At 42.8% G+C, this 72,089-nt stretch overlaps 1 pseudogene; it reads left to right on the forward strand.

The window, feature by feature from the left end:
* The first annotated feature begins 46,328 nt into the window (after positions 1-46,328).
* LOC126472049 (5S ribosomal RNA) lies at positions 46,329-46,446 on the forward strand (annotated as a pseudogene).
* Positions 46,447-72,089: the final 25,643 nt, after the last annotated feature.

Genomic DNA, 72,089 nt, shown 5'->3' on the forward strand with positions numbered 1-72,089 from the left:
ATCCTGGATGCCTTGCAACGTGCTCTTCAGAAGAGATCTGAACCCGCTCGTACTCTTACGGATTTATGGACAGCCCTGCAGGATTCATGGTGTCAGTTCCCTCCAGCACTACTTCAGACATTTGTTGAGTCTATGTCACGTCGTGTTGCGGCACTTCTGCGTGGTCGCAGCGGCCGTACACGGTATTAGGCATGTGTACCAGTTTCTTTGGCTCTTCAGTGTATACAAAGAGGAAACATTGCTAGCAAAAATCTCTAAAATTTGTTGGCCTATTTACTTAAAACGTTTACACGTCAGTTAAATAAACATTTGGATGGACATATGCTACAGGGGATTAGACAAAGTAATGTGAACAATGGTAGTAATGGGGTGGTTGTGTTTAACGGTCAACGAAGCAGTTAAGACACGTGTCGCACTGGACTGTGAGTGTTCAGTACGGACTAAGCATCAGTGTAGGCTGCTTACGAGCAGTGCACACTTCGTATTTGTATTGAGAGGCAGAGGTCTAGGTACAATGAAATATCTAAGAGAGTTCCAAAGAGGGCGGATTGTGGGGGCCCAATTAGCTGGAGCATCAGTAACCAAGACAGCCAACTTATTGAATGTTTCAAGAGCAGCTGTTTCAACGGTCATGGCAGCCTACACAAAACATGGAGAGACATCATCGTGTAAACGTAATAGTAGGTGCAAATCAAAACTAAATGACAAAGATCGTCGTACGCTAACGCGAATTCTATCAAAACAACACAAAACTACGGCGGCTAAAGTGACTGCAGAGCTCAATAGCCATCTTAGAGACCCCGAATTTATCGACACTGTCCACCGAGAACTCCATATACCGAATATTCATGGACGAGTTGCTATACCACCAACGGCCTTGTTTCAGTGGTAACACCGGTTCGCGTCAGATCACCGAAGTTAAGCTCTCTCGGGCTGCGCTAGCACTTGGATGGGTGACTATCCGGTCTGCCGAGTGCTGTTGGCAAGCGGGGTGCGCTCAGCCTTGTGAGACAAATTGAGGAGCTACTTGATTGAGAAGTAGCAGTTCCGGTCTCGTAAACTGACATGCGGTCGGGATGGCTGTGTGCTGACCACATGCCCCTCCACATCCGCATCCAGTGACGCCTGTGGGCTGAGGGTGACACGGCGGCCGGTCGGTACCGTTGGGCCTTTCAAGTCCTGTTCGGACGGAGCTTAGGTTTTAGCTGCTATACCGAAACCATTAGTGACGACAAACAACACAAAGAAGCGTGAAACATGGTGTCAGGAGCATAAATCCTGGATTGCTGATGAATGGAAACACGTCATATGGTCTGACTAGACAACGTTTTCGTTATTTCCTACATCGGACCGTGTTTACTTGTGCAGAACGCCAAGAGAAGCCTATAATCCTAATTGTTTAATTTCAATGGTTAAGCATGGAGGTGGAAGTGTGATGGTGGGGGGCAGCCATATCATGGTATTCTGCTGGTCCCAACATTACTCTCAAAGGCCGTTTTACAGAATTATGTGAACATTTTAGGCGATCAGGCGCACCCCATGATTCAAATGTTGTTCCCCAACAATGACGCCATATTTCAGGACGATAATGCACCCATTTACGCAGCCAGGACAGTTCAATCGTGATGTGAGGAGCATGCAACTGAACTGCAGCGTCTTCCCTGGCCAGCACAGTCCCCAGTTTTGAACAGTATCGAACCCTTGTGGGCGGTATTGGAGAGCAGGTTCCGGAGCAGATTTCCGCCTTCCTCGTCACTACAGGAGTTAGCAGAGGTTCTGATAGAAAAGTGGCATAACATTCCACTGGAAACTATGCAATCATTATATGCCATTATTCCAAGAAGAATCGGGCAAATGGGTGTCCAACCCCTTATTAATAAACCATTTCCAAGTAAGTAGAGGTGTTCACATTATTTTGCCTATCCCCTGAATATTTTTTAAATATACCTAATACAAAAATATACATAATGCTGTTAGCTAAAAGCCGGCCGAAGTGGCCGCGCGGTTCTGGCGCTGCAGTCTGGAACCGCGAGACCGCTACGGTCGCAGGTTCGAATCCTGCCTCGGGCATGGATGTGTGTGATGTCCTTAGGTTAGTAAGGTTTAACTAGTTCTAAGTTCTAGGGGACTAATGACCTCAGCTGTTGAGTCCCATAGTGCTCAGAGCCATTTGAACCATTTGTTAGCTAAAAATTCTCAATCGATTTACTTTAAATTTTTACAAGATACTCAGATAAACATTCACACGGACATAGGCTATATATTTTTTTAAACAACAATGTAATAGTTTTCTGTTAAAACTGAGTGCGAGAAAGAAAATTCTATGCTGTGAAAAGTGATGTTTCGTTTCCTTTCTCACAGTCACTTTTAACTGCGATAGCAGGGCATTTAAGCCACAGCATGAATTGTTTTTCTTCACAGTCGGTTATATCAGAAAACACGTAGATTGTAGGTTTGGCTTTTAGGCTTATGGATACAATACTACTACCGAATCTGTATGGTGCCAAACTTTTTAATCCCAACCGTTTGAGATTAAAACTACGCGAAATATTCCCATCGAAGCTACTATCCTCCCAGATCCAGCACCAGGAGGGCTCTCTCATACTATGTACACCAATGATCCCAACTGATTTACCCATTTATTTTAAGCGACTTCTATTCCCAACCAAGTTTTCGTTGGCTGCAACTATAAACAAGGCTCAAGGTCAGCGAGAGGAGGGAAGAGAAGATGGACGGAGAAGGGGGGGAGGGGAATGGACATAGGGAGAAGGAAGGAGAGGGTGGACGGAGGGGGGAGGGAGAAGAAGCGGAGAGACATAGGGGAAGTGGAGATGGACAGAGAGCTGAGGGAGGAGATGACGGCGTACTTGCTTCCAGCCACGTCGACGGGACGAGGTCATCCTTACTCGTCTTCGCATTGGCCACAGCCCTATGACACATGGATTTTTACTCCGGCGAGAGGACCTTCTTAGGTGTGGTGCTTGTGGCGTGCAGATCATGGTGCACCACATTTTATTGGACTGCATTTTATTTGCTGACCAGCGGACTGCAGCGGATTTGCCACCGGATCTGCAGTCTATTTTATGCAATGCTCAAACGAATGTGGTTCGCGTTTTAAAGTTCTGTGAATCGTCCCACATTTTTTACAAGATTTTGGGGAGATAGTTTTAATGTGTCAACGGGTTGGCTGGCTCACCCAAATTTTTTCGTAAGTGGTCAGCCAGTCACATTTCCAGTTGCTGTTGTTTAAGCTCTATTGTGGTTTGTTTTCCCTCTTTTAATTTCTTGATTGGCTATCTTGCCTCCTCATTGGTTATAGTGCACGTGAGAGTGCCTGTGCGATAGTCATTGTGTGGTCGTTTCGTGTGCTTGCGTGTACGACAGTTTTCGTTCTTATCTACATTCGTTTGTTTTAATCGATGTCAGGGCGCTGATAACCTCGTCGTTGGGCGCCCATAAGATCCAAAACCACACACACTTTACCTTTTCGGTAAATCAGAGCACCACTGTGACATTCAGTGACTTCGTATACCGGGATAAACATTCTCTGGCTAGTTTTCAAGGAGTTCTTGGCGGAGTGGGCGAACGACCATGTACGTGAAAAACGATATTCCATTTATTGACATATTAAAGTAGTGCACTGAACAGGTCATTGAATGTTGTAATGGAGCAGCTGAATATAGTGAAACTGGACTTTAATTTATAAGTATTTATAGGTCCGTTAACTCTGTTCACAGGACATTTCTGATCAAACTAGAGAGAGTTCTTTGTTCATTTTATAGAAAGTACCTAAGTTAGTTTTATGTGGTGACTTTAATATTAATTTCAAAAATTGTTCTGCAAGGAAAATAATGTTAGAAGATATCCTAAATTTATATCATCTGATGCAGACTATATTCTTTCCAACCAGAGTGCAGATGAACAGTAGCACAACTACGGGCAACATCTTTGGTCATTCTCAATGACGTCATAGGGAGCGAGGTGCCGTTATCACGGTGTCCATGCAGTATAAAGTAAGAAGACGGATTCAGAATGCAAGGGTACTTATTCAGTACGCCGATACCGCAAAATACTCCCTCCACTGCTTCTGAAAAGCGAAACTGAAACACGTTTCAGCTACAACACAGCGTCCAGAAGAGCAGGTTGGGCGAGAAAAGTTGGCCAAGTGAAGTCACATTTGCATCACAACGGTGAGCGGGCACTCAAAGTTGTTTTGATTTCTGGGCTAAAGAGCAGGCTGGAGGATAACTGTAACCGATCTGTTTCGCATAAACAGTACTTCAATGAGACCCTGTCCGTCAGTGTGCTCAGGTGTTCTCAGACAGTATCTGTGTGTGTACATGATGCCGACAGTCGAGCTATGCTGCCATCGCCAGCCTCTAACTTCTAGACGAAGACCGTTCGGAGTACACGGTGACGCAGCCAGCCACTCTGGCTCCAGAGACTGTGGGCCTCCGCCTGAGCGGAAGATGGTATGCGGGATACCTGACATCTCCACACAACCGAGTCACTATCATTTGATAGCGTCTACCTCCGTGGGAGACTTGTGTTCGAGCGGACTGGTAGCTGCCTGGCTACCCTGTCGCTACACTCTGGTCCTTGTTGACCACCTTGTCGATGACCACCGAGAACGGGTACACGCCTTCAACGTTGATCATGTTGGGGGCTGTTGTTTGAGTACCGTCCTTCCATAGCTCACTTCACACACGCTGCAGTCATAAGCGGAAACGCTGTGTAGACGGTCGACTGAATTGTGTGTCTTGTGAACGTTGGGCTTCGTTTGCTGTGAGATCTGATACTATTGTTACTGTAAACTTTTTCTCTCGACGTCGAAAGATCGCTGATCTGTTTACAAAGGTGAGTTTTCTGACGGATATGGTTTTATAGAAACGAAATGTAAATATAATGTAGAGAGTGGAGCCACATGGTAAACATGTTAGTGCCAAATTGTTTGTTACCTTCAGGAAATGTGTATTACCATTAGTTTAATGATATTTTTCAGATGCCAGACAAGTTATGTGTCCCAGGATGCTCAAGCAGTTACCGATCCTATGGCTATAAAAGCTATATCACGGTGTTCCGGTTCCCCACCGGTAAGAATATGCACCGTGATGGTTAAAAGCCATTCCAAGAAAAGACTTTTTTCCCTCCTAGAGATGTGTGGCCTGTGCTAAGAATTTCGCAAAAATGATACGTTTAAAGATTATAGGAAACAAGAAGAAATACCTAAGAGTTCGACTAGAATTAAGAGACGACGCAATACCAAAAATTTTCGCCAATCTACCGCATTATTTATGGAAACCGTCTAAATTTGACTCCAGAAAAGATCTGTATGACAGAAGACGAAAGCAAGAGGGAGATCTTCGTGAGAGAAATGAGAGTGGCTTGCTTGTGTGTTGAAGAGCGTGTTGGCAATAATATTGTAAGTGCCCACGATTTGAAATGGATGGTGCTTCTAAACTTGAAAATATCTCGGTGGTCACTGTTAGAGAACATTCTACAAAGGTATGTAACCACTGAAACATCCAGTGAAAGTTGTGAGCATGATTGTATCACAAAACTAAGAGACTGTGTTGCATATTTGGAGTAAAATTTTGCTGTGACAGTGGAAATAGCACTTGTGTCAATTTCCTGTATGAACAAGCTATGTTATGTGGTGCGAAAAGAGAAGGTACTCAGAATGTTGCTACGCTTTTTCTTAATATTTTAACACTCCAATGCGGCATACAGTGCTCTTCGTTCAAACTGTCTTTTATATCTATCACATCCAACGCAAAAACAAAAACTTCATGTTTCCTTAAACATTTAAGCAGAAAATAAGTCAAGCCATTTTCTTAAGACTTAGCTGCCATATTGTCTGAAGAGGAAAGAATATTCATTTTACAGTTGGATGAGATTTATATTAATCCAAAATTTCAGCTCAAGGAAGGTGTTATAACTGGTGTTGCTGAGAATTCATTAAGAACTGAAGCTATAACAGTTCTAGCTTTTCTGATGTCATCTGTATTTGCTAGGATGAAAGAAGGGCATCCAATGAAAAAACGTGACTGGACAGGAGGTATATGAAAAAATACTTGCAGTGATACAAATTTTAACGTCTTGCGGACTTAGTGGTGACTATAATCTGTGATAACAATGTTGTAAATAGACACTTGTTAATGAAACTGACAGAAAACTCTGAAAGCAAACTTTTGATAGTAAAGATAATGTCATATATATCGTGTATTACATTGTGCATCTGTTTAAGAACATGAGAAACAATAGCATAAACTTAGCTGATGTAGTCACGACATTTATATTCTCCCCAATTGACCAGAATTGTGAACAGGTTTTAGAAGCCAAGCTGTCTGATGCGGTAAATTTATGCAAAGCAGAATACATAGACACCACAGCTGCAAAGCTCAATTACAGAAGTGTGTATCCCATTGCCACTGAACGTCAAAATGTAAACTTGGAAAACAATGTTTTTCATGACACAACTGTTGCTGCTTTGATGTGTTTTGAAGTGCTTAGTGAGGGTACAACTGACATTGTAAGAATAATTACAGATTGATGGGAGGCAGTGAATGTGAGAAACCCAATTTACGACTATGTTTGTAATGATTCTAGGCTACAGTTGAAAGTGTGTTGTAAGGAAAGCATAAAAGTTGTACTAATGTCAACTATACTATGTGAAATTTTCCTACCAAATAGTTTTCTAGGGTTTACTTAGAGGAAAGTTGTATTCACACGGCAGCTTTTCCCTTCATTCCCTAATTCGTGAGACTTTGTTTTGAGTAACTGAAAATGGATTTACAGACACCAGGAAATCTGTCAAAATTGCTCATCGAAAGCATGCTGCTTTTTATCACCAAAATAGAAATGTTACTGCCTCCTACAGTAAACGCTGAGGAAACTGTCTTTGAAATTCTAATGAATTAAGCGACTGTCTAATAATGTTATAAACCACTTGATGCAAATTTAGTTTAATGCATAACTTTACACTTATTGGCGCAGAGATTTTTTTAACGTGTGAGTAAATATTAATCATTCAGACCTATACAGCTGCACAACATTTTGTTTTCGTGTATATAATAAGTTTTCTCTACATTAAAATTCCACTTTTGACATTTAAATGGGAAGAGTAATAGCGACATGCTCGTGCACACTTTTTCTGTTATCGTCGAAGTGCGCTAATTAATGTGCATACCGCCCGCATCTCGTGGTCGTGCGGTAGCGTTCTCGCTTCCCACGCCCGGGTTCCCGGGTTCGATTCCCGGCGGGGTCAGGGATTTTCTCTGCCTCGTGATGGCTGGGTGTTGTGTGCTGTCCTTAGGTTAGTTAGGTTTAAGTAATTCTAAGTTCTAGGGGACTGATGACCATAGATGTTAAGTCCCATAGTGCTCAGAGCCAATGTGCATACCACACGTCCTACCATATAATTAACTTCTGTACTATTTTCTGTTTCCGTGTACTACATTTTACGACACTTATTAAAATTGCATTCGTAGTTATTTTAAAAAAAAGAATATAAGTGATTCGTTCTTGTGTGCATGCGACAATCATACACTTGCGCTTGTTACAAAGTAAAATAGTTTTGTTTTTAAGGTGCAACAATACGTCCTTTCTGGAAAGCTGGCCGTCAGTTTGACAGCTGCGCGACGTTGTCATATTGAAGATTCCGGCTTGTGTGAAGTTGGCTGTGGTCTTTCCCTGTGCCATATTGCGCGGCCCGAGGAGGGCAAGCAGCCTGGGTGTGGATGCCATTCATCAGCTATGGGGCTCCGTATCTGTCAGCTGCTACAGCCGTGCTGACATCAGCGGTATGCCGGCTGGCCAGGCAGTCCTGCTGACGGAGGCTTGCTGAGCTTCTGCGGCTCCCTACTTCATCCTGGGGCCAACGTCTCCCTCTCCAGTGGCGACCACGCTTCTGTATCTATCAATAAAAATCTATTTCATTCAGGGATGTCTTACTACAGTTCGATCCACGAACGATGGCGGTTCGCGCATGTCGAGGCACGGATGCGGATTGTATTTCTGACGATCCCAAGCGACAGTTGCGGTGTGCGCATCCACGTGCTTTGGGCTGGTAGAAAGCGTATATTCTGCAAATTATGTCTCTTGCTTGCTTATCACTTACCACCACAATCAGCGATGACAACTCGCAACAAATGGAATCGAAATTCACTAAAGAACACGCTAAGATCACGTGTGATGCTCGCATTAGCTATGGCATTCACAGCAGAGCGCTCAAAACGTGCTGAACCCTCATTGGCTGTCGGAGCATTCGTGACGTAGGTGCGCAGAACAAGTCTAAACTCGACCGCCATCGTTCGCGATTTCACCACCACTCCCAACCCTCGTCCAGACGGAGGAAGCTGACCTTCACCCAACTGTTTCCTATATCACTGTTGCAGTCACCTCCTGGCTGCAACAGCACTTATAACGTAGATGACAAACATAATTCTTCCCTCAACACATTTCTCATGTTCTTCGGAAGTTGCTTTCATTAGACCATTTATAACTGTGTACTAGGACTAACAGTGAACCTGGGTGACTGACTAGTTTGATAAGGATATCATTTAAAACAAAGTGGAAATTATATCAAAACGTTAGAAATAATCACATTCGAGCTGCAGTAGCCCTTTACAAACAGTACTGTAAGGTGCTTAAAGATGTTGCTAGGAAGGAAAAAGGGATGTTGTGCGCAAACAGAATAGCTAATGCTCAGGATAAAATTAAAACTATATGGTCAGTCTTGACGGAAGTGTCTGCCAACAGCGCAAGGTCGAGGATATACAGTCAGTAATAGTAAAAATGTTTTTGTTACTGGTAAGTCAGATACATGTACAGTATTTTCAATCACTTTCTATGATAGGTGAATTAAATAAAATCTTAGTTTCTACAGGGAATCATATGACTCTCCTGGAAAATGGATTTCCAAGACTGCTATCCATTAGACACTACCTTGGTACTGACAATAATCACGAATTAAATCGCTGAAGACTAAGGACTCTCATGGATATGACGGGATATCTAGTAGAAACACTCTGCAGGATATGCCAGCACAGTACTTACTACGTTTGTTATTATTCCTTTAGCAATGATCAGTTTCCTGAACGATTAAAGCACTCGATAGCAAAATCACTTTATAAAAAAGGACAAAGAAATAAGTAGACCATTTTGACATATTTCTATGCCGTCGGCGCTAGCTAAAGTTATTGTAAAGCTGTATACATACTGGTACGAGGGTAACTGGTCAATTCAATTCACATAATTTGCTATAACGTTCAGTTTGGTTTTAGAAGTAGTTTAACAACTGAAAATTCTATATTCTCTTTTCTCTGAGGGGCACTGGACGGATTAGGCAAAAAGTTGTGAACAGTAAGAGTCTTCTTTGATGTAATTAAGGCGTTTGGTTATATTGCCCATAAAATATCACTGCAGAAGTTGTCAGATTAGGGAATGAGAGGAGCAACTCACAACTGGTTCCTCTCATACTTTAAGAATGCACAGCTAAAGGGCATTCGCCAAGGTAATAAGGATGTAATAGCTATGACGTGGAGTCTGATTTGGACACAGTTAGGTGGAAGGGTGCCTCAGGGGTCAGTGCTGGGGGAACTACTGTTTCTTATATACATGCTACGCCTTCTGCTATGATATGTGATTCAATAATATTTCTATTTGCTGGTAACACTAGCTTGGTAGGGAAGACTGTTGAGTACAACATATGCAAGTTAGCGAACAGTGACGTTCAAGACATAAATTCATAGCTAACAGAAAATAAATTGATATTAAATCACACTAAGAGCAGGTTTTACAATTCCTAACACACAATTCAACTAAAACTGACATTTTGATTGCACAGACTGAGCATATGATAAGTGAATCTGAACAGTCTAAATTCTTAGGTATTCGGATAGATGGTAAACTCTCACGGTAAATCAAGTTTCGTGATCTTGTTCAAAACTGAATGCAGCTATATTTACCGTCAGAGCAACATCTGCAATCAGTTATAGTTCAACACGAAAATTAGTCTACTCCGCTTATTTTCTTTCGCTTATGGCAAACGGCATTATATTCTGGGATAACTATTCCGATTCACATAGGGTATTTTCGGCTCAGAAACGGGCAGTTCGAGCAATATGCAATATAAGTTCTCGAACTTCTTGTCAATCCCTCTCAGGAATCTGGGAGTTCTGACACTGCCCTCTCAACGTACATTTTCTTTAATTTCGTTTGTTGTTCACAATGTGAGCTTATTTCCAAGAATTGGCAGCTTTCACCCGGCTAATACAAGGCAGGAATCCATTCTAGATCTGAGTCGCACCACCCTAACTCTTGTGCAGAAAGGCGTACAGTATTCTGTTGCATCCGTTTCCAGTAAGTTACCACAATAACTAAAAAAATATTGCAGTAATCCATGTACTTCCGAATCTAAACTGAAAAATTTCCTCATGGCTCCCTTCTTATATTCTGTTGTGAAGTTCCTGGAAAAAACTAAGCAAATTCAGTTATATTATTGATTATACTGTTATATACTGAGCAGCTTGTCACCTACACAGGATTCGTGTAAATCTAACCTATTATTGGCTTTTGTGGTGTTAGTAATATGTACTTATTTGTTCCATGGCCATGAAGATTTGCGCATCAATTTGATCCTACGGAACTAGATGTGCAAAGTAAAAATATATATAAAAAAAAGATTATTTGCGATTTTTCCTTGAGTCGCAATTTTAATAGCTTACAATAAAATTGTAGCAGCGGCAATTAGGCTTCATCTGGATAGTGGGAAATTGAGAATTGAAGTAGGAGTCAGGAAAGGAGAGTTCATATCACTAAAACTGTTCTTCGCAGCCCTATACGAAATCTTCTTCCCAGTTAAAACTGGGAACAAGAAGAAGGAATTCATTGTAATGAGACACATATGAAAATCCTCCATTTTACTGTTGATATTATACTACTTGACAAATTGGCTCCTGTCTCGGTTTCTTTGGCCGAATTATGTTTGACGATTTTTCTGATGTTCCTCGCCACAAGTGGCTGGTATTGTCAGGGCTATACGAGAGGCGTTCAATGAATTCGAAAGTAAAGTTCTATGTACTGACTTGGCAGAAAATCCTAAGAAATTTTGGTCTTATGTCAAAGCGGTAGGTGGATCAAAACAAAATGTCCAGACACTCTGTGACCAAGATGGTACGGAAACAGAGGATGACAGACTAAAGGCCGAAATACTAAATGTCTTTTTCCAAAGTTGTTCCACAGAGGAAAACTGCACTGTTGTTCCTTCTCTAGATTGTCGCACAGATGACAAAATGGTAGATATCGAAATAGACGACAGAGGGATAGAGAAACAATTAAAATCGCTCAAAAGAGGAAAGGCCGCTGGACCTGATGGGATACCAGTTCGATTTTACACAGAGTACGCAAAGGAACTTGCCCCCCTTCTTGCAGCGGTGTACCGTAGGCCACTACAAGAGCGTAGCGTTGCAAAGGATTGGAAATAGGCATAGGTCATCCCCGTTTTCAAGGAGGGACGTCGAACAGATGTGCAGAACTATAGACCTATATCTCTAACGTCGATCACTTGTAGAATTTTGGAACACGTATTATGTTCGAGTATAATGACTTTTCTGGAGACTAGAAATCTACTCTGTACGAATCAGCATGGGTTTCGAAAAAGACGATCGTGTGAAACCCAGCTCGCGCTATTCGTCCACGAGACTCAGAGCGCCATAGACACGGGTTCCCAGGTAGATGCCGTGTTTCTTGACTTCCGCAAGGCGTTCGATACAGTTACCCACAGTCGTTCAATGAACAAAGTAAGAGCATATGGACTATGAGACCACTTGTGTGATTGGATTGGAGAGTTCCTAGATAACAGAATGCAGTATGTCATTCTCAATGGAGAAAAGTCTTCCGAAGTAAGAGTGATTTCAGGTGTGCCGCAGGGGAGTGTCGTAGGACCGTTGCTATTCACAATATACATAAATGACCTTGTGGATAACATCGGAAGTTCACTGAGGCTTTTTGCGGATGATGCTGTGGTATATCGAGAGGTTGTAACAATGGAAAAGTGTACTGAAATGCAGGAGGATCTGCAGCGAATTGACGCATGGTGCAGGGAATGGCAATTGAATCTCAATGTAGACAAGTGTAATGTGCTGCGAATACATAGAAGGAAAGATCCCTTATGATTTAGCTGCAATATAGCAGGTCAGCAACTGGAAGCAGTTAATTCCATAATTTATCTGTGAGTTGGCATTAGGAGTGATTTAAAATGGAATGATCATATAATGTTGATCGTCGGTAAAGCAGATACCAGACTGAGATTCATAGGAAGAATCCGAAGGAAATGCAATCCGAAAACAAAGGAAGTAGGTTACAGTACGCTTGTTCGCCTACTGCTTGAATACTGCGCAGCAGTGTGGGATCTGTACCAGAGAGGGTTGATCGAAGAGATAGAGAAGATCCAACGGAGAGCAGCGCGCTTCGTTACAGGATCATTTAGTAATCGCGAAAGCGTTACGAAGATGATAGATAAACTCCAGTGGAAGACTCTGAGGGAGAGACCCTCAGTAGCTCGGTACGGGCTTTTGTTGAAGTTTCGAGAACATACCTTCACCGAGGAGTCAAGCAGTATATTGCTCCCTATTACGTATATCTCGCGAAGAGACCATGAGGATAAAATCAGAGAGATTAGAGCCCACACAGAGGCATACCGACAATCCTTCTTTCCACGAACAGTAAGAGACTGGAATAGAAGGGAGAACCGATAGAGGAACTCAAGGTGCCCTCCGCCACACACCGTCAGGTGGCTTGCGGAGTATGGATGTAGATGTAGCTGGATGTAGATGTAGAAGGCAATTTGTCAACAAATTGCCGCAAAAGCATTAACATTATTGTCATATTACTTGCTTCAACACGTAATGGCGCATTGGGAGTAGTAGGGTAAGAGCGTTTGTTGCGCAATTTTGATATCAAATTGATATGCAAATTAATTAAAGTGATCAATTAATCTCCTCGACCCGCCCACCCCTACCCCCGACCATGCCCACCCCCGCCCCCAGATGACATCACATGTTTTCTCAGACGCACATATGCCCCAGCCCCCCCCCTCCCTCTCCACCCTCCCCACAAGCCCCCAACCTACCCTATTGGCGGGAAATTCGAACTTTGATGGGAATTTCGACTTTTGGCTAGAATTTCGAATTTTCGTGGGAATTTCTTTGTCCCAGGGCTGTGCTGACATCCCACCTCACCCTCCATCTGGGAATTGATGGGAAATTAAAATTGGCAGTACCCTTTCTGGACGTCGAACCCTGGTACTCGTGGATGGAAAACCCAAGTGTACCCCCTAAAAAACCAGAGGCGCTAGGAATTGATGGGAAATTAAAAATGGAGGTGCCCTTTCCTGGGCCCAAACCCTACTGCTCCTTAACAGAAAGCACAAGTGCACCCCCTAATACATGGAAACTGTCGAGATGTGGGAGAGGAAGGTTCGGTTAGTGTACTTCATTTATTTTGGTCAATCCTAATTATGTAATTAGTCACAAAGGTCGGTCCACATTACACAATTACATGCATAGCGCTACACAAGGACAGCATAAAAGCGCAATACGCCACACCATACAACTGGTGTTATCCTGCTGTGAAAAAATTTCGCAATACCACTCGAAACTAGCGACAGACACACTCAAACTCTACCCTACACCTACAAGCTGGTATGAAAAAGGCTGGGGTGTAAGGTACTAACTATATTTTTTTCTGGTGGGTAATATGTTCACCTGCCGAGATGCTGGTGTTGGACAGAGAGGAGTTTAAAAAGTGTATTACCTGTAAGCATACAGTATCTATCGCTGTTTGATGTCAGAGTTTGCTACAGATGCCTGCTCAAAAACCATCCTGCTGCCCAGGTGATCGAAGCTAATACATGCGACCACAACTGATGGAAAAAAATGCATCACAGTTCTAATTACACTTCGAAATTGTCGTGAAAAATCCAGCACTCGTAATGAACGGGTCATAATGCAGCACATGTACTGGAGAAAATCGTCGTCCTAAAAGACTGCAGAGGAGGCAGTAGTTGAACGTGCATTCTCATCAATGGGCGTCCACAAACTGCCGAAAATCGAGGCCCCCTTCCTCTCTTCCTTCACCCCTCCCTCGCTCCATCCATCTATGGCATGGACACACTAGGAGAAGCTGAAGAATCACATCACGTACCTCTACAGGGAGGAGATGTATCACAGCATAAAAGGAATTGAAAATATGTACCACCAGAAGAGCTGTTTGCCGAGTGACTTTGCATTCCTTATGAGAATGATCAACGACATGAGGATGCAGAAGGCAATAGAAACCACTGCATTAAAGACACGTAACGTGTATCCACAGGACATGTGGCTTGTAATTGAAGAAGTGTCATGATGATCTCTCCATTGGCAAAAGATTCCGAAATAGACCCCCATTCGGATCTCTGGGAGAGGACTGCCAAGGGGGAGGTTACCATGAGAAAAAGATTGAATAATCAACGAAAGGATAACGTTCTACGAGTCGGGGCGTGGAATGTCAGAAGCTTGAACGTGGTAGGGAAACTAGAAAATCTGAAAAGGGAAATGCAAAGGCTCAATCTAGATATAGTAGGGGTCAGTGAAGTGAAGTGGAAGGAAGACAAGAATTTCAGGTCAGATGAGTATCGGGTAATATTAACAGCAGCAGAAAATGGTATAACAGGTGTAGGCTTCGTTATGAATAGGAAGGTAGGGCAGAGGGTGTGTTACTGTGAACAGTTCAGTGACCGGGTGGTTCTAATCAGAATCGACAGCAGACCAACACCGACAACGATAGTTGAGGTATACATGCCGACGTCGCAAGCTGAAGATGAACAGATAGAGAAAGTGTATGAGGATATTGAAAGGGTAATGCAGTATGTAAAGGGGGACAAAAATCTAATAGTCATGGGCGACTGGAATGCAGTTGTAGGGAAAGGAGTAGAAGAAAAGGTTACAGGAGAATATGGGCTTGGGACAAGGAATGAAAGAGGAGAAAGACTAATTGAGTTCTGTAACAAGTTTCAGCTAGTAATAGCGATTACCCTGTTCAAGAATCACAAGAGGAGGAGGTATACTTGGAAAAGGCCGGGAGATACGGGAAGATTTCAATTAGATTACATCATGGTCAGACAGAGATTCCGAAATCAGATACTGGATTGTAAGGCGTACCCAGGAGCAGATATAGACTCAGATCACAATATAGTAGTGATGAAGAGTAGGCTGAAGTTCAAGACATTAGTCAGGAAGAATCAATACGCAAAGAAGTGGGATACGGAAGTACTAAGGAATGACGAGATACGTATGAAGTTCTCTAACGCTACAGATACAGCAATAAGGAATAGCGCAGTAGGCAGTACAGTTGAAGAGGGATGGACATCTCTAAAAAGGGCCATCACAGAAGTTGGGAAGGAAAACATAGGTACAAAGAAGGTAGCTGCGAAGAAACCATGGGTAACAGAAGAAATACTTCAGTTGATTCATGAAAGGTGGAAGTACAAACATGTTCCGGGAAAATCAGGAATACAGAAATACAAGTCGCTGAAGAATGAAATAAATAGGAAGTGCAGGGAAGCTAAGACGAAATGGCCGCAAGAAAAATGTGAAGACATTGAAAAAGATATGATTGTCGGAAGGACAGACTCACCATACAGGAAAGTCAAAACAACCTTTGGTGACATTAAAAGCAACGGTGGTAACATTTAGAGTACAACGGGAATTCAACTGTTAAATGCAGAGGAGAGAGCAGATAGGTGGAAAGAATACATTGAAAGCCTCTATGAGGGTGAAGATTTGTCTGATGTGATAGCAGAAGAAACAGGAGTCGATTTAGAAGAGATAGGGGATCCAGTATTAGAATCGGAATTTAAAAGAGCTTTGGGGGACTTACGGTCAAATAAGGCAGAAGGCATAGATAACGTTCCATCAGAGTTTCTAAAGTCATTGGGGGAAGTGGCAACAAAACGACTATTCACGTTGGTGTGTAGAATATATGAGTCTGGCGATATACCATCTGACTTTCGGAAATGCATCATCCACACAATTCCGAAGACGGCAAGAGCTGACAAGTGCGAGAATTATCGCACAATCAGCTTAACAGCTCATGCATCGAAGCTGCTTACAAGAATAATATACAGAAGAATGGAAAAGAAAATTGAGAATGCGCTAGGTGACGATCAGTTTGGCTTTAGAAAAAGTAAAGGGACGAGAGAGGCAATTCTGACGTTACGGCTATTAATGGAAGCAAGGCTAAAGAAAAATCAAGACACTTTCATAGGATTTGGCGACCTGGAAAAAGCGTTCGACAATATAAAATGGTGCAAGCTGTTCGAGATTCTGAAAAAAGTAGGGGTAAGCTATAGGGAGAGACGGGTCATATACAATATGTACAACAACCAAGAGGGAATAATAAGAGTGGACGATCAAGAACGAAGTGCTCGTATTAAGAAGGGTGTAAGACAAGGCTGTAGCCTTTCGCCCCTACTCTTCAATCTGTACATCGAGGAAGCAATGATGGTAATAAAAGAAAGGTTCAGGAGTGGAATTAAAATACAAGGTGAAAGGATATCAATGATACGATTCGCTGATGACATTGCTATCCTGAGTGAAAGTGAAGAAGAATTAAATGATCTACTGAACGGAATGAACAGTCTAATGAGTACACAGTATGGTTTGAGAGTAAATCGAAGAAAGACGAAGGTAATGAGAAGTAGTAGAAATGAGAACAGCGAGAAACTTAACATCAGGATTGATGGTCACGTTTTTAAACAGTAATTTATCGAATATTCAAGATGTACAGTTAACTTACACTGAAATAAAGATAATAAACATGGTCATGCCACATTTTACATGTACGAAAATAGAATTAATTAGATGGAGCACAACAAAAGCATCTGAATATTCATGATAAACAAGAGACACATTTTACAAAATGTTCAATTGTGTGTGAATTCCTAAGGGACCAAACTGCTGAGGTCATCGGCCCCTAGACTTACACACTACTAAAACTAACTTATGCTAAGAACAACACACACACCCATGTCCAAGGGAGGACTCGAACCTCCGGCGGGAGGAGCCGCGCAGTCGGTGAGATGGCGCCTCAAACCGCACGGCCACTCCGCGCGGCACACATTTTACCAGAAGCAATCAGTGATGGTTACAGCCAGCTTCAGGCTGCTGGAGACAAGGTGGACAGGGGTCGAATCCCTATGGTGCCTCGTCCCCCACCGCTAGAGCACCAGGCCGGTCTATGAGGAAGTCAGTCAGCGTGCCTCTTCCATGTGCTCATATGTCGAAGGTATCTACATACCAGAAAAAGAAGTTTCAATTGGTCTGGCACCAATTCTTCCTCCTCGAAATGTTCTATATACATCTTGGCGACAACTGCTGAAAGTGGACTTCTCATGTCTACGCCTGCCGTCTCTTCATAGTAACCACCTTTGGAAAGAATGTATGTCGACATCAAGATTTGCCAAAAAAGGTTGATCGTCTCTGTGACAAATATCTGTCCAATTAGTTCCAAGGATTCTAGTAGAGGCATTCTGATGAAAAGAGAGACAATGTCGAAGTTCACAAGGAATTCAGTATCGTTTAGCTTAAATTTATTAACAAAATCCATAGTCACGAAAATGATGAAAACATGTTCCGTCGTAAGGGGCTAAGCATGTCCTTATCCCATCTGTGTCAACTCTCCTTAGCCTATAAAGCCTCAGTGGAACCGGTTCTCTGTGTCTTACCTTTTAACAATTTCGTATGGCATACCAGAGGCCTTGAGAAGATCCATAGTGTTCCTATTCACCCTCTTCGTACGACAGGGTCGATCTTCTGGTATGCATTGTCTTCTAGCAGGCCCCGCATCTTCTCAGTGTAATCCTGTTTGGATAGGACAACAGTTGCATTGCCTTTATCTGTTGGTAAGATCACGATGTCTGTATCTTTGCTTATTTCTCGTATTTCTGCCCTCTCCCTCCTGGAGATGTTCTGTTTCAAAGGTTTTGTGTACGTGAGAGTATGACAGGTTTCGCAAGGTACTTCTTCAGCTGCTTTAGATAGAAGTAATGCAGTTGCCTGTTCTACTGCGCTGATGATATATGATAGGTGCCGATTTAGGAGTGTGTGCAAAACCAATTACTTTCTTAATAACTGAAACTACGTCCTCATCCAGTTGTTTGGCCATGGGGTTGATAGTCTTGCAGGGAACGTCAGAAGTTTGTCCCTCCAGCATACACTCGAATTTTGATGTTTGACATCCAGTGGCCTTCTTTTTGTTCAGAATCCATGGTGATCCATGTGGCACAATAAATCCAATTACACGTCCATTAACTGAACTGTTTTGCTAGCTATAGATGTAATCTGAATAGTTCTTCGCTATTCAAGTCCAAGCATCAACAAGTAAAGCACACTCTTTCCCGTATCATGGCTAGGCTGGCACATTCCTTCATTCTTCTGGCCGCTGCTGAGTTGATGTGATGTGTTACCTAGAAGAAGTTTAGCACCACACGTTCTACACGGCATCTCATTCTCATTTTTTTTTTTTGTCATCAGTCTACTGACTGGTTTGATGAGGCCCGCCACGAATTCCTTTCCTGTGCTAACCTCTTCATCTCAGAGTAGCACTTGCAACCTACGTCCTCAATTATTTGCTTGACGTATTCCAATCTCTGTCTTCCTCTACAGTTTTTGCCCTCTACAGCTCCCTCTAGTACCATGGAAGTCATTCCCTCATGTCTTAGCAGATGTCCTATCATCCTGTCCCTTCTCCTTATCAGTGTTTTCCACATATTCCTTTCCTCTCCGATTCTGCGTAGAACCTCCTCATTCCTTACCTTATCAGTCCACCTAATTTTCAACATTCGTCTATAGCACCACATCTCAAATGCTTCGATTCTCTTCTGTTCCGGTTTTCCCACAGTCCATGTTTCACTACCATACAATGCTGTACTCAGATGTACATCCTCAGAAATTTCTTCCTCAAATTAAGGCCGGTATTTGATATTAGTAGACTTCTCTTGGCCAGAAATGCCTTTTTTACCATAGCGAGTCTGCTTTTGATGTCCTCCTTGCTCCGTCCGTCATTGGTTATTTTACTGCCTAGGTAGCAGAATTCCTTAACTTCATTGACTTCGTGACTGTCAATCCTGATGTTAAGTTTCTCGCTGTTCTCATTTCTACTACTTCTCATTACCTTCGTCTTTCTCCGATTTACTCTCAAACCAAGCTGTGTACTCATTAGACTGTTCATTCCGTGCAGCAGATCATTTAATTCTTCTTCACTTTCACTCAGGATAGCAATGTCATCAGCGAATCGTATCATTGATATCCTTTCACCTTGTATTTTAATTCCACTCCTGAACCTTTCTTTTATTGCCATCATTGCTTCCTCGATGTACAGATTGAAGAGTAGGGGCGAAAGGCTACAGCCTTGTCTTACACCCTTCTTAATACGAGCACTTCGTTCTTGATCGTCCACTCTTATTATTCCCTCTTGGTTGTTGTACATATTGTATATGACCCGTCTCTCCCTATAGCTTACCCCCACTTTTTTCAGAATCTCGAACAGCTTGCACCATTTTATATTGTCGAACGCTTTTTCCAGGTCGCCAAATCCTATGAAAGTGTCTTGATTTTTCTTTAGCCTTGCTTCCATTAATAGCCGTAACGTCAGAATTGCCTCTCTCGTCCCTTTACTTTTTCTAAAGCCAAACTGATCGTCACCTAGCGCATTCTCAATTTTCTTTTCCATTCTTCTGTATATTATTCTTGTAAGCAGCTTCGATGCATGAGCTGTTAAGCTGATTGTGCGATAATTCTCGCACTTGTCAGCTCTTGCCGTCTTCGGAATTGTGTGGATGATGCATTTCCGAAAGTCAGATGGTATATCGCCAGACTCATATATTCTACACACCAACGTGAATAGTCGTTTTGTTGCCACTTCCCCCAATGACTTTAGAAACTCTGATGGAACGTTATCTATGCCTTCTGCCTTATTTGACCGTAAGTCCCCCAAAGCTCTTTTAAATTCCGATTCTAATACTGGATCCCCTATCTCTTCTAAATCGACTCCTGTTTCTTCTGCTATCACATCAGACAAATCTTCACCCTCATAGAGGCTTTCAATGTATTCTTTCCACCTATCTGCTCTCTCCTCTGCATTTAACAGTTGAATTCCCGTTGTACTCTAAATGTTACCACCGTTGCTTTTAATGTCACCAAAGGTTGTTTTGACTTTCCTGTATGGTGAGTCTGTCCTTCCGACAATCATATCTTTTTCAATGTCTTCACATTTTTCTTGCGGCCATTTCGTCTTAGCTTCCCTGCACTTCCTATTTATTTCATTCTTCAGCGACTTGTATTTCTGTATTCCTGATTTTCCCGGAACATGTTTGTACTTCCACCTTTCATGAATCAACTGAAGTATTTCTTCTGTTACCCATGGTTTCTTCGCAGCTACCTTCTTTGTACCTATGTTTTCCTTCCCAACTTCTGTGATGGCCCTTTTTAGAGATGTCCATCCCTCTTCAACTGTACTGCCTACTGCGCTATTCCTTATTGCTGTATCTGTAGCGTTAGAGAACTTCATACGTATCTCGTCATTCCTTAGTACTTCCGTATCCCACTTCTTTGCGTATTGATTCTTCCTGACTAATGTCTTGAACTTCAGCCTACTCTTCATCACTACTATATTGTGATCTGAGTCTATATCTGCTCCTGGGTACGCCTTACAATCCAGTATCTGATTTCGGAATCTCTGTCTGACCATGATGTAATCTAATTGAAATCTTCCCGTATCTCCCGGCCTTTTCCAAGTATACCTCCTCCTCTTGTGATTCTTGAACAGGGTAATCGCTATTACTAGCTGAAACTTGTTACAGAACTCAATTAGTCTTTCTCCTCTTTCATTCCTTGTCCCAAGCCCATATTCTCCTGTAACCTTTTCTTCTACTCCTTTCCCTACAACTGCATTCCAGTCGCCCATGACTATTAGATTTTTGTCCCCCTTTACATACTGCATTACCCTTTCAATATCCTCATACACTTTCTCTATCTGTTCATCTTCAGCTTGCGACGTCGGCATGTATACCTCAACTATCGTTGTCGGTGTTGGTCTGCTGTCGATTCTGATTAGAACCACCCGGTCACTGAACTGTTCACAGTAACACACCCTCTGCCCTACCTTCCTATTCATAACGAAGCCTACACCTGTTATACCATTTTCTGCTGCTGTTAATATTACCCGATACTCATCTGACCTGAAATTCTTGTCTTCCTTCCACTTCACTTCACTGACCCCTACTATATCTAGATTGAGCCTTTGCATTTCCCTTTTCAGATTTTCTAGTTTCCCTACCACGTTCAAGCTTCTGACATTCCACGCCCCGACTCGTAGAACGTTATCCTTTCGTTGATTATTCAATCTTTTTCTCATGGTAACCTCCCCCTTGGCAGTCCTCTCCCAGAGATCCGAATGGGGGTCTATTTCGGAATCTTTTGCCAATGGAGAGATCATCATGACACTTCTTCAATTACAAGCCACATGTCCTGTGGATACACGTTACGTGTCTTTAATGCAGTGGTTTCTATTGCCTTCTGCATCCTCATGTCGTTGATCATTCTCATAAGGAATGCAAAGTCACTCGGCAAACAGCTCTTCTGGTGGTACATATTTTCAATTCCTTTTATGCTGTGATACATCTCCTCCCTGTAGAGGTACGTGATGTGATTCTTCAGCTTCTCCTAGTGTGTCCATGCCATAGATGGATGGAGCGAGGGAGGGGTGAAGGAAGAGAGGAAGGGGGCCTCGATTTTCGGCAGTTTGTGGACGCCCATTGATGAGAATGCACGTTCAACTACTGCCTCCTCTGCAGTCTTTTAGGACGACGATTTTCTCCAGTACATGTGCTGCATTATGACCCGTTCATTACGAGTGCTGGATTTTTCACGACAATTTCGAAGTGTAATTAGAACTGTGATGCATTTTTTTCCATCAGTTGTGGTCGCATGTATTAGCTTCGATCACCTGGGCAGCAGGATGGTTTTTGAGCAGGCATCTGTAGCAAACTCTGACATCAAACAGCGATAGATACTGTATGCTTACAGGTAATACACTTTTTAAACTCCTCTCTGTCCAACACCAGCATCTCGGCAGGTGAACATATTACCCACCAGAAAAAAATATAGTTAGTACCTTACACCCCAGCCTTTTTCATACCAGCTTGTAGGTGTAGGGTAGAGTTTGAGTGTGTCTGTCGCTAGTTTCGAGTGGTATTGCGAAATTTTTTCACAGCAGGATAACACCAGTTGTATGGTGTGGCGTATTGCGCTTTTATGCTGTCCTTGTGTAGCGCTATGCATGTAATTGTGTAATGTGGACCGACCTTTGTGACTAATTACATAATTAGGATTGACCAAAATAAATGAAGTACACTAACCGAACCTTCCTCTCCCACATCTCGACAGTTTCCATGTATTAGGGGGTGCACTTGTGCTTTCTGTTAAGGAGCAGTAGGGTTTGGGCCCCGGAAAGGGCACCTCCATTTTTAATTTCCCATCAATTCCTAGCGCCTCTGGTTTTTTAGGGGGTACACTTGGGTTTTCCATCCACGAGTACCAGGGTTCGACGTCCAGAAAGGGTACTGCCAATTTTAATTTCCCATCAATTCCCAGATGGAGGGTGAGGTGGGATGTCAGCACAGCCCTGGGACAAAGAAATTCCCACGAAAATTCGAAATTCTAGCCAAAAGTCGAAATTCCCATCAAAGTTCGAATTTCCCGCCAATAGGGTAGGTTGGGGGCTTGTGGGGAGGGTGGAGAGGGAGGAGGGGGCTGGGGCATATGTGCGTCTGAGAAAACATGTGATGTCATCTGGGGGCGGGGGTGGGCATGGTCGGAGGTAGGGGTGGGCGGGTCGAGGAGATTAATTGATCACTTTAATTAATTTGCATATCAATTTGATATCAAAATTGCGCAACAAACGCTCTTACCCTACTACTCCCAATGCGCCATTACGTGTTGAAGCAAGTAATATGACAATAATGTTAATGCTTTTGCGGCAATTTGTTGACAAATTGCCTTCTACATCTACATCCAGCTACATCTACATCCATACTCCGCAAGCCACCTGACGGTGTGTGGCGGAGGGCACCTTGAGTTCCTCTATCGGTTCTCTCTTCTATTCCAGTCTCTTACTGTTCGTGGAAAGAAGGATTGTCGGTATGCCTCTGTGTGGGCTCTAATCTCTCTGATTTTATCCTCATGGTCTCTTCGCGAGATATACGTAATAGGGAGCAATATACTGCTTGACTCCTCGGTGAAGGTATGTTCTCGAAACTTCAACAAAAGCCCGTACCGAGCTACTGAGGGTCTCTCCCTCAGAGTCTTCCACTGGAGTTTATCTATCATCTTCGTAACGCTTTCGCGATTACTAAATGATCCTGTAACGAAGCGCGCTGCTCTCCGTTGGATCTTCTCTATCTCTTCGATCAACCCTCTCTGGTACAGATCCCACACTGCTGCGCAGTATTCAAGCAGTAGGCGAACAAGCGTACTGTAACCTACTTCCTTTGTTTTCGGATTGCATTTCCTTCGGATTCTTCCTATGAATCTCAGTCTGGTATCTGCTTTACCGACGATCAACATTATATGATCATTCCATTTTAAATCACTCCTAATGCCAACTCACAGATAAATTATGGAATTAACTGCTTCCAGTTGCTGACCTGCTATATTGCAGCTAAATCATAAGGGATCTTTCCTTCTATGTATTCGCAGCACATTACACTTGTCTACATTGAGATTCAATTGCCATTCCCTGCACCATGCGTCAATTCGCTGCAGATCCTCCTGCATTTCAGTACACTTTTCCATTGTTACAACCTCTCGATATACCACAGCATCATCCGCAAAAAGCCTCAGTGAACTTCCGATGTTATCCACAAGGTCATTTATGTATATTGTGAATAGCAACGGTCCTACGACACTCCCCTGCGGCACACCTGAAATCACTCTTACTTCGGAAGACTTTTCTCCATTGAGAATGACATACTGCATTCTGTTATCTAGGAACTCTCCAATCCAATCACACAAGTGGTCTCATAGTCCATATGCTCTTACTTTGTTCATTGAACGACTGTGGGTAACTGTATCGAACGCCTTGCGGAAGTCAAGAAACACGGCATCTACCTGGGAACCCGTGTCTATGGCGCTCTGAGTCTCGTGGACGAATAGCGCGAGCTGGGTTTCACACGATCGTCTTTTTCGAAACCCATGCTGATTCGTACAGAGTAGATTTCTAGTCTCCAGAAAAGTCATTATACTCGAACATAATACGTGTTCCAAAATTCTACAAGTGATCGACGTTAGAGATATAGGTCTATAGTTCTGCACATCTGTTCGACGTCCCTCCTTGAAAACGGGGATGACCTATGCCTATTTCCAATCCTTTGCAACGCTACGCTCTTGTAGTGACCTACGGTACACCGCTGCAAGAAGGGGGGCAAGTTCCTTTGCGTACTCTGTGTAAAATCGAACTGGTATCCCATCAGGTCCAGCGGCCTTTCCTCTTTTGAGCGATTTTAATTGTTTCTCTATCCCTCTGTCGTCTATTTCGATATCTACCATTTTGTCATCTGTACGACAATCTAGAGAAGGAACAACAGTGCAGTTTTCCTCTGTGGAACAACTTTGGAAAAAGACATTTAGTATTTCGGCCTTTAGTCTGTCATCCTCTGTTTCCGTACCATCTTGGTCACAGAGTGTCTGGACATTTTGTTTTGATCCACCTACCGCTTTGACATAAGACCAAAATTTCTTAGGATTTTCTGCCAAGTCAGTACATAGAACTTTACTTTCGAATTCATTGAACGCCTCTCGTATAGCCCTGACAATACCAGCCACTTGTGGCGAGGAACATCAGAAAAATCGTCAAACATAATTCGGCCAAAGAAACCGAGACAGGAGCCAATTTGTCAAGTAGTATAATATCAACAGTAAAATGGAGAATTTTCATATGTGTCTCATTACAATGAATTCCTTCTTCTTGTTTCCAGTTTTAACTGGGAAGAAGATTTCGTATAGGGCTGCGAAGAACAGTTTTAGTGATATGAACTCTCCTTTCCTGACTCCTACTTCAATTCTCAATTTCCCACTATCCAGATGAAGCCTAATTGCCGCTGCTACAATTTTATTGTAAGCTATTAAAATTGCGACTCAAGGAAAAATAGCAAATAATCTTTTTTTTATATATATTTTTACTTTGCACATCTAGTTCCGTAGGATCAAATTGATGCGCAAATCTTCATGGCCATGGAACAAATAAGTACATATTACTAACACCACAAAAGCCAATAATAGGTTAGATTTACACGAATCCTGTGTAGGTGACAAGCTGCTCAGTATATAACAGTATAATCAATAATATAACTAAATTTGCTTAGTTTTTTCCAGGAACTTCACAACAGAATATAAGAAGGGAGCCATGAGGAAATTTTTCAGTTTAGATTCGGAAGTACATGGATTACTGCAATATTTTTTTAGTTATTGTGGTAACTTACTGGAAACGGATGCAACAGAATACTGTACGCCTTTCTGCACAAGAGTTAGGGTGGTGCGACTCAGATCTAGAATGGATTCCTGCCTTGTATTAGCCGGGTGAAAGCTGCCAATTCTTGGAAATAAGCTCACATTGTGAACAACAAACGAAATTAAAGAAAATGTACGTTGAGAGGGCAGTGTCAGAACTCCCAGATTCCTGAAAGGGATTGACAAGAAGTTCGAGAACTTATATTGCATGTTGCTCGAACTGCCCGTTTCTGAGCCGAAAATACCCTATGTGAATCGGAATAGTTATCCCAGAATATAATGCCGTATGCCATAAGCGAAAGAAAATAAGCAGAGTAGACTAATTTTCGTGTTGAACTATAACTGATTGCAGATGTTGCTCTGACGGTAAATATAGCTGCATTCATTTTTGAACAAGATCACGAAACTTGATTTACCGTGAGAGTTTACCATCTATCCGAATACCTAAGAATTTAGACTGTTCAGATTCACTTATCATATGCTCAGTCTGTGCAATCAAAATGTCAGTTTTAGTTGAATTGTGTGTTAGGAATTGTAAAACCTGCTCTTAGTGTGATTTAATATCAATTTATTTTCTGTTAGCTATGAATTTATGTCTTGAACGTCACTGTTCGCTAACTTGCATATGTTGTACACAACAGTCTTCCCTACCAAGCTAGTGTTACCAGCAAATAGAAATATTATTGAATCACATATCATAGCAGAAGGCGTAGCATGTATATAAGAAACAGTAGTTCCCCCAGCACTGACCCCTGAGGCACCCTTCCCCCTAACTGTGTCCAAATCAGACTCCACGTCATAGCTATTACATCCTTATTACCTTGGCGAATGCCCTTTAGCTGTGCATTCTTAAAGTATGAGAGGAACCAGTTGTGAGCTGCTCCTCTCATTCCCTAATCTGACAACTTCTGCAGTGATATTTTATGGGCAATATAACCAAACGCCTTAATTACATCAAAGAACACTCTTACTGTTCACAACTTTTTGCCTAATCCGTCCAGTGCCCCACAGAGAAAAGAGAATATAGAATTTTCAGTTGTTAAACTACTTCTAAAACCAAACTGAACGTTATAGCAAATTACGTGAATTGAATTGACCAGTTACCCTCGTACCAGTATTTATACTGCTTTACAATAACTTTAGCTAGCGCCGACGGCATAGAAATATGTCAAAATGGTCTACATTATCTCTTTGTCCTTTTTTATAAAGTGATTTGGCTATTGAGTGCTTTAATCGTCCAGGAAACTGATCATTGCTAAAGGAATAATAACAAATGTAGTAAGTACTGTACTGGCATATGCTGCACAGTGTTTCTGCTAGATATCCCGTCATATCCATGAGAGTCCTTAGTCTTCAGCGATATAATTCGTGATTAGTGTCAGTCCCAAGGAAATGTATTATGGATAGCAGTCTTGGAAATCCATTTTCCAGGAGAGTCATATGATTCCCTGTAGAAACTAAGATTTTATTTAATTCACCTATCATAGAAAGTGATTGAAAATACTGTAAATGTATCTGACTTACCAGTAACAAAAACATTTTTACTATTACTGACTGTATATCCTCGACCTTGCGCTGTTGGCAGACACTTCCTTCAAGACTGACCATATAGTTTTAATTTTACCCTGTGCATTAGCTATTCTGTTTGCGCACAACATCCCTTTTTCCTTCCTAGCAACATTTTAAGCACCTTGCAGTACTGTTTGTAAAGGGCTACTGTAGCTCGAATGTGATTATTTCTAACGTTTTGATATAATTTCCACTTTGTTTTAAATGATATCCTTATCAAACTAGTCAGTCACCCAGGTTCACTGTTAGTCCTAGTACACGCTTTCTACCAGCCCAAAGCACATGGATGCGCACACCGCAACTGTCGCTTGGGATCGTCAGAAATGCAATCCACATCCGTGCCTCGACATGCGCGAACCGCCATCGTTCGTGGATCGAACTGTAGTAAGACATCCCTGAATGAAATAGATTTTTATTGATAGATACAAAAGTGTGGTCGCCGCTGGAGAGGAAGACGTTGGCCCCAGGATGAAGTAGGGAGCCGCAGAAGCTCAGCAAGCCTCCGTCAGCAGGACTGCCTGGCCAGCCGGCATACCGCTGATGTCAGCAGGGCTGTAGCAGCTGACAGATACGGAGCCGCATAGCTGATGAATGGCATTCACACCCAGGCTGCTTGCCCTCCTCGGGCCGCGCAATATGGCACAGGGAAAGACCACAGCCAACTTCACACAAGCCGGAATCTTCAGTATGACAACGTCGCGCAGCTGTCGAACTGACGGCCAGCTTTCCAGAAAGGACGTATTGTTGCACCTTAATAACAAAACTGTTTTATTTTGTAACAAGCGCAAGTGTATGATTATCGAATGCACACAAGAGCGAATCACTTATATTCTTTTTTTTAAATAGCTACGAATGCAATTTTAATAAGTGTCGTAAAATGTAGTACACGGAAACAGAAAATAGTACAGAAGTTAATTATATGGTAGGACGTGTAGTATGCACATTAATTAGCGCACTTCGACGATAACAGAAGAAGTGTGCACGAGCATGTCGCTATTACTCTCCCCATTTAAATGTCAAAAGTGGAATTTTAATGTAGAGAATACGTATTATATACACGAAAACAAAATGTTGTTCAGCTGTATAGGTCTGAATGATTAATATTTAATCACACGTTAAAAAAAAATCTCCGCGCCAATAAGTGTAAAGTTATGCATTAAACCAAATTTGCATCAAGCGGTTTATAACGTTATTAGACAGTCGCTTAATTCATTAGAATTTCAAAGACAGTTTCCTCAGCGTTTACTGTAGGAGGCAGTAACATTTCTATTTTGGTGATAAAAAGCAGCGTGCTTTCGATGAACAATTTTGACAGATTTCCTGGTGTCTGTAAATCCATTTGCAGTTACTCAAAACAAAGTCTCACGAATTAGGGAATGAAAGGAAAAGCTGCCGTGTGAATACAACTTTCCTCTAAGTAAACCCTAGAAAACTATTTGGTAGGAAAATTTCACATAGTATAGTTGACATTAGTACAACTTCAGTGCTTTCCTTACATCACACTTTCAACTGTAGCCTAGAATCATTACAAACATAGTCGTAAATTGGGTTTCTCACATTGACTGCCTCCCATAAATCTGTAATTATTCTTACAATGTCAGTTGTACCCTCACTAAGCACTTCAAAACACATCAAAGCAGCAACAGTTGTGTCATGAAAAACATTGTTTTCCAAGTTTACATTTTGACGTTCAGTGGCAATGGGATACACACTTCTGTAATTGAGTTTTGCAGCTGTGGTGTCTATGTATTCTGCTTTGCATAAATTCACCGCATCAGACAGCTTCATCTTCTTAAAACAAATTCTGTAGACTGAAGAGCGGCGTACTAAGCTGCTGCAAGCCCGCCCCCTTCGGGGGAAATCGAAACTCAATAAATGAAAAAAAAAAAAAAAATTCCTGCTTCGCTGACGTACGTTGCAAGCCTCTGCCGTTAGAGGGCTTCTCCGACTGTAGCGTGTACGTGGCGTAACTATGTCCGTGCGCGAGAAACAGCATGCTGTGATCGAGTATCTAACCGCACGAACGTCCACCAGCACGACAATGCGGACTACACACGAGCGCTGCGACATCAGCAACAATTCGCCTTGGGTTCACCCTCACCGACCATCCTCCGTACAGTCCCGACTGGCCCCATACGATTTTCATCCCTTTTCAAACCTAAACACCACCTTCGACGACTTCACTTTGATGGCGATGAAGCGGTGCAGGCAGAGGTGATATTCTGGCTCCATCAACAGAGTCTTTCTATAGTGACGGCTCTCGTTGGGAGAAATGTGTTCGCCGCCAGGGTGACAATGCTGAGAAATAAATATGTAGAGATGAAGAATAAAACAGTAGAATGTCTTTTATTTAAAAAGCTTTAAGACTTTCACATTAAAAATCCGGAGGCATTACTTTTCACCGCGTCCTCGTATTAGTATTTTTGTTGCTGTCCCCAGTAAAATGTTATATCTACAGTTACATGTATGCTCTGCAAATCACACTTAAGTGCCTGGTAGAGGGTGCATCGAACCACATTCACAATAATTCTCTATTAATCCTCTCTCTAACAGCATGCGGAAAGAACGAACATATATATCTTTCTGTGGGAGCTCTGATTTTGTTATGATGATCGTTTCTCGCTAAGTAGCTCGGCGCCAACGAAATATTTTCGCATTCGGTAGAGAAAGTTGTTTATTGAAATTTAGTGAGAAGTTCTCGCCACAACGAGAAACGCCTTTATTTTAATGATGTCCACTCAAGTCCTGTATCACGTACGTGACACTCTCTCTCCTATTTCGCGATAATACAGAACGTGCTACTCTTCTTTGAACTTTCTCGATGTACTCCGTTAATCGTACCCGATAAGGATCTTACACCGCGCAGCAGTACTCCAAAAGAGGACCGACTAGCGTAGTGTAGGCAGTCTCTTTAGTAGATCTGTTACAATTTCTAAGTGTTTTGCCAACAAAGAGCACTGTTTGGTTCGCCTTCCACACAACATTTTCTGTGTGTTCTTTCCAATTTAAGTTGTTCGTAATTGTAATTTCTTAGTATTTAGCTGAATTTACGACCATTAGATTTGATTGATTTGTCGTGTAACTGAATTTTTAAGGATTCCTTTCAGCACTCATTTGGATGACCTCACACTTTTCATTATTTAAGGTCAATTACCTGTTTTCGCACCATACAGATATCTTTTCTAAGCCGTTTTGCAATTTGTTTTGATCTTCTGACGACTTTACTAGATGATAAACGACAGCATCATCTGCATACAACCTAAGACGGCTGCTCAGATTGTGTCCTAAATCGTTTAAGCAGATAAGGAACAGCAGAGGGCCTGTAACACAACCTTGGCGAACGCCAGAAATCGCTTCCGTTTTACTCGATGACTTTCCGTCAATTACTACGACCTTTGACCTCTCTGACAGGAAATCACGAATCCAGTCGCATAACTGAGACGATAGTCCATAAGCATCCAATCTGATTACAAGCCGCTAGTGAGGTACAATGTCAAAAGCCTTCTGGAAATCTAGGAATGCGGAATCAAATTGAAATCCCTTGTCAATAGCACTCAACATTTCGTGCGAGTAAAGAATTAATTGTGTTTCAAAAGAACGATGTTATCTAAATCCGTGTTGTCAATATACCGTTACTGAGTACAACTTTCGATTAGTTACGTCCATGTTACTGATACAACGTTTGTTCAGCAGTATCACGATCGGACGTTTCTATGCATATCGTTGGGATTTCAAACACTGATATGATATTTTAAAAAAATGACTACATTTTCTAAAGTCTTCATATTCTTTGTCAGCTGTGACAAAAACATCTGAAAACACTAATTAAGCTTGTTTACTTAAATCCCCACATAAATTACGCATACTCAGTGATACAAGACATTATGTTCCATGACATATAGCGAAATCGCACACTCGAAAATTTTATATGTCGGTAGAATTTATTTTACATACTTTACTAATTATTAACAACCCACAGCAATTACAGCGATTGTTTGAATTATAAGCGATCTGTTATCTAAATTTTAAGAAGTTTAAATGAAGTAACGTTGTACGTGACAAGAAAGTGAAGCACGCAGAAGGCATGGTTAAATATCAATGTACATAAATTATTAGAATTGCAAGTAGCAGGTACAATGGCCACTAGAGTGCATTAGTGTTTTCGTGTTTAGTGTTGTTAACAAGCATGGTATAGTATCCAAGGAGCGTGAACAGCGTCAGATGTTGGATGATCAGTTAAAGACACGGAGATGTCGTGTACTCGTGAGAGATAGCGTTATCAGTAGCTGACAGAGTTTTCAAGGGACTTCATTGTACGTCTCCATTTGGTTGGCTGGTCGAATCGGGCACTGTCCAGGTTTGTGGGGCATTCGGATGCGACAGTGGCCCGCAGTTAAACTGCACGGGAACGCAGGGGCAGGCATACTTGTCGTCAAAGTCCCCGTTGACCATGTCTAATCAACACAAAGGGAGCACATCTTAGCCCCTTCACATCTGCGCCAGGTATCCGAGAATAAGTAGTAGACTCCCGGCAACACCCTGTGTCATCCCGTATCGTCGGTCGGAGACTGGCAGCGTCCGGACAAAGGAATTACCGTATCATGCATAGGCTTCCGTTAGCACCACACCACAAACGGCTGCGTTTGAGCGGTGCCGTGACTGGGAAGCATGGACTACTGATAAATGGTGTCTCATTGTGTTCAGTGACGGATCACGCTTCTGCGCCACCTCGAATGATCGTTGCCAAGTTGAAAAGGCATGGTTGTGGCACTTCTGGCGTCGTGGTATGTGTGTGTGTGTGTGTGGGGTGGGGTGGGGGGGGGGGGGGGCTCGGGTATTACTTCAGATCACGGATGTGAATGATTGAAGGATCTCTGACGATACAACAGTACACCTCGGACATCCACTGTCCTCATGTATTACCTCTCGTATGACAAAGCTTGTCCACACATGGCACGTGCCACTATGAAGTGTTGCGTGAGGAGACTCCCGTGTCTCGCGAGACCCCTAGATCTGTCCCCAGTAGATCCTGTATAGAGTGAGCTAGGACATCAGCTTCGTCCCGGTTCCAGTATCCAGATATGAAGGACCAGTTACACCAGCTGTAGACCAGTTTGCCTCAGGAGAGGATACAACGGATTTATGACACCCTTCCCAACCGAACCATACATGCATTCAGACTCGAGGGGCTACAACGTCATACTGATAATTGGGCTCCTGCTGCCAAGTTCTTTGTAAATTTGACTGGTTTTTTAAACCACAGAAATAATATTACATAGCCTTTCAACCAGCGACTTTTCGCTTAGCTTCCTCCTCGCCTTCTGTGTGTTCTCCTCTTTTTCAGGTAAGGTATTTACATTCAGTATTAGCTGGTCGGGCCGGCGGGTGTAGCAGAGCGGTTCTAGGCGCTTCAGTCTGGAACCGCGCGACCGCTACGGTCGCAGGTTCGAATCCTGCCTCGGGCATGGATGTATGTGATGTCCTTAGGTTAGTTAGGTTTAAGTAGTTGTAAGTTCTAGGGGACTGATGACCTCAGGTGTTAAGTCCCATAGTTCTCAGAGCAATTTGAACCATTAGCTGGTGACGAGTGAGCAGCCCCCTTACATTGTTTGCAGATGATGCTGTAATTTACCTTCTAGTAAAATCATCAGACGATCAATTCCAATTACAAAATGATCTAGAGAGAATTTCTCCATGGTACGAAAAGTGGCAATTGACACTAAACAAAGAAAAGTGCGAGGTCATCCACATGGGTACTAAAAGAAATCCGATAAATTTCGGGTATACGATTAATCGCACTAATCTAAGGGGTGTCAATTCGACTAAATACCTAGGAATTACAATTACGAGCAACTTTAATTCGAAACACCACATAGATAATATTGTGGGGAAGGCGAAACAAAGACTGCGCTTTGTTGTTAGAACACATAGAAGATACGACAAAACCCACTAAAGAGATCCTTATCAGGTAGGATTGACGGAGGACATCGAAAAAGTGCAAAGATAGGCAGCCCGTTTCGTGTTATCACGCAATAGGAGTGAGAGTGTCTCTCACATGATACAAGAGTTGGGGTGGCTATCACTGAAACAAAGGCGGTTTTCTTTGCGGCGAGATCTATTTACGAAATTTCAATCACCAACTTTCTCTTCCGAATGTGAAAATATTTTGTTGACACCCACCTACGTAGGGAGAAATGATCATCGTAATAAAATAAGAGAAATGAGAGCTCGAACGGAAAGATTTAGGTGTTCCTTTTTCCATCGCGCCATTCGAGAGTGGAATGGTAGAGAAGTAGTATGAAAATGGTTCGATGAACCCTCTGCCAGGCACTTAAGTGTGAATTACAGAGTAACCATGTAGATATAGATGTAGATTTGTCTTCCAAGAGTGCTTTCCATATATCCTCAGTATCAGAAATCAGATACAAACTGCGTCGCTAATCATGCAATCACTGTAAATAAGTAGAATAATACCCCCAAAACGAAAGTTAGAAGATTATTCAACGTCCCGTTGACAACGAGCTCATTACATAATCGGAATAGAGTTTCTGACTGGATAAGAGAGAGGAAGAAAATCGGATGTGTTCTTCTTGATAAGGGCCGCCTAGTATTTGCCTCATGCAGTTTACGGAAATCACAGAGCACCTGAATGTGGATTGCCGGACAAAAATTTTATAGTTCGCCCCTCTGGGATGGGAGTATAGTGTCGGAACCACTGCGTCACTCCCCAAGGAAATATCACTCCTAACGGGATTAAGCGTAACAATCTGAATGGACTAAGTTTTACTCTAATTGAGAGTCAGCTTACTAACTGTGAATCAAGAGCTGCTGCAGATTAACAATTAAACCTTTAACAGTGACAAAAATTTTATAGTTCGCCCCTCTGGGATGGGAGTATAGTGTCGGAACCACTGCGTCACTCCCCAAGGAAATATCACTCCTAACGGGATTAAGCGTAACAATCTGAATGGACTAAGTTTTACTCTAATTGAGAGTCAGCTTACTAACTGTGAATCAAGAGCTGCTGCAGATTGACAATTAAACCTTTAACAGTTACGCTTGTATCGTTGGCAGATTTCAAGCTGTATGTTTCTGATTGGTAAGACATGGGTGTTATTATTTCAGAAATGGAACTTCGAAGAACTTTCGGAGTTACAGCGTCCAAGTCAAATGCTAGTTCATTCATGTAACGTGACAGTGGTAATCGGTTTTGTATTTCAGAAGTAAGATAGAAGGCAATCATATGACTTTTCTTCACTAAATGTCACTATGTACCACAGGCTGCGCCATCAAAACTTTTAACTCACGAAAGAAACACATTGCTTTCAATACCATTTATCAAAAGCTTCTATTTTTCATCTCGAAGAGTAAATTCCTAATTTTATTTACTGAAATAAGTTGTAACTTTGTTGTACCTTTCCTGTTTCAATGCTTTTCTTTTTGGTTATGGGTAATAAACACAAAACCATATTGGGCTCTTCAGGTACGCATTACAGCTTTGATGTTAACGTCGCAAATGCTCTACTGTATAACTAACATGAATAGCACGCTTGGGAGACAGGATATGACAGATATTGCTTGAACCATAGCGTAGCGGTCCAGTCTTTCATTTGGAACATAAACTACGTTCTGACGAAACTTTTTTACCAATTAAAATTTAAGCGAACGTTTCAGTCAAGCGTAAATTTTGCTACAAAGTGAAAATTTGGTATGATTACACAATGTCGATGCGACATTATAACATATTGGCAAGAAATTGATTGGGTGCACTAAAACAAAGACGTATGATAACGACCTCAATTTGAGTATGAGAGGAACATTGCTCCGAAGAAATGATGTATTATGTAATTGACTGGGCACGCACGTCACGTTGACGTATATCGCCAGTGTTCTGACATGATGCGCTCTTAGTGTCATCGTGCGACGGCTGGACTTCCGATAAGCTCTCCCAATTTGGCGCACGTACTGATTTGAAATCTTTTATGCTGTTTCGAAAATCTAGTGAAATTACGGAAACAGCATAAAGAACATGTTTTTTTTTGAAATCTCAATATCGTGTATTTCGTTTCTGGTTTTTTTATTTTTCGTATTTTATAGAGAGATGTAAAATGATTCCTCATATTATAAGTGCATTCTCAGAAGAGATTTCATCATATAATGACACTAAGAGATTATGCACATCGAGATGTCAGGCTTTGCTCGTTACAGTCTCATAAAGCAAGACCAAGTTGAGTCCTGACGGAACTTAACAGAGGAGGATTATCTGTAGAACGGAGGAAGTTCCGATGATGTATTGAATTTCGATTCGACGGTTGGAAGTGGTTAAAAATGTCCACAAATAACGAAATTAATTAGGTACCCCTACACTGCCACATGAGTAAGTTGGAAAACCTTAAACGTGGGCACCTATGCAGTTCTTCTTGTTAGGGTATTATGAAAAAAAAATTATCTGACGAAATTTCTTTGCGGAATGTCATTTACATCATTTTAATGGCGCTGAGATAAAATAAATAAATACTCGAAGCGTCAGACGAGGCCTTTAAGGCGTAGTAGCGATGTGTTAGATAATTACAAAACCTTGTTTACTTTTTACTTGTCTGTCCATGTCCTGTAGCACGTCGTACAGTGCTTGGCTGGCAAAACATCGAAGGCATCTCATTCTGTTTGTCTCCTAGATTTTTTGTCTTATCTCGACGATGTTTACGTCGAATACTGTAGCTTGCAGCACAACACTATAAATCAAATGACAGCACGGTACTTCAAACTTCGGCAATAAATACGCACAATTCGAAAAGTACTTTTTGCGGATTCCTATGTTTCGAGAATATTGAGCAATTTTTTGAGATAGACACGAAATGCTCTGTTCAACAGAGATGAAAATGCTTATGAAGCCTTTTAATTAAGTTTATTTCTCCACCCGGTACGCAGAACCGCTGTTATCACCATCCTAGAAAATCATTCCTTAAAGTAATTTCATGGATAATTAAGTCAGAGAATTACTGTGTGAAATAAAAATAATTTCATTACATCGTCTGCTGGCTGTTAAATCATATACTATAGAGAAAATTTGTTTTTTATGTTTCCCAAAGATTATGAATGCAAATATTAAATAAAAAGCTCCATGCACTGTGATTATCATTTGACATAACAGAGCGTCTCACTTGAGATAGGGACAGTTTCCAATGCAACACGTCTAGAAGATATTTTTTCATTCAAATACTCCCCTAGTCATCTTGATTTTACTTTCCTTTGGTCGCTTGGCTAATTATGGGATGATTTTTTTTTTACCAAACAGACCAGGGAAGCTTCCTTCTCTAATTGAGGTTGCGTTCCTTCCCTAATGATACCGAAATCGAAAGGACATAAAACTAAACCTTTTTATATTCACCTTCCACGCGATTTTTCTTCTGCGTTACTGTAGTTAATTCGAAAGCTTTGGATAAACAGTAAAAATAAGATCTTATACTGTATAATGCGCCGTGTGTGATATAATTGACAAGTAGGACTAGCTTCCATGTGATAGTTTTGGTTTTCAGCTTTCGTTAATGCAAATTCGTTCAATAATTTGACCACTTCTTCTCTCTTGCTCGAAAAGAGTGTAGATGAGTCTTGCCACTGAAGTAATGAGTCGCTGAAAGAGGCGATCCAAATTTTTGAGACGAGTTCGCAGATGGTTATAGCTGATGCACTGGAGAGACTGCAGCATGCATGGCCTAAACAGGAGGTGGCACCCTACATTCACTACTTTCTTGCTGCAGTCATTACCCTCACCCCCTTCATAACTGTTACCGATTGTATTGCCGCCCATCACTGCATTCGCCACAAATCTCGATTTATATCTCGACTGCTCGATAATGGAGATTCTAATTCCTTTTCTTTCCCTTCTTAATTTTTAACATTTGCCACGTTGGCAATAGTATCCACCAATGATAACCAATCGCCCATTTATGAAGACAGTTACTTACTTTTATTTTTATCCCATTGCATGATTTCCTGCCAGTCGCCACAAACATCAGTTACCCCAAGGAAGAAAAGTCGTGTCTGTGTATCTTGTAAACGTGGTTGTTTGTTTATCTGTATTTTAAATGCTCGTCAACTAAGTTTCTAAGGGATTTTTAATCAGCTGGAATTTGCCTAGACAAGTGAAGAAAATCGCATAAGAATCGCACCTAACCTGACAGGTTCACCAGACGAAAGATCGTAAATCGTGAGCACCAATTCCATGTTGGTGTGGCTCACTTCACTGTCTCCAAAGACAACGTGCTGCCCGTTGTAGGTTATGCGCTAGTATGTCCTATGATGGATACTGATTGGGTTAAAATGTTGACACAGGTTCGTGCCTCAACATACTTGAGAGTGTCATAGAGACTTTAGAAAGGCAAAACCTGCGGCTATATGGGTTCAGCCACGCCACAAGTCCATCATTCATCAAGAAGTCAATTACTCGCATTTTTATTCTGTTACACTTTCCTAAGTGAGTCTCTGTAGTTTCAGATTGCTACTTTTTCAGTTCGCAATCATGCTGAAGGGTACATTATAGTGATTCGTACTACAAGAATGAATCCTGACATTAATGAAATCTACATAATCAGAGAATCGACTCTGTTTGAATTTGATAAGGACAAAGAAAGGAAAAACATTAAATGTATCCTCAATTTCGAATAAGGACAACCACTCTTTGGCCATGCATGCATGTCCAAAGGAGATTTGCCTGGTAATCAGAGTAACACAGGCACTGCAATATCGTATGAAAGGAAATGCCTCATTGTAGCTTAAAGCATGGTTCTGTAATTCCCGGAATTATAGTAGGAAATGTGAGAAATGTAAATCTCGATTGCGATACCAGATTTACGTCTGCAAGATTGTGTTTTCATTTGTAGCACCACACCCATATGTCTACTTTTATGGCAGAGCGATACTGAAGAACTTTTAGTTTTCACAACAGATAGTAGGTGTGGCGGGACTGCGGTTGAGTTCCTAAGTTTCAGTTTTAAAAAAGAATAGGAAGATTACGGTTTACGGCCCTTCCAAAATGCTGTCATTAAGAATGGAGCACTTCTTTACAAAATAACAGTCCCTTCATTTGCCTTAAGCGATTGCGAGAAAGCGCAAAAACTTAGATCTGGGTGTCCGGACGCGCATTTAAACCGTCATTCTACACAGTGTCAACCTGATGTATTATCGGTGCACAACCTCGCTGGGTGCCTCATATATGGATTATAATTCCTTCAAATATTGGTCATTACTGTGCGAATCGTTTTGAACATCGGTCTGAAACATTTTATCGAACTCTTCACAGATAGAGGTGTTGAAACGAGCAATGGATTTTTTTGTGTAAGAATAAGGATGTAAGGAAGCAAATTTTAAATACTATGTGTCTTCGTGACTGAAGTGATCGGATAAACTGGTCAAAATTTTACTTTTTTACCCTCCAGAAATGTATGTCATCAGTCGTCAGATTATTAGCATTCAACGTAAATGGCACTCTATCATTCAGCAAAGGAGACGTTAGACCTGAGTTTCTCCTGGCGTATACAATTTTCAAACAACTTACAGGTATTCGGCCAGGTAATATTTACAGCGACAGCCAGTATTTCGGCGAGAGTAAGTTGTTTGAAAAGTAGATGTTGTTAACAATCGTTGGACAAAATAATATGATCGCCCTAGTGTGGGGTACGGCCAAACCATCCCGAATCTTCTGGGCAGTCCAGAATAAGGATCAGTAGGATTTTACGTCCTTCCTCTCAAAGAAAGTACCCCAATTCCTGGGGGTGGTTGGGCAGGCGGGGTGACGGTCACTTAATTGTCTACCCAATATAGGCAATAATGTCTCGAGAAAATTCCAATCCTGCAATTACGGAGAACAGAGAAAACGAGTTATTTCCTTCTCATATTTATCAAATCGATAGTGAATATTTCCAGCAGTGTGAATTTTGGCTCTCTCATCTTGTAAGACGCAGCGGACTCCAGGAAACAATACCCGCGCTACGCGCTATACAGTGATCACGGTAAGTTAAAGTTGGTTCATAGATCTTACCAATTACTTTTCCTATCCGTGTGATGATATTACTCACTGATTTGATTGCCCAACTCTCAGAACTTTCAGAAGGCTTTATAGTTCGAATTATGGACGATATGAACTTCCGTGGCCTTGGGCATCGTAGTAGAAATGAAACTCCTCTTTCATACCATCCTATTTTCTATCAGTAAGTTAAGTCTTTCTTAACTGTTGTGTTCAGTAGACGAAGATATCCGATTTCCTCTGAATGATGTTATGGCACGTGACGAGTTGTCTAAATTTGTTGACACATTCAGAAGTGTTGTTACAGGTGCACCAACTAAACAGCCACACTCAATTTGCCCGTGTTGGAAGTCATTATATCAGCACATCACCAGAAGTATCCCACATGTAATGATGGCTCAGATTACTTTCAAAAATATTATATATAGTGGGAAAATGATTACAAAGTCGAAGTGCGTCACTTAAAATTAAGAAACCAAACTCTGGATAAGAAGTGTCAGTACCACAGTTTTCATATTATTATGTCCAAGAGTTGTAAGACAGTTAATACTATGGGTATCGTACAAAATCTACAATGATTTATGTCTATTGATGTTTATGACTATTTTGGAGATAAGGTACGCGTGTAATGCAAAGTACTTGGGGTTCTTTGGGGAAGAGGACCAGACATCGAGGTCATCGGTCTCATCGGATTAGGGAAGGACGGGGAAGGAAGTCGGCCGTGCCCTTTCAAAGGAACCATCCCGGCATTTGCCTGGAGCGATTTAGGGAAATCACGGAAAACCTAAATCAGGATGGCCGGACGCGGGATAGAACCGTCGTCCTCCCGAATGCGAGTCCAGTGTCTAACCACTGCGCCACCTCGCTCGGTAATGCAAAGTACTGTTTTTTTCACGTAGACCCAAACGTGTTTCAGCGCCTTCGGGCCATCATCACTGGGTTTTCTTTATTCAAATCTGTAAAATTTGGGGCCGGCCGAAGTGGCCGTGCGGTTAAAGGCGCTGCAGTCTGGAACCGCAAGACCGCTACGGTCGCAGGTTCGAATCCTGCCTCGGGCATGGATGTTTGTGATGTCCTTACGTTAGTTAGGTTTAACTAGTTCTAAGTTCTAGGGGACTAATGACCTCAGCAGTTGAGTCCCATAGTGCTCAGAGCCATTTTTTTGTAAAATTTGAACATGTTTTAAGTGACAATTAAACTACGATAATTAGGGTTTAAAAACGATTTCATGTTTGCTGTTGCCATCACATTAATTTTTCATTATAGAGATATGCAAGACTCTGTAACTTATCGGGTTCTGGTAGCTTGTCATCAGCAACTAAATGATATTAATGTGAATTTAGTTGACGAATTGACACATCACTTTACAACTAAACGTAATATTGTTGTAAAATGATATTACATGACTCTATTCGTGATTACTTACTTTTAATTTTCACAAACCACTTGCCATCTGAATTCCCAGGAGTTGTTGCGAAGCACACGCAAACAGTAGACATATTTTGAAGAAATTCGTTTGTAAATAAGATTTTTAAATTTTTTCCAAAATACAGTGAAGATGTTGGTTTTGTGTGTTCAGTCGCAGTTGATGTTCACTTCTTCTCAAGTGAGAGTGGCGCCAAATTTGAGTTCTGTTTACTTTCTTCCTTTCTATCTGCATGCGTGAAAGCGCGCGTGTGTGTGTACGTGTGTTGCCTGTGTTGTTCTTTCTTTCATTTTGTAAAGTTCCTTTAATGTGTTAAATATTCAGGTAACATCTATAATCACTCAAGTTCACATCGACATTTACGAAAAAATAATCGTCAAAAATGCAGAAAAAGTTGAAATTCTTCATCGCGACTGCCAGGATGAAGTGGAAATTCCTGTTGTGGTATTCTTTCGTTTTTCAGAGTTCCAAAGCACAATAAAATTCTCTCTCTCTCTCTCTCTCTCTCTCTCTCTCTCTCTCTCACACACACACACACACACACACACACACTCTCTCTCTCTCTCTCTCTCTCACACACACACACACACACACACACACACACACACACACACACACAAATACTGAGAGCAGTGACATAGTATGACCCGCTTTTCAAGCAACCCAAGAAGCAGGTTATTCCCCAAGTTGCTCTGTTCCAGAATTCCTGGTAGCTGTTAGCGGATGTAAACTGATCTTCAGACTGTGACAAAATTCGTACTTGCGCAATTGAACTTGTTGAACTCGCTGACTGATTGTGATTTCCTGGGTTTAGTCTGTGTCATTCTTGGAGGACAGTTGCACTCTCGGTCGCGTTGTGTCTGCTTCGCGACTGCTATCTTTCCCCAGCTGTCATTTCTTCCGACTGAGCCCAACTATCGACATGGGCGGCTTGATTGATCAGTTATTATTAACATCATCTGACTGTCTAGTGAGAAAGAAGTACGTCGATAAGAGTCTCGGGCGTGCCCGTTGTGATGGGGGCAAGCTTCTTGGCTAAGTGCCACCATTAGTGACGTCGGATTACTTTCCGTACCATTGCCGAGACGCTTCGTCGCAGGTTTTGTTCCAAATATCAGATATGCTACATTATACCGAATTCTAGACATTCTGAATTTCTATTCACTATACAGTCTAATTCTTTCCTAGGTACAGAAATGGAAAATTGATTTGTTGCTTTAGACATTTATACCGAGTGGGCAGTGAGCCGTGATCTGGTAACTGAACTGAATTCATTGTAGGTTTGGGTGCTGGATTCAATTAATCTGCTGCTTAATGCGACGTTCCGCGTAATCCTGTATTTGCTCTATCAAATAAAATCATGGAATTCGGACAACACTAAATTTGTTGGAAGCCTGATGAACGCGACATGCCAAGCTGCCACTAAGCGCGCCCGACGACGAGTACCACTTTCGTCTTGGAAAATACCAAATGCACAAAAAAAAAAAAAAAAAAAAAAATTAATGTATAGCCACGGTATTTAGTGCGCTTGCTGTGAGACCGCGATGTACTTTGGGGGTGCAACAGAGCTTTGCAAGTTCCGTTGGCCTATGTTCTTGCCTTGTAAGCAATATCTGTAGCATGCAGCTACCGTCACTGCCCAGAAGACTTGTCATGGAGCGATATGATATAATATCTACATCATCTGCACTCTAAATCTTCACAGAACCATCCAATTGTTGCATTATCAAGAAATAATCTTCGCATAATCACTGCTTCCAGTCTTCTTCACTGTCGTCCACGTTCTTTTTGCTACACAAGAGTAATTAATTGTAAATAAAATAATTTCGTTATTGACGTTTTTAAGTGCCGAGTGGTAGGAAACAAGAGTCATCCAACCGCAGCAATTTCTCCGCCTGTGCTTGTTCACTTAGTTGCCTGTTTTGTGGACATATGCAAATATTTGCTAGCTGAGACATGCTACATAGGGTTAAGAGGCGAGATACAAGTATTAAGTCATTTTTGCACCTTTTGTTGCACCTTCATGAAAATATTTTAACGGTAAGATACAACTAAATCTGAAGTTAGTATCTGTTATGATGACGTGTTCTGCCATTAGGCAGATTCATCACTGCTAGTTCAGGATTCACAAGTCCTTCCAGGTTTGCACTAACCTTTCCAAATCTGCGTAGGATGTACACTGTCTGACAAAAAAATGAATTCTTAGAAGCAGAAGTACATGTTATTATTACAGCGATTACAAAATCGAGTCAAATTTTCAAAGAACTTGGCACTATGAGCCCACATACCAGTATGGCGTTGCTCCCTCTCTGGTCTGGCAGGATGCGTGCACTGACTCGGTTGAGATGGGTGTCATAAACCTGTCGTATCTGCTCCTTAGGCAAGCTGGCCTACAACGGAAACTTCTTAGCAGATTAAAGGTGTGTACAGGGCCGAAACTCGAACTCGGGACCTTCACCTTTCGCGAGCAATGTCTCTGCCGATTCCTTTTAAAATTCATTTTGTACGGTATTGTTCGTTGCATTTGATCTACGCGGACGTCACGTGACACCCACTCAAGTTCATCATTGAGTCCTTTATACAGTTTTTTTTTTTTCCTTCAGAGGACATGCAGCTCTCTCGACTACGCTATTCAAGTACGGATCACGATGCCTCCTCACAGCTTTACTTCCACCAGTAAAGCTGAGAGGGGGGTGGGGGGGGGGGGGTTGTGAGTCGTGCTTTGGTTGCTCAGTCGGTAGAGCACTAGTCCACATAAGGCTAAAGTCCCGAGCTCGAGTCTCGGTCTGGCACACAGTTTTAATCTGCCAGGAAGTTTCATGTCAGCGCACACTCGGCTGCAAGGTGAAAATTTCATACTGGCCTACAACTATTTTAACTGGACATTGATATCATGCATACCGCCACTGAGACAGAGATAATGTCAGAGCTGGTCCTGTACACAATCCATTAAGAACTGACCTAGCGATCTTGTTGGCCACAGGAGTGCCTCAACATCACGCAGAAATTTCATAGAGCTCAGTGCCAATTGTTTACGGCCATTTACCTGCTGGAAAATGGTAGCATGATATTGTCACCTGTGAGCTAACATACTGTAAGAGTCCCTCGATCACTACCAGATGTGACATCAGTTCGTACACTTGGAGGAACACGGTTGTGCTTCTCCAAAACATTGGAAGAATGGGACATTTCCCTGCGTCGTCACTATATTCGCCGTAGATGGTCATCTAGAGTAATGTAGAATCGCGATTCATCGCTGAACACAGTGCGAGGCTATTCATTAGTAGGACATGCTTGCTGGTCACGGCAACTGCCCAGTGTGGTGCTAGGGGCAACTTATGCATAGGATGACAAATCTCTGGTACAGCTTCTGCTAGTCTCCGACCAATGGTGCGGCACGACACGGGATGTTGCAAGGAGTCCATTACTTGTTCTCAGATGGCAGACGCAGATCCTTCCTTATTTTGGTCAGACGTGGTTGACCGGGACCTAGATGACAGGAATGCCTGCCTTCACGCTTCTATGCAGTCCAGCTTCGAGCCACTGCCACATCTGATGCCCCACATATCTGGATACTGCACGAGTCGCGAGGCTGTCAAATGAAGACCCACAATGAACCCCCTTTCAAACTCTGCCAGGTGCTGATAACGCTGTCTCAACCGAGCAGACGACATCCCCTTGTTCTTTATAGTGATAACTCAAGATTGACGCTATTCACGCACCGTATGCACTCTACCAGGGCACATAGCAACACTAAACACTGACAGCTCTAATGGAGTATGGTTTCTGTTTTACTCGTCACAGAGAACTGTAACTCTAATCATTTACATAGTTGTCGATTATGTGTACGTGTACGAAGTTACATTAACTTCTGACCATATCTCCTTCTTTGGACAGACAGTGTATTTGTCTTTATGTTGTCAATTAACTAGTATCATCTCCTATCTATGGTCATGTTTCCAGTCACCATGTGCCTTCTACTGAATCCTTTATTATGCAATGTCTTCTCATCCAGTGTCCTAGCAATTTCTTGTCCTTCTCTTAACTGTTTCCAGTATTCGTGTTTTCTCGTTCACCTTTTGTAACACAGCCTCATTTTCTTATTTTATCTGTCGATTTCATAACTTACATTCTTCCCCATATTCACATCTCAAAAGCACATACACATTTAACCTGTCTCCTCTCCAGTGTCCTTATTTCGGTACCACCCATAACACATTTATTTTCCAATAACTATCCTTATTTTTATCTCTTGCTTTCTTGTTACTGTTAATTTGGCATCATAGGTACTGAAGTAATAACTTGTTCTGTCTTATCATTTTCATTCATTATTACCATGTCATCAGCAAATCTTATACATTTTATTTTTCTTGCTCCCATCGTAGCATCACACTTTTATTGGAAGTAGTTTTTAACAAAATCGTCTAAATAGATATTAAATAGAGTAGTTGAAAGACAATAGCCTTGTCCAACCCATCATACAATTTTAACTCCTACTCTTACTTTTTACTCTCTGCGTGATGAGGAAATTGCTTATTTGTCCCCTTTCCTTTCAATTAATTCCGATAGTCTTCAAGGCGTCTAAAAGTTTAATCCACTCAAGTCTATCAAAGGTTTCCATTTCAACAAAAACTACAGAAACTCCTCTACGTTTCTGTAGGTATCTTTCCCCAATTATTCGTAACAGTCCGCTTGTATCTTTTTTACCTTTGTCGCGTCTGAGATCTAGCTTTTCTTCGTGGAAATGCCTCACACCTTTTGATTGCAATCGTCTATACATTATTCCTAGTAGAATTTTTTCCCAATGAGATATAAGACTTATTGTTCTATATTCTGTAAACTTCGTGGTATTTCTTTTCTTCGATATTGGCACCATCACTATGCCTGTGACGTCATCTGGCGACCCACGTTCTTGTCAATATTATTGCACAAATGCAGTATTTCCGCCTTTCCTTGGCGGAATCTCATAACAACCACATGCATTTCCCCATTTCATGTCCTTAAGTGTCATCTCAACTTTTCCATAATGGCTGGAAACCCCTTGCTCACTTTTATCTCATATAATTCTTCTGAGTACTTCCAGCATTCATTCATTATTTTTCGATTTTTTGAGATTTCATTATTATTCTCTTCTTTTATGATCCACATAGTGTTCTCCTTCCCCTTTTTGAAGTCCAAGTTATTTGCTTCCCCGATAGATTTACGCGTCCTCCTCTTTCTTTCTAGTTCCTCAGCTGAATCGCTTATTATTACAAGGGCATAACTCCTCAAAAATTGAAAATTTGCTTACTGAGACATAGATGCATCGATTGAAAATAAAACGGGACGCCGTCATTACCTTGCCGCTTGTAGAGAGCAGATTGAAGTCGGCAATTGTTTCCCATAGGGGACAACTTAAGGAGTTGTCACATGTTAGAAATAAATCAGTGGCAGGCCTGCAATCATGCTAAACCAATTTGATTAACTGTTTCATAGATAATATTAAGATGAGTAGTTCATAGTTTGAAGATTCAGATAATGATTGTAAAACAAGAAAACGAAACAAAGGTAAATAGATCCACAGTATGTAGTACTTTATTCAGCTGAAGGCGTGGGTCTATCACAGAAGCAGACAAAGTTGACTGAAAAGTGACTAGAACTAATCATCTTTTGTAACATGTTATGTATTCATTTTTGTATAAAATTAAGAGAGCTTTTAGAACAAGTGGGCAACGGCCTTGCCGCAGTGGATACACCGGTTCCCGTGAGATCACCGAAGTTAAGCGCTGTCGGGCGTGCTCGGCACTTGGATGGGTGACCATCCAGGCCGCCATGCGCTGTTGCCATTTTTCGGGGTGCACTCAGCCTCGTGATGCCAATTGAGGAGCTACTCGACCGAATAGTAGCGGCTTCGGTCAAGAATACCATCTTACGACCGGGAGAGCGGTGTGCTGACCCCACGACCCTCCTATCCGCATCCTCCACCGAGGATGACACGGCCGCGCGGGATTAGCCGAGCGGTCTCAGGCGCTCCAGTCATGGACTGTGCGGCTGGTCCCGGCGGAGGTTCGAGTCCTCCCTCGGGCGTGGGTGTGTGTGTTTGTCCTTAGGATAATTTAGGTTAAGTAGTGTGTAACCTTAGGGACTGATGACTTTAGCAGTTAAGTCCAATAATCTTTCACACACATTTGAACATTTGAGGATGACACAGCGATCGGATGGTCCCGGTAGGCCACTCGTGGCCTGAAGACGGAGTGCTTTTTTGAACAAGTGGTCCGTCATGGTTTGTAACATGTTTTTAACTCATTTTTGTATTAACTTAGGGTAGTTCTCAGAACACTTAAGATTTATCAAGTTAATATTAAAAATATTCAGCGGTTTATGTTCGAAAGCATTGAGAAACAGTAGACTTTTTTATTATCATTTATATTGTGAAGTTACGTGGCCATGCGTGATGCGTGGGTGGAGTAACTTAATTGGAATCTTTAATCAAACATTTTAATTTGGCACCGTATATCTGATATAAGTAAATCATCACCCATCAAAATAACGACAAAGCAACACATCTGGATACGAAATTACCAAAAAATCTGAATGAATTCACTTCATTACACATGTACATATTTAAATTCACAATAAACAAATGGAACGATAAAGTATTCCATTCCATTGCTTGGAAAAACAGTTGTAGGGTTACAGAGTTGTAATTTATTTATTAAGCGTTTTGCCAGGGTAGGGCTTCATCATATAACACTAGCCTGCATTTCAAAATTTTTGACAAATGATTTGTTAAAATTAGGTGTTTTTGAATCAATTTTTATGTTGATTTCAGAAATAACTACCATTTTGCCTCTAATAACAGGATTTTTCACCAAATAAGAAGTAATATTTTGACGGTTTTAACCTCTGAGCCCATTATTATAAACTATCGATTGAAGACAAAGACTATAAATGAGATCACGATCACGTTCGTCGCTTTATTCATAAATGTCTGTTTTGATTGCACATTGATACACTATTCTCAATGGTCGGTATCAGTTTACTGCCATCATCACATCATTAGGAGTATTGTGATACAAGTATGTGTCAATGGCTATCCAGCAGGTAGAACACTAGCCTCCGGCCTGGAGGCCTCGAATTCAGTCCTGCAGTCCAAGGCCTAGCATGTGTGTCAGCAAATGAGTACCGAGGATCTTTCCCGCGGATATTATGCGGGAGAGGCGATGGGCCTGCCACACTCCCCCTCCTAGTGCCGCGGGGACGAAAGGCCGTACTCTACATACAGTGAGGCCAATAGCCCGGTCATGGGCTTGCGCCACATACAGAGAGAAATGCGAGTATGAACGTCGCATAGTTTGCACACGGTCTTACTCATGTACCTGCAGGAAAAAATTAAGTGATTTTGACACTTGTATCAGAATACTACTATTTATCTGACGATGGCAGAAAGCCGAAACTGGTCATTGTGTTACGTGGCAATGAGCGATCAAGAGGGACATTTACGAATGAAATATTATAAACCTAATTAATTTTCTATGGACTCTTAGCTATTGCGACGATGTTGTCTCCTCATTTCTTCTCGTGTAGTGTGTACGCAAAAAGCGTTTATACACTACTGGCTATTAAAATTGCTACACCAAGAAGAAATGCAGACGATGAACGGGTATTCATTGGACAAATATACACTCCTGGAAATGGAAAAAAGAACACATTGACACCAGTGTGTCAGACCCACCATACATGCTCCGGACACTGCGAGAGGGCTGTACAAGCAATGATCACACACACGGCACAGCGGACACACCAGGAACCGCGGTGTTGGCCGTCGAATGGCGCTAGCTGCGCAGCATTTGTGCACCGCCGCCGTCAGTGTCAGCCAGTTTGCCGTGGCATACGGAGCTCCATCGCAGTCTTTACCACTGGTAGCATGCCGCGACAGCGTGGACGTGAACCGTACCGCCGAATTGCTCAACACGTGGGGCGTGAGGTCTCCACAGTACATCGATGTTGTCGCCAGTGGTCGGCGGAAGGTGCACGTGCCCGTCGACCTGGGACCGGACCGCAGCGACGCACGGATGCACGCCAAGACCGTAGGATCCTACGCAGTGCCGTAGGGGACCGCACCGCCACTTCCCAGCAAATTAGGGACACTGTTGCTCCTGGGGTATCAGCGAGGACCATTCGCAACCGTCTCCATGAAGCTGGGCTACGGTCCCGCACACCGTTAGGCCGTCTTCCGCTCACGCCCCAACATCGTGCAGCCCGCCTCCAGTAGTGTCGCGACAGGCGTGAATGGAGGGACGAATGGAGACGTGTCGTCTTCAGCGATGAGAGTCGCTTCTGCCTTGGTGCCAATGATAGTCGTATGCGTGTTTGGCGCCGTGCAGGTGAGTGCCACAATCAGGACTGCATACGACCGAGGCACACAGGGCCAACACCCGGCATCATAGTGTGGGGAGCGATCTCCTACACTGGCCGTACACCACTGGTGATCGTCGAGGGGACACTGAATAGTGCACGGTACATCCAAACCGTCATCGAACCCATCGTTCTACCATTCCTAGACCGGCAAGGGAACTTGCTGTTCCAACAGGACAATGCACGTCCGCATGTATCCCGTGCCACCCAACGTGCTCTAGAAGGTGTAAGTCAACTACCCTGGCCAGCAAGATCTCCGGATCTGTCCCCCATTGAGCATGTTTGGGACTGAATGAAGCGTCGTCTCACGCGGTCTGCACGTCCAGCACGAACGCTGGTCCAACTGAGGCGCCAGGTGGAAATGGCATGGCAAGCCGTTCCACAGGACTACATCCAGCATCTCTACGATCGTCTCCATGGGAGAATAGCAGCCTGCATTGCTGCGAAAGGTGGATATACACTGTACTAGTGCCGACATTGTGCATGCTCTGTTGCCTGTGTCTATGTGCCTGTGGTTCTGTCAGTGTGATCATGTGATGTATCTGACCCCAGGAATGTGTCAATAAAGTTTCCCCTTCCTGGGACAATGAATTCACGATGTTCTTATTTCAATTTCCAGGAGTGTATTATACTAGAATTGACACGTGATTACATTTTCACGCAATTTGGGTGCATAGATCCTTAGAAATCAGTTCCCAGAACAACCACCTCAGGCCGTAATAACGGCCATGATACGCTTGGGCATTGAGTCAAACAGAGCTTGGACGGCGTGTACAGGTACATCTGCCCATGCAGCTTCAACACGATACCACAGTTCATCAAGAATAGTGACTGGCGTATTGTGACGAGCTAGTTGCTCGGCCACCATTGAACAGACGTTTTCAATTGGGGAGAGATCTGGAGAATGTGCTGGCCAGGGCAGCAGTTGAACATTTTCTGTATCCAGAAAGGCCCGTACAGGACCTGAAACATGCGGTCGTCCATTATCCTGCTCAAATGTAGGGTTTCGCAGGGATCGAATGAAGGGTAGAGCCACGGGTCGTGACACATCTGAAATGTAGCGTCCACTGTTCAAAGTACCGTCAATGCGAACAAGAGGTACCGAGACGTGTAACCAATGGCACCTCGTACCATCACGCCGGGTGATACACCAGTATGGCGATGACGAATACACGCTTCCAATGTGCGTTCACCGCGATGTCGCCAAACACGGATGCGACCATCATGATGCTGTAAACAGAACCTGGATTCATCCGAGAAAATGACGTTTTGCCATTCGTGCACCCAGGTTCGTCGTTGAGTACATTATCGCAGGCGCTCCTGTCTGTGATGCAGCGTCAAGGGTAACCGTAGCCATGGTCTCCGAGTTGATAGTCCATACTGCTGCAAACGTCGTCGAACTGTTCTGCAGATGGTTGTTGTCTTGCAAACGTCCCCATCTGTTGACTCAGGGAGCGAGACGTGGCTGCACGATCCGTTACAGCCATGCGGATAAGATGCCTGTCATCTCGACTGCTAGTGATACGAGGCCGTTGGGATCCAGCACGGCGTTCCGTATTACCCTCCCGAACCCACCGATTCCATTTTCTGCTAACAGTCATTAGATCTCGACCGACGCGAGCGGCAATGTCGCGATACGATAAACCGCAATCGCAATAGGCTACAATCCGATCTTTATCAAAGTCGGAAGCGTGATGGTACGCATTTCTCCTCCTTACACGAGGCATCACAACAACGTTTCACCAGGAAACGCCGGTCAACTGCTGTTTGTGTATGAGAAATCGGTTGGAAACTTTCCTCATGTGAGCACGTTGTAGGTGTCGCCACCGGTGCAAACCTTGTGTGACTGCTCTGAAAAGCTAATCATTTGCATATCACAGCATCTTCTTCCTGTCGGTTAAATTTCGCGCCTGTAGCACGTCACCTTCGTGGTGTAGCGATTTTAATGGCCAGTAGTGTAGATTCCCGGAGGCAGCTGACCGAGCGAGGTGGCACAGTGGTTGAGCACACTGGACTCGCATTCGGGAAGATGACGGTTCAAACCCGTATGCAGCCAGCCTGCTTTAGGTTTTCCGTTGATCTCCCTAAATCACTTCAGGCAAATGGCAGCATGGTTCCTTTGAAAGTGTACGGCCATCATGGTGTCTTGCACGAGCTCCATTGGACCCACGGATGCTCATGTGAATTTGTTCCAGAGCATAATGGAGCCGCCACCAGTTTGTCTCCGTCCCGCAATACAGCTGTGAAGGAGTTGTCCCCTACGAAGACGACGGATTCGCGCCCTGCCATAGGCTTGATGAAGAAGGTGTCGGGATTTATCAGAGGCTGCAACACTCTGCCACTGCGCTTAAGTCCAGTGCCTACAGTCTGTGCTCATTTCAGTCGTAGTTGCCAATGACGTAGTGTTAACATTGGCACATGCATGGGTCGTCAGCTGCGGAGGCCCATCGTTACGAATGTTCGGTGCACTGCGTGTTCAGACTCACTTGTACTCTGCCCAGCGTTCAAGTCTGACGTTAGTTCCGCCAAAGTTTTCCAAGTGTCCTGTTTTATCAGTCTACCAAGTCTACGATGTCCAGCAACCATAATGAGAGGTGGCCGCCCAACCCCACGACGTCTGGATGTGGTTTCACCTTAGTTTCGACACGTTTTCACGTGTTGAAGACATTCACCACAGCACTCCTCGAACACCCGACAAGTCGTGATGTTTCCGGATCGCTCGTGCTGAGCCTCTGGGCCATCACAGTCTGCCCTTGGTCAAACTCAGTTAGATCACGCACCTTCCCCATTCCACACACGGACGGTACGCTCACTAATAGAAGGTGCACCGTGGGTGTATCTGACTAGCAGTCATTCCTCGACAGGTGACGCTGCTATCGCCTGGGCGGGTTTATTTGGATTCTAGGTCGGTGGTCATAATGTTCTGGCTGATCAGTGCACATGTTTTGGTAGTGACAGGTAGCGTTTTTGTACAAGACTACTAAAATATTCTAGTTACATATCTAGGAAGATATTCCACGTGAACAAATTTTGCTTGCCTACAATGTCTGGGGCCGATTCATTTCTTCGGCAAAGCAGCAACGGCTGATTATGATCCGGTCGACAAAATGCGTAGTCAGACGGCGTTCGTCATGGAAAGAGTCGTCGGGGTAAAGAGAGTGTGCTCCAGATTCCATTTGTCGCTCATTGACCTGAATCAGGACATAAAAGTGAAAATATAAAAGCTATATAGCAGGTGGTCAGGAACATCTTTAATAATGCACGAACAAAGCACTTACCTACAACGCAGACACCAAGGTACATGACTAATTACCGGAAGGTCGACCCTTTTCTCAAATTCTGGGTCCTCCAGGAGTTACTAATAATTATGGTAGGGCGCACGACTACCCAATTTTAAAATTACTGCTAAAGTGTTTGAAGTTCTTGGTAAGTGCCGGCAGCAGTGGCCGAGCGGTTCTAGGCTCTTCAGTCTGGAACCGCGCGACCGCTACGGTCTCAGGTTCGAGTCCTGCCTCGGACATGGATGTGTGTGATGTCCTTAGGTTAGTTAGGTTTACGTAGTTTTAAGTTTTAGGGGACTGATGACCTCAGATGTTTAGTCCCATAGTGTACAGAGCCATTTTTTGAACCTTGGTGCCGGCCGAAGTGGCCGTGCGGTTAAAGGCGCTGCAGTCTGGAACCGCAAGACCGCTACGGTCGCAGGTTCGAATCCTGCCTCGGGCATGGATGTTTGTGATGTCCTTAGGTTAGTTAGGTTTAACTAGTTCTAAGTTCTAGGGGACTAATGACCTCTGCAGTTGAGTCCCACAGTGCTCAGAGCCATTTGAACCATTTGAACCATAATTGCGAATGTGTTGCCGGGGTAGGATTTTGTGCACGAATTGACCTCTCCATTATGTCCCATAAATTTTAGATTGGATTCATGTCGGGCGATCTGGGTTGCCAAATTATTTGCTCGAAGTGTCCAGAATATCTTCAAAACTACCGCCAACAATTGTGGCCCAATGACATGGAGCATAAAAATTCCGTAGTTGTTTGGGAACATGAAGTCCATGGGCTGTGAAATGATAGAGGCAAAAAGTGTAGTCTCCCGCATGGGTGCGAGTTGGGATGGGGCTCGCCGTCTGCCGCCCTGGTGGTGTCGTGGGGGCTGAGACAAGTCTGCCGTTGGGGCGACCATTGCACCACAGACGTGTAGCATCACTTGCAGAGAACCAAAGTGCAGTGGAGGACAGCACAGTTAGCATGTGCACTCGCAGGTGGCTAGTGCCAGGCAGTACCCAGCAAATATTTATGTAATAGAAACGTTGTACTTGTTCTCTTCCTTCCAAGAGCGCACGGTAATTGTTAATCGCGGAACAAGGCACTGTTAGTGTAATTTGTCTACAAAACCAAATCCAGAAACTCCACACTGTAATTGTTACATAGCAAAGGTGTACTTCATTTTAAAAACATGGATTCCAACATCTCCACAACTTAATTGTTAGGTAGCAAACTCTTGGGTGTATAAAAAAGGAACCTCTAACATCTCCACAGTGTAATTGCTGCGTAACAGGAGTGTAATTTGTTTAAAAAGAAGTCTTTTGCACATGCAAGTATTCTCCATATTGTCTATTCTTGTTCAAAAAACCTCTTTGTAACAATACTAAATCATCATGGGCACTCCACAGGCGTGCTAGACATCCCCTGAACAGTGCTGGCTGTTTATTGTATGGCCTGCGTTTTCTTTGTAAGGAAATACCGCTACACAAATCTGAGAGGAACCCGAATACGTTCCATATGTTTAAATGAATTTAACATGCAATATGCAACTGTCTAATAAGCTGTCTTATTTGGATTTCTTAAACTTCCCATCATTTTACATTGGACTATGTCCACAGTGACATCGTACGGGTGGGAGAAAAAACCATAGACCTCCATGCTTCATTATGGTGACGTAGTGGCAGCCAGTTTTGACTCCATATTGGGTAACGAATTATAACGCTAAGGGTAACACACTCCTGGAAATGGAAAAAAGAACACATTGACACCGGTGTGTCAGACCCACCATACTTGCTCCGGACACTGCGAGAGGGCTGTACAAGCAATGATCACACGCACGGCACAGCGGACACACCAGGAACCGCGGTGTTGGCCGTCGAATGGCGCTAGCTGCGCAGCATTTGTGCACCGCCGCCGTCAGTGTCAGCCAGTTTGCCGTGACATACGGAGCTCCATCGCAGTCTTTAACACTGGTAGCATGCCGTGACAGCGTGGATGTGAACCGTATGTGCAGTTGACGGACTTTGAGCGAGGGCGTATAGTGGGCATGCGGGAGGCCGGGTGGACGTACCGCCGAATTGCTCAACACGTGGGGCGTGAGGTCTCCACAGTACATCGATGTTGTCGCCAGTGGTCGGCGGAAGGTGCACGTGCCCGTCGACCTGGGACCGGACCGCAGCGACGCACGGATGCACGCCAAGACCGTAGGATCCTACGCAGTGCCGTAGGGGACCGCACCGCCACTTCCCAGCAAATTAGGGACACTGTTGCTCCTGGGGTATCGGCGAGGACCATTCGCAACCGTCTCCATGAAGCTGGGCTACGGTCCCGCACACCGTTAGGCCGTCTTCCGCTCACGCCCCAACATCGTGCAGCCCGCCTCCAGTGGTGTCGCGACAGGCGTGAATGGAGGGACGAATGGAGACATGTCGTCTTCAGCGATGAGAGTCGCTTCTGCCTTGGTGCCAATGATGGTCGTATGCGTGTTTGGCGCCGTGCAGGTGAGCGCCACAATCGGACTGCATACGACCGAGGCACACAGGGCCAACACCCGGCATCATGGTGTGGGGAGCGATCTCCTACACTGGCCGTACACCACTGGTGATCGTCGAGGGGACACTGAATAGTGCACGGTACATCCAAACCGTCATCGAACCCATCGTTCTACCATTCCTAGACCGGCAAGGGAACTTGCTGTTCCAACAGGACAATGCACGTCCGCATGTATCCCGTGCCACCCAACGTGCTCTAGAAGGTGTAAGTCAACTACCCTGGCCAGCAAGATCTCCGGATCTGTCCCCCATTGAGCATGTTTGGGACTGGATGAAGCGTCGTCTCACGCGGTCTGCACGTCCAGCACGAACGCTGGTCCAACTGAGGCGCCAGGTGGAAATGGCATGGCAAGCCGTTCCACAGGACTACATCCAGCATCTCTACGATCGTCTCCATGGGAGAATAGCAGCCTGCATTGCTGCAAAAGGTGGATATACACTGTACTAGTGCCGACATTGTGCATGCTCTGTTGCCTGTGTCTATGTGCCTGTGGTTCTGTCAGTGTGATCATGTGATGTATCTGACCCCAGGAATGTGTCAATAAAGTTTCCCCTTCCTGGGACAATGAATTCACGGTGTTCTTATTTCAATTTCCAGGAGTGTAATTTCCAAACTGGGTACTGAGTTATAGCAATAAGGATCCTAAATGAACATCCTCATGTTTCCTCCACCACATTGGGTTACGAATTTTAGTAATAAAGATCCTAAATAAACACCCTTACCTGGTAATTACTCAATAACGTTACAGCTCGCCATTTATATATGAGGATATTGCCGTAAAGGGGGAGGAGAGGGGTGGTGAAATGGGTGGTGGGTGTTGGAGCGGGGCCCTTCGATGGGGCCCTGGACCCTTATGATAAAGATCTACATGAAGCCTCAATGCCACCATACTGCCGCAAAATTAAAAAAAAAAGAATATTGTGTGACACTAGAGACATGCAGATGATCAAATGTCAGCATAAAGAATAGCAACTGATCCCAAATTTCGCAAGGTGTTGTTTGATTACACTATCGGCGATCAATGACGTGAATCATTCACAACCACCAAATATCTAATGGATGCCATGTGGAGCAATTTAAGGTAAAAGATAATATACTGAATGGGGTGACAAATCCGAGATTGAAATTCGTTACCAGAATCCTCAATATCTAAATAAAAGATTTAGAATGCAGTTCAGCTACCAAGTTCTCTTCATTAGACATCAAAAGTCTTTATGCTAACGTTCCCGTGCAAGAAACGGTTAGGATCGCAGAAAAAAATTTACGTCATTTCAAAAAAGAAGTTTCAGATGAACAAATCACTGACTCCATGGACCTAATCACAGTCGTAGTCAAGTACAACAGTTTTGAATTTAATGAACAATTGTATGAGCAGTCCGACGCTTTCGCTGTGGGAAATCGGTTAGCTGGTATTCGTACTGATATTTTAATAAACTCTCTAGAAGAAAAGTTTTTCAACTGTTTCTCAGCTACAGCACTAAGCATTCTCTCCTATTTCAGATATGTTGATGATATTTTAGTCATCTACAAAGGACGTGCTGATGGCATTGACCGTATTTTCAATCTCTTTAATGAACTTCGTGAGAAAATATCCTTCACCATCGAACTTGAAAACGAAGCTCACCAATTAAACTTTCTTGACTTGACGCTTACAGTAGAAGAAAATAAAATCTCTTTCAATGTTATCGTAAAGAAACACATACTGATCAGATCGTGCCTCCGTCGTCCATGCACCCACAACCTCATAAAAACACTTTCTTTCACTCTGCTATTCATAGAGCTACTTCTATTCCATTCTCGAAAGGAAAATTCAAGGAAGAAATTAATTTACTCAAAACGATAGCAGTTAATAACGAATGTGAACCTGGATTAGTGAATGACATCCTTAAAAAGAAAAATGTGAAGAGTTATTACGCTCGGCACCTCTTTCATTGAATCTAACCCAAAAAAGTTTTTTCTGTTCTTTTCATGGGGCCCATCTCGTATCAGATTCAACGGTTTCTTCGTAATAAATACAACTGTAACGTTGTCTTTCCTACCAATAATAATTTAAAAAACAGAACTTTATTCATAATTTAAAATCGGCTCGTTCCCATTTGGAAAACTCTGGCGTCTAAAAGATTTTCTGCAACATTTGCTCTTCTTACTCCATAGGACAAACAAGACGTGCCTTTACAACCAGATATAAAGAACAGCTTTTAAGGAAAAATGGCACTAGTACGAAAAATTCGTCTTTTGCCGACCACCTTTTGATTACAGGACACATCCCTAAAGATGTTCACGATATCAACATTTTGCACACCGAGAAGAAAGGGCGTAGATTAGACATTATCGAAGAATTAGAAATTTTTAAACATCTTTCTCGAAATGATAGCCTGCTGCCAATACATAGAAAGAGAGATCCTTTATCATTTAGCTACAATATAGCAGGTCAGCAACTAGAAGCAGTTAATTCCATAAATTATCTGGGAGTAGGCATTAGGAGTGATTTAAAACGGAATGATTATATAAATCAGATGCCAGACTGAGATTCATTTGAAGAATCCTAAGGAAATGCAATCCGAAAACAAAGGAAGTAGGTTACAGTACGCTTGTTCGCCCACTGCTTGAATACTGCTCAGCAGTGTGGGATCCGTGCCAGATAGGGTTGATAGAAGAGATAGAGAAGATCCAACGGAGAGCAGCGCGCTTCGTTACAGGATCATTTAGTAATAACGAAAGCGTTACGGAGATGATAGATAAACTCCAGTGGAAGACTTTGCAAGAGAGACGCTCAGTAGCTCGGTACGGGCTTTTGTTGAAGTTTCGAGAACATACCTTCACCGCGGAGTCAAGCAGTATATTTCTCCCTCCTACGTATACCTGGCGAAGAGACCATGGGGATAAAATCAGAGAGATTAGAGCCCACACAGAGGCATACCGACAATCTTTTTTTCTGCGAACAATACTAGACTGGAGTAGAAGGGAGAACCGATAGAGGTACTCAAAGTACCTTCCACCACACACCGTCAGATGGCTTGCGGAGTATGGATGTAGATGTAGATGTAGATTCTCAATGAACAGCTACAATTTCGTAATAAAAACTTCTTCAACGGTATAAGGTCGTTACTTGATATTTAATTTTGGGTTTCCTCGAGCAGCTACCATTTTTTTATGTAAGTCGACTCATAATTTTCGTTTATTAAATGGTCTATATCGGTTGCATTTCGTGTTATATTGTTTTTCTACAGGCTGTGTCATTCAACCCTTTTTGTATTTTCTATAATGGTGTTTTCATCGTTTACACTGTACTTTTAAGCTCTGAGATAGGCAAAATGTTATCTTGTTTACTGCTGTCAAACAAAATAATGCCTTTCACGTCATGGAATCAATAATGTTCATCATAATATTCATCTGTCTTTATTTGAATGTTAAGTAGGCAGTTTGTACTTGCGCCTACTAGATGGCACTCTTGGTGCAATGTTCACCTGCCCGCAGTTGTTAACGCGAGCGCCTCACTCTGATGCTACCGGTAGCTCGACATATGCGAGCAGCCCGTAGTGGCTTGCTTTCCACGCGTTCTACTTTAAGGGGCTCCGGAAAGGCTCAAAATCATGAAAAGTTCAATTTTTACTTTTTTGCGTTTTCTGAATCTGCAGACTGTTGCATTTTAATAGATATATAATTTATTCAATTCCGAAGACTACAATTATTTTTAAATTTTTTTTGAAATGTGTTCTACATGGGCGTGACCCACTGTGGCGCTGTTAAACTGCTGTCAAATGGTGTTATTACTAACGTCCGTGTTCATCAGGTACATTTTAGTGATGTGAGATAAAGTATGTGTTGTGGCTAACCTGTGATGGTTCAATATATATCGCTGGTGTGATTGTCGATTGTTTCATGTTTATTTACTCTGTCGTTATCTCGAAAATATTCGTAATTAATTCTGTTTCTTGAGTCTCTGTTTTGTTGAAGTATAATAATGAGTAAAAGTAAAGTTATTAGAAATCCTCTGAAGGCTTTTAAGAAAAGGAGAAATGTTGGAAAGCCAAAGGTATGTGTTATTACTGTAAACAATAAAGACGATAACCAAGTGAATGAACCTAACCTCTCAAGTACACCTGCCCATAGCAGTCAAAGTGGGAAAGAAAATACTTCACAGAAGAAGCTTGGTTCAATGAGTGAAAACTATGAATGTTTTATGGGCGAATCGGATGTGAATGAAATATTTGATATGTCGGTTCTCAAAGGAATTTTTTCAAACTGTGTAAGATGTATTCATTGTAGTGAAGTTGGTCTGGAACTCTCCATAATAAAGCACGTAGGACTTGCTAGTGAAATACAACCGAAATGTGATAAGTGTTCATACATGACCACCTTTTGGAACAGTGTGGCAGTAACTGCAACTGAAGAAAATGGTAGCAAAATCTGCGAACACAACAACGAGCGATGCTTGCTTTAGACAAGGAACGCCTTCGGGCTGCAGACAGGGCTGTAAAGAGTCTAGAAATACAAGTAAGAGTAAACAGGAGGAGGAACAAGAGGAAACTGGAGGAGGAGTTTGCAGAGGATGAAGATGATCCATCCTATGGACCTGGAATGCACTAAAAAGTTAATCCAATCTTTTATTTTCTCATACTAATTACATGTTTTCTAAGGATCTTCCAAACATATTTGTTTCAAACTTTCAGTAAATGTTACACAGTACCTTCTGCATAATTTAACACAGCCTTTTTCCAAAAAACTGTATATTTCTGAATAAATAAATAAAAAATTGCAAAAAAATGTTGTGAATTTTCATTACAATTGAAAAAAAATCATCTTTAATAACTGAACTAAAATTTTGTAAAATCCCTGTGTTAAGTTGTAGCCCATATTCCAATAAATAATCTGTAAAAAGTTCAACTTCCTACCTCAAATACTTTGTGAGGAAAGATGTAATTTATAAGCGTTATTTTAACATTGCAAGTATAGGGCGTTCCGGAGCCCCTTAAAAATTTTGTGACGAAAGCTTTATCGCTTGATATTTATTTTATACGTGACATGTAAGTACTATTTCATTTTTTGTACTGTCAATCAGTTTCCAGTCGTAAAACTGTATTTCTAAGCTTTTACGTAGACAAAAAGTTACCAGGTCTGCCGCCGTTAAATAAAACATTGCCTGTTAATTCATGTACTAAATAATGTTCTTCTTAACATTCATCTGTCTATATTTTAAATGTTAAACAGCCTACTTACATTTGCGGCTACTAGATGGCACTCTTGTAATGTTCACCTGCCCGCTTTAGATGGCAACGTGGGCGCGCAAGTCTTTTGCTACCGGTGGCTTGACATGTATGAGCAGCCCATAGTGGATCGCCTTCCAAGTATTCTTTTCTAAAAATTTTGTGAAAGTTTTATAGCTGTTTATTTATTTTATACGTGACACGTAAGTACTGTTTCTTTCTTGTACTGTCAGTCAGTACTTACATTTTTATATAAAAGTTTACCCAATATTTTGTACTTATGTTATAGGCCAACTTGAATGTAATTTCTGATGAAAGCACTCACAGAAGTGTCGAAACCAGGTCAAAAGACTTAATTTTTGCCACCGAGTTCTGTAATTGCTTTAACTTTGTTTTATTTGCAATAAAAATATACGGCTAACAAAAAGTTATCCTAGTCCACATAAAGAATACTTCTCGATCTTCATCGTGACTTTAAACTCACTACTTCTTTGTACTTCTTTGTACCTGTTGCTAATTAAACTAAACTTCGTCCGAACAGGCCTTGGAAGACCCAATGGTACCTGTTGCCGTAAATTAAATTTTTGTTTAGGTAATTAGAAGAAACTGTTGATGTAAATTACTAGGAATTTAATCGATAAGTTTGTGTGCAGAGCGATATCGAGTGCAAAAGTTTACAGAAATGCTAACACAAAGCGACTGAAAGAAAAAGAAAACCAGCGATCATCCGTGATCACGAATACAGAGGAGTCTTCAAAGTACTTTTCAGTCAAAGAAAAACCATGATAATGGTTGGATTGAATGTTGTTCTCAGTTACTGGCTCAGTAATGATTCTCTCGTACGGTACTCTAGTGAACAATGAAGTATTGCGCTGAGTCGCAGGTGATTCTGTACGTACTGTTTGTTGTTCACCATTCCCAGTCACTGTAAACGAATTTATATTAAAAATTAGGATAAACTCTGATCGAAAAACATCGATGGTTCTTGCATGTCTTACGAGGACGCAAGATCAGCCCGAAATACTGACTTCAATATATGATAATACACGATTAAAAATCTTAAACATCTGGTGCAAAGGGCTGTTCCCCGGACATCTGTGAACTCTAATACAGTGCAAATTAGTCGCCTTCCATGTTCTCAGTAATTTCTTTGCGTTCTCTCAAAACAGCATTTAGCAAAACTTAAATATGAATTCTGATTTACGACGATATGCTTGCGGTTGTTCACTGTTGTAGTCAATATGGTCGATGTCGTTGTTGCTATCACTATGATTTCATTAACGTGCGTAGCATTCTCCTCGACCTTGTTTACAACCAGTAATGCTCATCAAAGCTGAAAAACTCCTGAAGGCAATAGATAACCGTCTTTGAATTCCCATATTTCCTACACTGATGAGCCAAAACATTATAACCACCGCCAACAGCGAGACCGGAAGCCACCTGATGGCGCTGTGAGTACGTGACGCAGTAAGGAAAGTCCCGGGTGGTTATAATTAAACTTTCCCTATTTAACAATTTATAAGACGGAAACTAGTTACCGTACGACGACCATACTTGGTAACATTAATGTCAAGGACATGGGGAAGTGAAATAATGCAGAATCAGTTCAATTGAAATACTTCTAATATGATGCTACGGCACATCATACCATTACATACCGGTACCATTACTGCTACCAATGGCGCTCAATATGGTGCGCTTCAGTATCTAGAAGAGTCTGAAAGCGAAGGATTGCATTCTGAACAACAGGTTTTCTGGCAACCTCTCTTGATATGCTGCGCTTCAGATCAGCATATGTGTTAATGGTTCAAATGGCTCTGAGCACTATGGGACTTAACTTCTGAGGTCATCATGTAACGTGCGCGTGGGGCACACGATACTCATTAAAGCCTGTACTATGGTAAATGAGTGGGGCTCATCTTACGAGACAGGATTTTTGTATAGATATTGACCGCGTGTACCTGAATGGAAGCAAATCAGACTTACACCCACTCTGTAATAACAATGATACGTCAAATAAGTCCGAAATGCAACTACACGTCAGGACAGACAAAAAGCAACACAGAAGATGCTACCAATTTGTTAATAATACGGTCGCCAGCCTAATTAGGCATTAACTGAGTTTCTTCCCTGTACAAGTTGGCAGATATTCGTGCAAAGCAACAAGTAGTAACACTGCATAATATAGTAGCATTTTAGAACCAGAAATTCTACTGAACTGATAGTTTCACGTTCTGTACTGTTATGGAAAAACCATAAATACATAACACTACACTATAATGTATACTACAAAACTTCATACTGTCTATTGATCTGATTAAAATCGGGCATAGGTTACCCTAGAAATAGTACTTTCGAGCCACAAACAAAATGTCAATTTTAATAAAGATAAAACACTGATAAATTTTGGCTTTTATATTGACTTTAACTTTTGCTGGTCAAATCAATTTAGAACACTTCAGAATTCAACTGAATAAAAAAAAAGGGGGGGGGGACCCTGAAACTGTTATGATCACTGTATTAAAAAAATTAATTACTGACACCATTATGCGCTCAAGATTTCCAATATATGAGTTACTACTCTCTTTATCTTACTTCCTACTCATTTAAATACCTTTATATCTGTCTCGAAATAATTAAACTTCATTACTAAATCAATATTAAAGTTATCTTCCAACTTTATCAGACCTTCGTCATTCATTTACTGGTTCACTAACAAAACAGTTCGTTAAACACCATTCTAACATAGTTAGGTCTGCAAGTAATTATTATTAACACAAAATTTAATTTTTCATTTCGGAACACTCGGATTCCACAACATTTGGAAAGGACCCTATCTAGGTTAGTTGTGAGGATAATTAAATGATAGGAAAGTTCTGGTAAAATTTAAGTTGTTATTGAACAGTGTGGAACAAAAGTAACACTGGTCCATACGAATAAAAGTTTCAACCTGTTTGTATCGATGCGGCGGTTGGCGGGCGGCGAGATGGCGAGGCACAGAGCACACATACAACCACAGCTATGGCTCTTGATGTGTCGGCACTTTTATTCTTCTTGGCGTCGCAATGCTTTTCCAGTTAGTGCCTATGGAATTTTGCCATGCTGTGTGGGTGTTGGAACGGCATTCCCGAGGCTCCATGAAACTACGTCTTCCATGGGAGCCTCCTCGCTCCAGAAGGTGTTGCTCAGACCAATGCCAAACTCCAACAACTACTGCAGAGCCCGTTATGCCGTGCAGTGCCCGCGTGCATTTTCCCGCGTTCGCCTGCCATCCACCTTTTACCGCTCCCTTACAGACAGGGTATTCACCCGAGGTTTTGCATTCTACATATCCTAACACATTGCCTACGTATGGACCAGACGCACAGTTACAATTTTAAACATCTTACAACAGTCTCAAAATTTGTTACATTTCAATTCTATTACAATATTGCTTGACATTTGACATAAACATTGATATTCACATTGAAATTTGTTTACAGTTTCATTAACATAATGACATGAAACAAAAAAAAGAAATGAAAGCAGAACATCAATTACTCATGTTTATCGAAAATTTAGATGAAAAAAAAATTTACTTATACACTCCTGGAAATTGAAATAAGAACACCGTGAATTCATTGTCCCAGGAAGGGGAAACTTTATTGACACATTCCTGGGGTCAGATACATCACATGATCACACTGACAGAACCACAGGCACATAGACACAGGCAACAGAGCATGCACAATGTCGGCACTAGTACAGTGTATATCCACCTTTCGCAGCAATGCAGGCTGCTATTCTCCCATGGAGACGATCGTAGAGATGCTGGATGTAGTCCTGTGGAACGGCTTGCCATGCCATTTCCATCTGGCGCCTCAGTTGGACCAGCGTTCGTGCTGGACGTGCAGACCGCGTGAGACGACGCTTCATCCAGTCCCAAACATGCTCAATGGGGGACAGATCCGGAGATCTTGCTGGCCAGGGTAGTTGACTTACACCTTCTAGAGCACGTTGGGTGGCACGGGATTCATGCGGACGTGCATTGTCCTGTTGGAACAGCAAGTTCCCTTGCCGGTCTAGGAATGGTAGAACGATGGGTTCGATGACGGTTTGGATGTACCGTGCACTATTCAGTGTCCCCTCGACGATCACCAGTGGTGTACGGCCAGTGTAGGAGATCGCTCCCCACACCATGATGCCGGGTGTTGGCCCTGTGTGCCTCGGTCGTATGCAGTCCTGATTGTGGCGCTCACCTGCACGGCGCCAAACACGCATACGACCATCATTGGCACCAAGGCAGAAGCGACTCTCATCGCTGAAGACCACACGTCTCCATTCGTCCCTCCATTCACGCCTGTCGCGACACCACTGGAGGCGGGCTGCACGATGTTGGGGCGTGAGCGGAAGACGGCCTAACGGTTTGCGGGGCCGTAGCCCAGCTTCATGGAGACGGTTGCGAATGGTCCTCGCCGATACCCCAGGAGCAACAGTGTCCCTAATTTGCTGGGAAGTGGCGGTGCGGTCCCCTACGGCACTGCGTAGGATCCTACGGTCTTGGCGTGCATCCGTGCGTCGCTGCGGTCCGGTCCCAGGTCGACGGGCACGTGCACCTTCCGCCGACCACTGGCGACAACATCGATGTACTGTGGAGACCTCACGCCCCACGTGTTGAGGAATTCGGCGGCACGTCCACCCGGCCTCCCGCATGCCCACTATACGCCCTCGCTCAAAGTCCGTCAACTGCACATACGGTTCACGTCCACGCTGTCGCGGCATGCTACCAGTGTTAAAGACTGCGATGGAGCTCCGTATGCCACGGCAAACTGGCTGACACTGACGGCGGCGGTGCACAAATGCTGCGCAGCTAGCGCCATTCGACGGCCAACACCGCGGTTCCTGGTGTGTCCGCTGTGCCGTGCGTGTGATAATTGCTTGTACAGCCCTCTCGCAGTGTCCGGAGCAAGTATGGTGGGTCTGACACACCGGTGTCAATGTGTTCTTTTTTCCATTTGCAGGCGTGTATGTACAATAGTACAGCGTTGTTGTTGTTACAATCAGTCCCCTAGAACTTAGAACCACTTAAACCTAACTAAGCTAAGGACATCACACTCATCCATGCCCGAAGAAGGATTCGAACCTGCGACCGTAGCGGTCGCGCGGTTCCAGATTGTAGCACCTAGAACCGCTCGGCCACCCCGGCCGGCATATGTGTTAATGTTTCTCTGGTAGACCCTGTCCTTCAGGTAGCCCCACAACCAGAAATCACAGGGAGTGAGATCAGGTGATCGTGCCGGCCAAGCATTTGGAAACGATCGACTGATAATTCGATCGTTTGCAAATGTGGTTCGGAGAAGCAGGTGAACTTCACGCTCGGTGGAGCCCCATCTTTGAGTTCAATGCGTCTCTCTCCTGTAGGGCGGATATGACGTGCTGGCGAAGCATATCGCAGTAACGGTGGCCAGTCACACGGCACGTCTTCGGTCCTTGAGTGCCAGCCTGTTCAAAAAATATTATGCCAATGATCAACGTAGCCGTGGAACCACACCATACGGTGACACGTTTGCCGTGCAGAGACACTGCATGCACAGTGACTGGACGTGAAGATCCCCACACTCGGCAATTCTGTGTGTTGACCTCACCAATCAGAGAAAAATGAGCTTCGTCTGTCCGTAGGATGGTCCAGGGCCAGCCTTTGTCAGCTTCAATTCTTGCGAGAAAGAAGGGAGCGAAGTCAAGACGTCGTTGTGCGTCCTGTGGTGCAAGCTGCTGGACGATACGGGTCTTGTACGGATACCATTTGAGAATGGTTCGAAGCACCTTTCATACAGTGGATCACGCGATGTTCAACTGTTGTGACACAGCATGTGCACTGCCTGACGACTGGGAATTACGCGCAGTGTTGTCTGCCACAGCAACAGCGATTTCATCAACCACCTGTGGTGCAACCAGTCGTCGGCCTCTTCCCAGAGCGACGCCCAGTTCTCCAGTTGATTCGAACTTCTTCATCATGTTCCGCACAGAAGGCGGAGACAGAGGACCCTTCCGTAATCCTTTCGGTCTGCGATATCCTCGAAGTGCAGCTGCAGCATTACAATTGTTTTCATAATAGAGCTTCACAGATAATGCCCTGCTCCTTTTGTCCAAGCTCACTAAGTTTGGTACTCGTACCGTAATTACTTTCTGTGTTATAACATGTTAAATAGGGGAAGTTTTATTATAACCACACGTTACATAAGCAGAGCAGAGATTGAGGAATCATTCTAGCAGTGACACAGGCCACAAATAGGGTGGTTGGTTGATTTGGAGGGAGGGGACCAAACAGCGAGATTATTGGTCGATTTAGGGAAATCATGGGAAACCTAAATCAAGATGGCCGGACGAGGGTTTGAAACGTCGTCCTCCCGAATGCGGGTCCAATGTACTAATCACTTCGCAACCTCGCTTGGTCCCCAAATGGGAATATACTCTTTTGACTAAGGGCAGGTTCTTTATGGCTCGGAGCCTGGAAACAACCATCTCAGAAACTGTGAATTTGGTCGATTCTTCGCATGCTACTGTCGAGAGCACCTGCGGAAAGTAGTTGAAGATGGAGAAACCACATGTGGGTGTTGGACATCAACGCTTCATGATAGAACGTTCAAAAATGGTTCGAATGGCTCTGAGCACTATGGGAATTAACATCTGAGATCATCAGTCCCCTAGAACTTAGAACTACTTAAACCTAACCAACCTAAGGACATAACACAGATCCATACCCGAGGGAGGATTCGAACCTGCGACCATAGCAGTCGCGCGGTTCCAGACTGAAGCACCTAGAAACTCTCGGCCACAGCGGCCGGCGATAGAACGTGGCCAGAGGCTTCTCCGATCTGTAAACAGGAGATAGATGGCGATCAGTGGTAGATCTGATGACAGAGTACAATGATGGTGTATGTACAAGTGTTTCAGAACAGACTATTCAGTACACATTGTTGAGAATGGGACTCCTCAGCGGACTACCCTTACTTGTTACCATGTCAACACAATGACACCTTCAATTACGATTGCAGTAGGCTCGGGATCACCGAGACTGAACAGTAGATGAATGGAAACGTATCGCCTGGTCAGATAAACTACGTTTCTTGTTACACCAAGTCGATGGTCGTATTCGGATCCACCGCCAACCAGGCGCATGGCTGCTCGAAACATGCACCGCTCCATGGACGCTAGTCAGTAAGGGCAGTATTGTGCCAAGCGGAAACATTCATCTGGGCTTCTATGGGACCTGCGGTAGTAATCGAAGGTACCGTGACAGCTGTGGACTAGGTGAACATTATTATGGACCATCTGCATTCCTTAATGGTTGATGTCTTCCCAGCTCCTCTCTCACAAACCACCGGCCGGTAATTTACAGGAATTGCGTGACATATGCCTTGAAATTTGCTACCACATACCTCCAAAACCTACCAACCGCTTGTCCAATCCATAATATGCAGATAGCTGCCGTATTATTTTCCAAAGTTGGGCTAGTGCGCTATTAAGCAGGCGACCATAACGTTGCGGCTCATCAGTTTGAATCTTCTTGTATAAATTTACCAATCATGTTTATCAGCCGAATCTTTTCATTCTCTTTAAAATGTTCCGCTGATTTCGAATACTTTCGTTTAGAAAGCTATCACTGGAGGAGTTATTACTATGGTTGCCCTGATCACAAAGCTGTTTCCATTACAGGAAGGTACCATACGCTGATGTGTGAACTACGACAAGCAGATCAACTTGAAATCAAGTGTCATCGAAATGTTACACCCACCGTACACTCCTTGCTACGGTACGATTTATTATGCAGAATTTCCGATATTTAAACTATACCACTCTTCAAACTACGTTTACGAAAATTCATGCTTTAGGAAACGTTGTCATACCAAGAAATTATGAGTAAAGCATGCGCTTTATACCAATAAACGCAATAATGTTCAAAAGAACACCACCGGAGTAATATAGCAAAATCAATAGTTCGCTGAACCACCACGAAGTGTAAATTGAAGTGCTTCGTTTTCTTGTGGCTTTGAGCGAAGTGACAGTTAAATGTTTTCGACCAATATTGCCTACCATGTTACTGTATGGTATGAAACGTTAATTTCTTGAAATTTATTATTCTTAGTAATTTCTAGAGACTCGTAATCAGCGAATTTTCTCCTTCATATCTAAAGAACTGCCCTTCAATGGTTGTTAATAACTTCACAGTAACTTTCCCCTTGTGAAGGGGTGTGAAGGGGTAAGTTAATTTGGCAGATTAGCTCATAGGAATAGATTTGACCTTTCCTGATCATCTTTTGGTACAGAACCATTCATATGATGTAGAATGTGACCTTCTACATTTTGTGAAAAAAGAAAAAAAAAAAAAGGTAGTAGAAAGATGACCTACTGGAAATAATGGAAATCAACAAACGCGTGATACAGAATGCCAGCCTAGTATTAAATGATTAGGCTCAATTTCCGTTTTCTCCGTTGTTAAATTAAGTTTTCGTTACTAATACTAGTTTCAAACTGTTAATTCATTCTATTTCTTATCATTCGTTATATGTATCTCCACAGAAAAAAAACTTTGTATACCCTTTTCTAGTTAATGTAATTATTGTAACATTTTTCTTATGTAGCCTATGTAAACACTTCGTCACTTTTGTGTTTTCTGTACAAATAATATCTGTGTAAGTCGCACATCATGTTTATCTGTGTTTGCGACATTCAGTTGTCACCTGAAGATGGCGTGAGAAGCCGAAAGCCCTTTCGTGACAAAAAAAATATAGTTTTACAAAACATTAGGAAGTGTTTTTCGTTTTTAATGTTATGAATATATTCTTACTGTATACTTAATGCATGTTCAGTACTTTGTTTTCAATAGCATTTATTGTTTTATTTGTGTGAAATTTAAACAGTGAAACTGCAATATTGCACAACCTAATTACAGTAATGTGAGCAATGTAAACTAGTGAAACTTGCTGGCAAATTAAAACTGTGTGCCGGACCGAGACTCGAAATCGGGACCTTTGCCTTTCGCGGGCAAGTGCTCTACCGACTGAGCTACCCAAGCACGACTCAGGCCCCGTCCTCACAGCTTTACTTCTGCCAGTACCTCGTCTCCTACCTTCCAAACTTTACAGAAGCTCTCTTGCGAACCTGCAGAACTAGCACTCCTAAAGAAAGGATATTGCGGAGACACGGCTTAGCCACAGCCTGGGGGATGTTTCTAGAATGAAATTTTCATTCTAGGAATGTAAACTAGTGTTGCAAATTGATTTTCTGTTTGATGATGCGTGGCTACAACAGCCTAAGAATGATAATATGCACTTTATGTATTATACAGGGTGATTTTTTCCACCGTGTACAAACTCTATGGAGTGATCAGTGAGAGGATACGGAACAGAAAAGGCCTAATGAACTTATGTAAGGAAATACATGATTTCCATGCTAGAGACCATTTATTCAATCATGCATTGTTACAGAGACTGCGATCTAATACGTGCTATAATACGCAGGCACAGTTACAGTAAGTGTTGAAAATGGTTTCCATATGTTCAGATAACTTACGGGTTTGCTGCCGGGTGACGTCTTCGGACACCGCCGATATTTCGACAGGAGCACACCCTGCCATTTTCAAGGCATTTGTGCCTTGAGAATGGCAGGGTGTGCTCCTGTCGAAATATCGGCGGTGTCCGACGACGTCACCCGGCAGCAAAACCCGTAAGTTATTTGAACATTCAATTCGCCGGAAAAGCTAAGGTCTCACATGGTTTCCGTATGCCTCAACGCATGTTTGTATACGCCGTAGTATGGTATGTTCGCAAATTTACATCGGCCAGGCTGCATCCGAACAGTGTCAAAGGCAGCATGAATACGCTGCTCAAGTGTCTCCACATCTGGAATGGGCTCTACATACACGATACTTTTGAGATGGCCCAATAACTAGAAATCGCACGATTTGAGATCCAGTGATCGAGCAGCCCATGCAACTCGTCCCATCCATCGACCATGGAAGACACGGCTGAGATGCGTTCAGGCTTTAACGGCGAAGTGTGCTGGAACACCATCATGTAGCAGCCACATAACCCTTCGAATCATCAATGGCACCTCTTCCAGCGGGGAGGCAAAGTCACTGGCAAGAAACGCCGATAGTTCCGGCCTGTGGTAGGAAGACTGGTCCCAAATTAGGTCGCCAGTTATCCCAGCCCACACATTTCGGCTGCACCGATGCTGATGATTCGCTGTCACCATACCGAGGAGCTTCTGCATACTATTCCACAGACAACTATTATGAACGTTGAAGACACCACTCCTTGTAAAGGTTGACTCAAAAAGGTTGACACAAATCCCGGAATAGTGGGTGCCTGGTAAAGAAACCAGTGACAAAACTGCTAACGATGTGGAAAGTCTGTCGTTGGTAAGCTCCCCACATGCTTTAAGTGATAAGGGTAGTAACAATTGTCATGGAGAATATTCCACACGGACGTCTGGCTTACCCTATACTGACGGGCCAACTGTCTGGTTTGACACGGCAGTCGCCTTCCGCAGTGTTAATCACATTTTCCTCCAAGCCCGGTGTCCGAACATTTTGCTCAAGTTCTTCAGGATTTCCTTCTTCCTGAAACGACCCTGTCTCACACAGAAGCCGAAACACTGTTGCAAACACTGAATGACGTGGTTGTTGTTGGCGGGGATAGGTCCCCTGAAACAACCTTGCTGCCCGCCGCCCGTAGCCATTTGCCTTTCCGCAAGTAGACACCACGTCGGCAAGCTCCTATTAGAATACGGAACTATTGTGTACAACGCTGTTCAAATGGCTCTGAGCACTATGGGACTTAACTTCTAAGGTCAACAGTCCCCTAGAACTTGGAACTACTTAAACCTAACTAACCTAAGGACGTCACACACATCCTTGCCCGAGGCAGGATTCGAACCTGCGACCGTAGCGGTCGTGCGATTCCAGACTGTAGCGCCTAGAACCGCTCGGCCACCACGGCCGGCGTACAACGCTGTATCACATCCAATACAAGGTGAGTTAGCAAGAGAAGTGAATCTAATACAACATTAAAAATTACTGTGGCAGGAGAGGTTGCTAGGACATGACGTATGAGGAACAGTACCACCCTCAAGGAGGAAACGATGCACACTGTAACCGTGGCTGCATGGAACAGCGCGTATTAGACAGCAGCCTCTGTAACAAAGTATGATTGAATAAATGGTGTCTAGCATGGAAACCATGCATTTCCGGACATAAGTTCATTAAATCTTATTTGTTCCGTATCCTCTCATCGATCAGTCCCTAGAGTTTGTCCACTGTGGAAAGAAATCACCCTGTATATTTAAAAATTTTATGAGAAGTTTATTTCCTCTCAAATGAAAATATATTTCAGATTTTTATGACTTTTTACACTTCTGTGAGGCCCATTTAACTTAGGACCTGTTATAAATATGGATTGTATACCCTTGTTTTATGTCGTGCTCTACATTCTTGAGGACCTCTCGCAAAAAAAAACATGTAATGTAATCGATTGCAAATCTAATCAACAACAGCACAACATTCTTGAACTGTATGCTTTAATGTAGACCAAAGTTCTTTCAGAATACTGCAGATAGTCATTTAGTTCAGTACGTCATTATTATTTACGCAAGGATCTTAGACATATAGTCTTAACTGCATAAACAAAAGTTATCTTCACATTATTTTGATTTTGTTATTCTGTTGCTTAATGTATCATAAAAATAACTTCTAAAATTGTTTGTGCGATAGTTTTCATGGTACATGTTTCCACGGATTATGAACACCAATCTGGATATCATTTTATTCTGCCTACACCAGAGATCCGAATAAGTCTGACCATATGTCAGCTACTTCTTTTATCCAGGTGGCACTCAGGGCACTCATATTTATATAAAGTTAGCAAACTGCACCAGATCAACTGCTTCCTGTTTCTCTACGATTCTAGTGAACCGCGGGTCACGTTGACATACACCTTCAACATATCTTCGTGTAGCTCTTATTTCTTGAACAGCTCGTGTGGGAAATCTCTATGTTCCTGAGCTGATAA

This window comes from Schistocerca serialis, chromosome 3 (assembly GCF_023864345.2).
Source record: "Schistocerca serialis cubense isolate TAMUIC-IGC-003099 chromosome 3, iqSchSeri2.2, whole genome shotgun sequence".
Classification (NCBI taxonomy): domain Eukaryota; kingdom Metazoa; phylum Arthropoda; class Insecta; order Orthoptera; family Acrididae; genus Schistocerca; species Schistocerca serialis.